Source organism: Helianthus annuus, chromosome 9 (genome assembly GCF_002127325.2).
Source record: "Helianthus annuus cultivar XRQ/B chromosome 9, HanXRQr2.0-SUNRISE, whole genome shotgun sequence".
Lineage (NCBI taxonomy): Eukaryota > Viridiplantae > Streptophyta > Magnoliopsida > Asterales > Asteraceae > Helianthus > Helianthus annuus.
In genome coordinates, this window is record NC_035441.2 from 155,356,238 (window position 1) to 155,428,326 (window position 72,089).

A 72,089-nucleotide genomic window follows, 5' to 3' on the forward strand; every position below is an offset into this window, starting at 1 on the left:
CGGAGGATAAACTGGTTAAGGCTTTACGGTTCTAAATGATAGGTCACGAGTTCGATTCTTGATAAGGGCCGGTTCTTTAAAGAAGACCCCCTTTTATACTGATTTTATATATATTTACATTTTGGTCCCTGGTGTTTCATTTTTTATAAAAATGGTCCCTGAAGTTTCATGAATAGACAAAAATGGTCCCTGTTGTTTCATAATTTAGATAAATGGTCCCTGATGATTCCAGGATTTACAATAATGGTCCCTTATGTTTCTGAAATTGACACAAAATGTTTCCAGGTATGAAGTGTCAAATTTTACCAAGTTTATATACGCTGCGTATTGACCAATACGCAGCGTATAGAAACCTGGCAAACATTTGACACTTCAAACCTACCAAAATGACCCCAAATGTGCATCAGTTTTCTATACGCTGCGTATTGGTCAATACGCAGCGTATAGGGCCCTTGTTTTCTGTGCAATGATTGGTAATCAGGCACTGAGATCTATGGTTTATCTACGCTGCGTATTGGTCAATACGCAGCGTCTAGGGTTAACCTTATAGGCTGCGTATTGACCAATACGCAGCGTAGATAAACCCTAACTTTTGCTAGGGTTTGGTGTGCCAATAGGCACTTTAGTGTGCCAATAGGCACACTCACAAATAATTATCTTTTCGTGTTTTCATTATCTCCTACAAGCCAGTGAAGCGCACCATTGCATAAGATACCCGCCTTAGTAAGTAATCTGTACTTCATTTCTCCGATAACTCTCCACACATGAGATTTCAAACTCAAGTACTCAACAAGTAAAAACATGTTTGATTCTCGCCTTTCTTATCCGCAACGACAACTGTGTAATCATCTTCGGATAAATCATGACCAAACCCCAACATAATGATCTAAAGAGCAAAAACGACGGAAGGTTCAATCGTCTTACCTCTCTAGTCATTGGATTGTCTACTAAAATTGTCCATGTTAAATAAGAGAAGATGCATACCAGTCCGTTACAAGAACCAACAAGACTGTAAAAACACTCCTCATACGCTAAACAAATTCTTCTGTTAAGTTTATTGTTGCAGCAATCTTTGTTGTAACTATGGATCAGGTGACGATTAACGAAACGAGGACTTGTGATTAAAGAATGCCATGACTTACACACGCTCTTGAAACGGATCAGATCCTTCACTTCTGATCAACCACATCAGCATGAACAAACTTTGCCATTGAAACCCTAATTGGAAAACGGAGTAGGGTTAGACGATATATGTTCAGTCCCTCATTACGGGTCATATAGCTATTTTGACCGGGTCATAACCCTACGTATAGTGTTTATTTATGAAAGCAGTAGCTAACCTTAAAAGACTGAATAAACAACAATTCAACATAAATTGAAAATATATGCTTAAAACTAAATTCAGATAAAAGTATAACAATCACTTTATTCATCAGAAACAAGATACAAGAAACGTCAAACACAAGAACAAAATATAAGTATAAACAATCACTTTTTTCATCAGAATGCGTCTGGCACATGTTGGATTAATCGGTTCGTTTACGGGTCACGGGTTAACACGTTATCGAGTCACAGTTAAAATGGTTAATTGTTTACGGGTGACGCCAGTCGCGGGTCACATGTTGCAACTCAGGTAAGCTGGTTGCGGATCAGTAGAGCAAATGCATAAGGGTTAAAAGAGTCAATTAGCACGTGTTAGTGTACGTGAGTTGATGAAGAATTAGTCAAGTTTAACAAACTTCATGGAAGTGCACGTGGGATGTGGAATACTTGACCATTGCTTATTATTAGGAATTTTAATTTGTTAGTTTGTTAATGCACGTTTGTATTTTCATTATAAATAGAGGTAGTCTGCACTTGTTTTTCCATGTTGTAACTTTACGTTCCATTTAATTAAACAAAGCTAGTCGAACCAGTTTGGGTTCAAGTGTGTTTATTGGGGCCTGTAACCAACAGCACATGATCCTGATTCTCCCCTCATTAAATGAAACATTAGAAAAGGGTACAAATTCAATTCCTACAATCACTAATATGAAGGATATCTGCTTCTTGTAAGTATTTTCAAACAACTAGCTACATTTAAAATCACATTCATAATATTCAACAATATATTATAAAAGTATTAAACAGTTACTGAATGCATCAAACGCAAGATAATATAAACCAGAATCCAGACACCTAAATGAACAAGCAAAACTCATAACCCTACAATCTTCAGCTTTAACACTTGTCCGATATTATTGCCAGTTACAAGTGGAAGTCATAGAAAGAAGACAACTGAAATTATTTTCATGCTGCAACATTTGTCATCTTGACTGCTTCTTCAAATGGTCCCCTTCTTATCTGCATAAGAATAACAAGAAGAGAGGTGAATGAATGATAAGAAACAAAAAGGAAAGGAAAATCTATAATCTATACTATCTGTTAAAAGAAAAGAAAAGAATAGAACTCACCTTGTCGGGCTTTGGCCTCTCATTATAGTGGGGAGATACAAGGTCCGGTGGAACATCAATAGTACTCCCATTATAACGGCGATATCCAGGGTCCGGGGGAGTATCAATAGAACTCCCATTATAACGGCGGAGCATCAACAGAACCCACCCTAGAATTCCTCAAGAGATTAATAGCACTAGCTGGCCTCCCATTTACATGTGGAGATACAAGGCTCTGCACAAATATCGGTGCGGCAGTATTCTTCCAACCGCATTCACAACCCCAATGATGTTCCAGGGTACTTGACGGCCATGATACATTTCCCTTCAAATGGTGTACAATATCATGCTGCATATTATGAATATGCGGCAGCCGTTCCCACGATCCTTTTACATTGTAGCTTTTCATTATCCATAAATTGTCAAGCAAACAACAGTTTGATCGACGAAATATGCACAGACATTCTTTGACGATTCCCAGCCGGCTACTATAAGTACATTCATATCCTGCATCGGCAGGTTGGGGAATTTCTTTAAATTCTTCTTTGGATAAATCAAAAGAAATAATCAGTTTCTTACAATTTTGATCTCTTACAATCCAGTGAAGTGCACCATGGCTTAGAATACCAGTCTTACTAATAAATTCGTACTTCACATCTTCAATAACTCTCCAAACATTTGATTTCAAGCTCATCACCCGAACACATGTTCGATTTTCGCCTTTTACAATGACCTTGTAATCATCTGTGGATTCATCATAACCAAAACCCCAAAATAACCACAAACAAATATAAGGAGAACGCCTCAGCTGTGTTACCTCTCCTGTCAAGGGATTGACTACTGAAAAATGAAGATAAGCAGACTCGACGCAAACCAGGCCATTGGAAGAACCAACAAGATTACGAGGACGATGATCATCATCTGCGAAAGTAATTCTTCTATGTCCAATCTTACTGTCGTTGCGATCTTTATTATAACTATGCTTAAGGTGACGATTAACGAAACGAGGACTTGTGATTAAAGAATGCCATGACTTACACACGCTCTTGAAACGGATCAGATCCTTCACTTCTGACCTTAAGAGTATCTGCTCAACAACATCGGCATGAACAAACTTTGCCATTGAAACCCTAATAACTGGAAAACCTAGTAACGTAGATGATATGGGGTAAATATATTTTGAAGTAATTTACATTTTTGTGCATGCAGTTTGGCTAAAATTGCAGATTTGCTCCCTCGTTAAAACTATTTATAAGTTTGGCAACTAGTGTTGGGGTTGAGTTTTGAGAATAGATTATGCGTTTTGAATAATCAGAAACAGATAATTAACTAATTAACTGTAACAAAACGTGATGTTGAAAGATAGTGTTTGGATTTGATTATGTTGCTTGATATCACAATAATCAGATAATCAACTATTTGAGTGTTTGACAAATATATATTTAAAAAATAAACAAGTGAAAATTCTTTTCTAAACGCAAATAATCAATTTTTGGAAAACTATGTTTTGTTGCAGAAGGGGGAGCTGCTTTTAGAAAACTGCGTTTTGTAACTTTCTAAACGGAGATAATCAATTTATTAAATTTTTTTACCCAAACACTCAAAACTGATTATTTACGATTTCAAAACTCAATAATCTAAAAATCTCTTTCAAAACTCAACCCCAAACACCCTTTAAAAAAATAAGATTGTATATATGCGTTTGTGATCATTGTTACGATTGATATATGGTAACAAAATATAAATGAATGAAAAACACCTTCAAGCCATAAATATAAGATCCTATATTATAAAGAATTTTATATATAACTTAGAAAAAAAGAAAACCAATATAACAGAACTATAGAGTCTAAAAAGAAAATAAAGAGAAGAGACAATAAGAAAAGAGTGTTTTATTAGTTATTGGAATGAAATCGCCTATTACACAAGGTATTCCATTTCCTAAAAATTCCATCCGCCCCATGTTTTTTTAATTCCGTTTCCTCTTATACTCTTCATTAACAACACTATCACCCACCACCGTTGCCACCACCCACCACCGTCATCCACAACCATCGTTTTCGGCACCACCCACCATCACTGTCGCCACCACCCACCGCCACTGCCACTGCCGCTACCACCAGCCACCGAAGTCTACCACAACCACCCACCATCATCGCCGCCGCCCACCCACCACCCGTCGCCGCCCACCCACCACCCGTTGCCGCCCACCACCACCAAGCACCAGCGTTTTTATTCCTTTGTTTTTTCTTTCCTACCAAACAACACAAAATAATGATTCGTTCAATTCCTACATAATAACCAAACAAGACATGAAATGATAATGATCTATTCCATTACCTCGTCCATTCCATTTCCTTACTCATTTCATTCCTTCCTTCATTCCATTACCTCATACCAATCAAGAAGTAGAGTTGTAGTAGGAGATTAATGTTGGAAACTAAATTATCCGCAATGAAGAACCGTGGTGTGGATTTCGATTCGGGTTTATATGATTTTCAAAATCGACATCTTTCATCAAACAAACTGTCAGTGGCCATGTGATTGATGTTAACCTTTTTGCTATAGTTAAAACTAGTGGTTTTTCCCCGCACTATGCGGCGGGAACTCAGTAGGTATCGATTGTGTTTGTTATGGTACCGACATTCGTTATATATAGCAACTGAAAGAGAAAACTAAAAAAATAAAGTCATTATATGCCCAAAAGGAAATCAACATGTGTTTTACATCAATCGAAAACCATAAAAACGAATATCGGTTCCCATACTACCGGTATCGGTACCGATGTTGTTCGGTCGAAATCGGTTTGGTTCGTCACGTATCGATACTCTTGTATAGTTTACGAAACAAAAAATACGTTTTCTTTTTAATATTGTTACCGGCAGTCGTATAGTTTACGATACAAAAAAATACATTGTTTTGAATACCAAAAAATAAATTAGTATTCAAGGTCGGTTTTTTTTCGATTTGGTAGGATAGCGGCACGGTATTCATTTTCAATAAAATTTATATCGCATGTTGGATAAAAAATAAACATACTGCAGAGTTAGATTTTAAAAGGTTAACGTACGCAGTTTATTAAAAATATCAAACTAAATGATGAATAACATATTATAATTTTTTTATTAAAAAGTAAAATATATATTTAAATGTTTTAATAATAAATATTTAAATATTTACCTAAAATTAAATATTTAAATGTATTAATAATAACATATGATTAATTATTTTTTATTAAAAATTAAAAATAAATATTTAAATGTTTTAATCACTATTAATAGTCACTTCAAATTCATATCAATAATATCATGAAAACCTTGGTTGCGTGCATAACGTAATTGAAGATGCATTTCCGTGAAGTTTTACACATTTCTTAAAGCCTCTTAAGAGTTAAGGTTTATTTGGTATGAAGTAATGAAACGGACAAGAGAATGAAATTAACTAAAAAATGGAATGACAACGAATGAAATAGACTAAGGAATGGAATAGATGACGAATGAAATGTATCATTCCATTTCATTGTGATGTTTGCTTATCTACATGTGAATAGAATCAATCATTATTTTATACAATTTTATACGGAAAAAAAAAAAGATGAGTAACAAATACAACTGATAAAATAATAATAATAATAATAATAGTAGTAAAAAAGTGGCCACTATTCACTAATTAGGAGGATATTTATTTTAAAGTTTTCTTTTAATTATTCTGCATAAAACAAATATACATTATTTCATTAAACTTAATGTTTTTTTAATGTATAAAGCATATGGTCTCATTGTTTATTTTAAACAAAAGCATTTTACTATAAACGATGCCTTGTATTTATACTTCCTAGTTCATGGATCATACATACACTCTTAGATTTAAGTTTTTAACATAATATTGATCAGGAGTTGATTTGAGATTGATTTGAGAGTTATGAACCATCTTGTAACACCCCAAAAACCCAAATGTTAAATTACAAGAATGATTTATTTACATGGTGTGATATTGAGGTAACTAAGTTAGTAAACTTGGTTATAAATACAAGTTAGATATTAGTAATGAAGTCTTGTGACTAAACAAATAACAACCAAAACTACAAGGGCCAAAAGGGGGCAAATGGAAAGTGTTTTTATTAAAGCATGGGGAAAAAGGGGAGAACCCATTTTGGGCAGAAGTGTGTGTCGACACACACACACACACAGTGTGTGTGTTCTCTTGAGAAATCAATCTAGGAAGAGGATAAATTCGAAAGTTTGCATGTATAATCCATGAGTTTCAATGTGTTCATCACCTTCAAATCATCATGTAAGTACCAAAACTTATCTCTTAAAACCTTCCTAGTTGAAATTCTAATGGGTTTTGATGAATTACTCTTAACCGGGTAAATTAGAAGAAAGGAATGGTTGAATTTGGGTTTAGATGCACTCAATATAGTGTTAATAATGAGTTAATCATTTCAATTAGAAGTTTTAATGAAAGAACCCATGTTCAAGAACTTGGGTTTTTGATGGTTTGAGATTTAATATGAATGAGTTGGATGAACTAGAGGTTTGCTATGTTGATGTCTATGTGTGAATGATATCTGTTGACTAGTAAGAAGAATTAATGAATTATGTATGAACTAGGAAGGTTACGCATGAAATACTTGTACAATGTTCTTAGAAAGTAGTACGCACACCAAGTGTTTTTTGAAATGCCTAGGTGAGACTAATAGATGAAATTGTGTGCAAATGATGGATGAAAGTGTATAATGTGTGGAGATGATGTAATTCGGTGATAATTAAACATGAGAAATATGTTTTGAATGGAATACATGTAGGATTTTGGTTAATTATATGATTGGGTAGAATTATGCATTAGAACTTGTACTCTATGCTTGAATGATGAGGTGCACAACATGTGTTCGACCAATTGCCTATTGGTAATTTAGAAATGAATGTGCACTAAGTATATAACATATGAACTTGCTAGTAAATAATGATGTTGTGATTATGTTAAATAGACTAACCTTTAATGTGGTTGTCAAATGTAAGATAATGAAAGCATTAGCATGTGAAAGTATGTGTATGTGAATGTGTATGTGTATGTGTATATAATTTGGTGATCATGTGGTTGTAAGCATATTACATCATGAGTTTGAAATGTATATAATGTCATTAGTATAGGCTAATATGATGACATGGATATATGAGGTTAAGTAGAAAGTTCATATGATAAACTGTTGACTTCTGAAAGTCAACTGTGCATAAGTAGCAAGGTTAGGCTGTTGTCACACTTGTAATTTTATAGAATGTCAAATGGTACATGTTATATCGATATGTGTTATATGTGATGACGTGATGAATTATATGAGTTGAAAATATATAATTGTGGGAATATGCCTTATGCTTGTTAGAATTGACTAATGAAAGTCAAATGTGAGATATGCATTTGATATGATCGTTAATATATACAATCATGTATGCTAACAAGAATGTGAGTGCGATGACATGAAAGTATAGGGATCATGCCGAGATGGAATCAAGCACGAAAGGCTAACGGGCCAAGATGAGGCAAGGAAGCGGATACGAACACGGACACATAAGGTAAGTGATTTTCGGAATCACTTCTTATTTATAAATGAAGTTAATATGGTAAGTCGTTGGTGGTCATTTATGTTGGAATTACACGGTAGAAGTGAACGGGTCAAAATGTAGAAAGAAACATAGCGTGATGCGTTAGATGGTTGATCTTAGGGTTAAGTAGTAAAAGGATATGGGGGCTTGAATTATGGTCATGTTACGTCTTGGAAGCATGAAAAATGTGGAAGAAGGAAGTTCAGATATCTAATGGTTGTCTTGTGAAAATTAAAAAGGAAAAAGGGTTAGAGTGAAAGAACCCGTCGTAAGCTACGGCAGGTCAGCCGTAGCTTACGGCCAAGCAGACAAGGGGAAACAACAGCAAGCTGCCGTAATCTACAACCAATGTTCACTCAAGAGTTGAAATGTTCACTCGTCAGCAAGAATGTTCACTCAACAGTTGGAACGTTCAATCGTCAGCAAGAATGTTCACTCAAGAGTTGAAATGTTCACTTGTCAGCAAGAATGTTCACTTAACAGTTGGAACGTTCACTCGTCAGCAAGAATGTTCGCTCAACAGTTGGAACGTTCACTCGTTAGCAAGAATGTTCACTCGTCAGCAAGAATGTTCACTCAACGGTTGGAACGTTCACTCGTCAACAAGAATGTTCACTCAACAGTTGGAACGTTCACTCGTCAGCAAGAATGTTCACTCGTCAGCAAGAATGTTCACTCAACAGTTGAAATGTTCACTCATGAGCAAGAACGTTCACTCAAAGTATGTGTGGGAAAGAAATAAGTTTGGAGATATGTATGTGTATAGATCTACCTACATGTTAGTGACGGAATCCATAGGTAAGCATGAATAGAAATGAACATGCACGTAAGTTTGTATGTATGAGACTTATTTATATGGATGTTTGTGACTAGGATATGTTAGTAAAATTATATGGGAATGTAAGTGGTATGTAAGAGCTTGTATGTATGTATATGTGTGTGTGTGTACAAATATACGTATGTGTGTGTATGCACGAAGTGGGATTGATTGTACACGAAAGAATAGAGCTTGTATGCATGACTACAATACGTTTGAGTATTAACGTTACTAATCAAGTGCTTTGAGAATGAAATGAAAATGCAGGTATACTATCGTTGTACTTATGAAGATTTAATGATTGGGATGCAAGATTGTACTTGGAATGATAATCGAAAGGATTAGCTTGAGTAAAAAAAATATGGCATGGTCATTTAATTATGTATACTTAGATTATGAATGACGTCACCAAATATTACTGATGCACATGTATGTGGTGATTGCAGGTTGCACGGTATTAACATCATTATGGAGTTTAAAAGGTTGAAGATCGAGTCAAAGAGCAAGGATTGTACGGGAAGAGCAGTCACATGACTTGTATTTATATATTACATTTGATGCGTTAATTAAGAATGAAGGTTGTAAATCTTTTCAAGAAAGTGTTTGACATTTTAGAAATGAACCTCCAAGTATGTAATGTAGATAAGAAAGAAAGAATTTTTGAGTTGGTATTTTCTGCTGCGTCTCTTTTGATTAAAACGTGTTAGGGTGTTTCACATCTAGATAAATGCAATGATATAAGTGTCGCCTTTATATATTTCAAAAAAAAGGGTTGTGAGAAATAATTAGGAACTTGTCTTAATTGTCTCACATAGGAAGAAGGTGAAATCTCACAAGGATATATAAGTGTTGCTTTATACTTTTAGGTCCGGTTAAAAGCCTTCGTTCAAAAGTTAGGTCCGAAGTTTAGACCAGAAGGCTTGTTCTAAGCCCAATCTCGAAGCACTCATCGATAACAAGTCATTAAAACACCGGTTTAAACAGAGGTGCACAAACCGGTTAATTTCAATAACCGGTTGTATCGGTTAGTTTGACTTTTTGACTTTTAACAGTTAATGCTTTAACTGGTTATTATTTAACCTGTTATTTTTTAACCGATCCGGTTAATTACTTTAACTTTTTCGGTTGATGAATCTTCGGTTAATAACATGTTTTTTTGCCTTTTTTTGTTGAATTTTTTGGTTTTTTTTTTCCGGTTAACCGGTCTACCCGGTTACTAACCTATGGTTAAAAATAACCACTAACCGGTTACTCCTTGAGCGGTTATTAACCGGTTACATTATCGATTAATAACTGGTTACGGTTAATTAACCGGTTATTTTGTGCACCTCTAGTTTTAAATTGGTTTAAAACACTCAAGTGGGCTTTTATAAACCCGGCCTAGTAGCTAATATTTTAGGCCCTATACATGTGAGTATTATAACCTAGCCTAAATACTCCTATGATTCAACTAAACCACACACGTTAGGCCGAACAGAGAAAACCCAGAGCCCAATAAATTCCTATATTGGGCCTAATTATGGCCTAATAAAGAATAAAATCCAAACCAAAACAATTCAAATATTTGAAAATACAAGTGAACACAAAATTAAGAGCATTCACATCCATTTCATCATATTTTCACCCTAAATTACACTAAAAACACTACATTTTCTCTCCTCTTTTCAAAACAAATTGTAAACATGATGAAGTTTTAAATTTTTAGTTACGTTAAACAGTGATGGATGAATAAATTTTTGGTTATCCCATCTTCTTGTGAGTGCGTGTTTGGATCGATTCCGATGCACCGTTGACTGCGTAGTGTCTCGTATCTTGTGTGGAATCCAAGTACGAGAGTGGATTGAACAAGAACAAGCTAATTAACAATGATTTCTATTGATGATATGTAATTACAAAACCACGAAATCAGTTTGACAGAGTTTCCCCTCTCTGACACTTAGGTAGCGTTCGTTTCATGGAATGGAATGGAATGGAATTGGGAAGCTTTTCTTTGTAAAATTGATCTTGGTTCGGGGAGGGAGGAATTTGAAATCCAATGAATTTCTTTAATCAATGAAATTTGTGACTATTTCAACATTCCATTCCATTCCTTCATTAGAGTGAAGGATTTCTAAGGAATGTTGAAATAGTCACAAATTTCATTAGAGTGAAGGATTTCAAATTCCTCCCTCCCCCAACCAAGATCAATTTTACAAAGAAAAACTTCCTAATTCCATTCCATTCCATGAAACGAACGCTACCTTAAAGTTGCCAATCTATTTAAGGAGTTGATGACCACATAATAAAATATATTTATAACATTAGTTACATTTTGTTATTATTTAACTTGAATATTTATTTTATATTTAGGTTTTCCATTTTATATTTTCGTATTATTTGTTTAACTAATATTTTTCTAGATAATATTATCATTATTTTTTTACACTAAAGTTTTATCTTTTTTTTAACGACAAGGAACGACGTGTCAACCACCATGACATCGGGCGCTGTGGCTAAGGTCGACTACTCGACCGTCACCAGCCCCTTGGCTCTCCCAGATGCACGGAAACCCGACCTCCACCCGCCCGAGGGCACGACAGTGAAATAATTGGTAAAACATCGTCTCCCATCCAAGACGAACCGGCGTCACCCGTATTCGCCCTTCACCTGGATGCCGTAGAAAATAATCGGTAGAGTGAGAGTCGAACCTGGGTCACGAGGAACGCCAAATCTTTCTCCAACCACTCCACTACTACCTCATTGGCCACCAAAATTTTATCTAACTTTATACTTGCAAGTATTTGAAGTTGTATTACTTTTATGGTGAGTCGAATACCATACCACTAGACCAATAAGTTATGAGCTTTTTTTTTAGTTATGTAAGTAAATAACTTTGTAATTGTTTAATATATTGTCCTTAATACAAATAAACATCAAATTTTAAAAACTAACGAACGGAACACGTGTTGATTCGGTTCCTGTAGCGATTAATGGTACCGTACCGATACCTTACCAGTCCTGTAACAGACAGAGTCAATATCGATTAAGTTCTCATCGAGTCTCCCGCCGCAACGCGCGGATTAAATAGCTAGTATAAACTTAAAAACCATGTCGTTGAACCATGGTCTTAAAGTTTTCTTTTTTGACCCTCAACTTTATACACTTTACATATTCAACATCAATCTTTTGGTAGGTGAATAAGTGACACATTGACCCCTGATTTATTTCTGTTTAATAACTTCACACCTCATTTTATCCAACACTTCAATTCTTTTGTTTAAATTACTTTTACGACTTTACACCACAACGTGCGAGATATCATACTCTTTTTATCTATGTCAAAAGCATGTTAATGTCTCTAACGCAATGTGTGTAACAAAGTTAAAAACGTGTCACGTCATGCGTGAGCAATACATGTTAATGTTATCATTGTATCGCATGTAACGAAGTCACAAACGTGATGTTGCCGCATCATCGCGCGACACGGGTGAAAATCTAGTTTATTTATTAAATAAAGAAAGATAAATAAACATCCGATTCAATTACACGACTAATAATTTTCTTTTCTGCCCATTCCTTTATAGCCTAGTGGCATCTTGGGGTGAGATAAGACTTTGGGACCAATAGGTCCTGGGTTCGATTTCTACAAGGGAGTTTTTCTAACATTTATTGGGTTTCCTCCTGAATTTGTGAATAGGCATTATGCCTAGTGGAGATGGATATGATCGGGTGGTTCCGCTGACGGCACGATGATACTCCAATGGTCCGTCAGTGATCCAAATTTGCCGTTCAAAAAAAATAATAAAAAAAATAATTTTCTTTTCTATAGTATTTTGAGAAGAGGAAAAAAAAAGTAATAGGGTTTTTCAGTTATAAACTGCTCAGCTTGAATCTTTCACAAACGCTGGCTTGCCTTTCCAAAGATCCTACGGTTATCTATCAGCACCACCGCACCGGGCCTCGTTAAATCACCAGCTTCCCCTCTCTCCCGCCGCCGTACCAACCACCACTGCATAAATGGGGAGCGATGAGGAGACAAAAACAGGGGAAGAAGCAAGTCAGCAGATTAATAATAATACCCCGCAGCAGCCTTTTGATCTGAATGATTACACCATTATCAAAGAAGGTGAAGCTGAGATTTTAATGCACAAGAAAAACCAAGTCTTTTATAATAAAGCCCAGGTTTGTTTGCCTTTTACCTAATTTATCAATTATGTTGTGGTTAAGTAGTGTTACTGATTTTGCTTGAATAAATTAATCTATAAAAATTATGTTGGTAGCTTCATGGTTTCTGAAATTGTTAGATTAATGGCAGTTATCTCCTTTTAAGGATGTATGATTTCAAGTATCATGATTTTTTTTTTTTTTTTTTTTTTTGTTGTTGTAACTGGTGGAAGATTTAAATTTGGTGTAAGGTCATTACTTACAAGCATTTGATTTAAAATGATTACATGGTATGGAATATTCCAAATTAAAATGAGATGTTGGAGATAAGAGTTTCTTTTTGGTGACTATGAGAATCTGTTACCGGAAAACGCATGGGACCCACAAATACCTTGTTAACCAATACGATAAGTTAAAACGTAGCTTGTGCCGACCTAACCTTTAAGTGAGTTAAAGGCGGAGAATCATTGGAAGTTGGATTTATGTTTGAGACTTGTGTTAGAGAGGCTCAAGGCGGAGTTTTATTCATATTATTTCTTGTAAACCAAAATAAGATTTTAAGAAATATCTTTGGATTATATAACTAGTAAAACGATAGTCTTTAGCTGCAATTTTTTTTTTTTTTTTTTGAAATACGGTGAAACAGTTGTAATGTAACAAACAATTATCCAAATATCAGGTGAACAATAGAGATATGTCAATTGCGGTACTGAGGACATTCATTTCAAAACGGGAAGAAGAATATGAGGCATTTTTATCTAAAAAGATGAATTATAAAGCATCAAAAACATCAGTTTCTAATGGAAGCTCCAACGGTGAATGTGGAACTTCAAAAGAGATACACAAGGATGAACCATGTACCAAAGGTGATCAACCGCTAGAGGGAAAAGTCCAAGGAGAATTGAAACCGCCAAGAGTTCTTGAGGTTCTCATCCTTTTTCTTTCTCTTTCTTTAATATTTTCATATGTAACTTATTTGTTATAAACTTCTATGTTATAACTTATAAGAGAAGATGAGATTTCTTACTTCGGATTGTACTCTTAATTAATGTAAGATTAACCTTGGATTAATAGGCTCTGTCCGCTTCGGGATTAAGAGCTCTTAGATACGCACGCGAAGTGGAAGGGATTGGACAAGTTGTAGCACTAGACAATGATAAAGGTGTATTATTTTCTATTTATACCAACCATAGTTATTAAAGCGAGCGCCCAGGCCGCAAATAAAGCCCCGGGCCCAACAAATCGCCCTGAGTGCGCCTCGTGCCTTTAATAAGTATGGTTCATGTCATAGTTATCAAAGCGAGCGCCCAGGCGCGCCTAGGCGCAAATAAAGCCCCGGGCCCAACAAATCGCCCTGAGTGCGCCGCGCTCCTTTAATAACTATGATACCAACATAATTAAAAGATTTAAAATTGTTACTTTAGTGCATTTCTTGAATTATTATTGTTTTTTGTGATAAATCGTTTTAGACTCACATCATTTATTGGTTTTGTGCAGCATCTGTTGAAGCTTGCAGAAGAAACATAAAATTTAATGGCTCGGTCGCGAGTGAGAAAGTCGAATCGAATCTCGTTGATGCTCGAGTGTATATGCTAACCCATCCTAAGGAATTCGATGTGGTATGGATATATGTTTATATAACCAATAATTAACTTACAAATTAATTATAATTATAATAATTGTAATTATAGTCGTCATTAATTGATTGTTAGGTTGATCTTGATCCATATGGTTCACCCTCTATGTTCCTGGACTCTGCAGTTCAATCAATAGCAGACGGTGGGTTGCTAATGTGCACAGCAACAGATATGGCGGTTTTATGTGGAAGCAATGGTGAAGTCTGTTATTCAAAGTAAGATATTATATTTGTTTTACTTTTTGAAGAATTATGAATATTGCATGAGTGGTATTATACAATACCTGATTGTTAAAAGACATGTATGCCCTCATCTAATGCTAAAATCATGAGCTAGATACGGTTCATACCCTTTGAGAGGAAAATACTGTCACGAAATGGCTTTGCGGATTGTCCTTGCATGCATTGAGGTACCTTGTATATTTATTATTTTAATAATAAATAAAATAACAATTAAAATGGTATATGTATATTGTATTATTGTAATCTTTCGATATTTGTAGTTTCGGTTTTAAAAGCAACTGATACTTCTTTTGAGTGCAGAGTCATGCAAATCGGTACAAGAGATACATTGTCCCCGTGTTATCTGTTCAGATGGATTTTTATGTGCGCGTATTTGTTCGAGTTTACACGTAAGTATCCTTCATGCTACTAATCACCAAATCGTGCCACCGTGACAATTTTTATTTTTTTAACGAGCTATGAAAAAAATGCAGTTCAGCAAGTGCAATGAAGAACACACCTCTTAAGCTCTCATACGTTTATCAATGTGTCGGTTGTGATTCCTTTCATCTTCAGCCAATTGGGAGGACCGTTTCTAAGGTATGTATACCTCTTTTGAAATTCTTGAATTCGTAAATTATTTAAATTTGTTATTAATTCTCGTCTTTTTGTGAAGAATACTAGTGTAAGATATCTTCCTGGGTTCGGGCCTGTGGTCCCACAAGAGTGCAGTGATTGTGGCAAGAAATATAACATGGGCGGGCCCATTTGGTCCGATCCCATTCATGATCAAGATTGGGTGTCATCCATTCTAGCAGATGTGAAAGCAATGAAGAATCGGTTTCCTGCCTTTGATAAGATTTCTGCTGTTCTAACAACAATCTCCGAGGTAGGACCCGCTCATTTTATGAACCAAATGTCGTTTTAAACAATACTTGTACATTAATATCACTAACGTGAACTCTAAAATCTTCAGGAATTGCCCGATGTTCCTCTTTTTCTGAGTTTGCACAATCTATGTGGGACCCTTAAATGCACGTCCCCGTCAGCAGTCATATTCAGATCAGCTGTGATCAATGCTGGATATCGTATTTCTGGAACTCATGTAAACCCTTTGGGATTAAAATCCGATGCTCCTATGGATGTCATTTGGGATATCATGCGTTGTTGGGTACGTGTTTCCTATTTCAACAGTTTGATTATACTACGTACTTATCTTCATTTCAATTCATTCAAAGATGCAGTTTCTAACGCCCTATCATTTGTTATTTATAATTTTTTTAATCAAGGTTAAAAATCATCCTGTGAAAGAGCAATCGCCTGATCAATCTGGAAGTGTGATCCTCGCCAAAGAGCCTGTTCTTCAGGTATCTTGCACCTCGTTTGAATTTTTTCAACCGGTCTGTTTTTATTGTTTTCTGATGACCTTTTTTTTATGTTTCGGTAGGCTAATTTTGCCAGAGCAGTTGCATCACTTAGCAAAGCTCAAAGCAAGAAGGTTGCACGTTTCCTTCCGAACCCGGAAAGACACTGGGGACCAAAACTTAGGGCCGGTCGCACCATTACCAGCAAACATGTCTCTTTATTGGGTGCGGATGCAGTCAATGGTGTCCTTAACAATAATGAAGAAGAAGCCGAAGAACGCCAGGTGAAGCGTCAAAAGACAGATGATCCGACTTCCATTTCCTGAAGAGTGTAATGATCAGGAGCCCTACGCCGTTTTTTTATTTATGGATGAAACTTCTATATCAGAATTTATAAATTTTGAAAGTTTGTTAGTTTTTCAAACACGATTACGCTTCATTCTAGTTTCAAGTTTTTCACAAGTCAAAAAGTTCATAAGACTACAAACACTAATCAACGAGTTGGGTGCAATCACACAACGCTTGGTCAATAGCATGGGCGGATCTTTGCTTGGGCCAGGGTGGGCCCCGCCCCCTGTTTTTTCGCTTAGCAGTGTAAATTTTACCGAAAATTCTATCTGTATCAAGTCTGCCCCTTGATTTTTTTCTTTAAAACTTTCGTCCCTATTCAAAAGTTCAAGATCCGCCACTGGTCGATAGAATCTGGTCCAGGTCGGTCTTCGGAGAGTCACATAAACAAAAACGATTAAGCTTCATTCTATATCAGAATGTATAAATCTTGAAGGTTTGTTAGTTTTTTAAAGACGATTGATTAAGCTTCATTCTAGTTTCAAATACCAAGTGTTTTCACTACTAAAAAAAGTTCATAATACTACAAACGCTAATTAACGAGTTGGGTGCAATCACACAGGGCTTGGCGATACAATCTGGTCCGAGTGGGTCTTCGGAAGGTCACATTAACAAAAACGATAATATAAACCATCTTTCTTATTATTCTCCCTCTTGTCCAAGACGATTTGTATAACCGTTTGTGTATATGTGCATCTCTCTTCACTTGCTACCAGCCACTTTAGCCGGTGGGTTGAGCTCATCCCAAGCATCGATCCATGTAACCATGGCGTCCGCGAGCTTAACAAAGTACGGATCAATTTTCCCTAGCTTATCCTTGACCTGTTTTGACAATTCTTTGTAGCAAGCCTGCACCGTGATGCACTCTTTCGGGAGAATGGCGTCTTGGAAGAACGGTATAATCTCTTCTTGCCAAAATATGCCTTTGTATTCTTTTTTGAGGTTCACAAATGGATTGCTTGCCTTGCTGTGCCAAATGTAGGGCAGCCCCGTCTTGATCCCGAGCCCCAAATGGTCACATATTACCTACAAAACCGTCACAAGTTTAGTAAATCGAAGCGACGGAAAGGTCTAGTTAGGCTTATAGAGTTGTCTAGTAAGCACCTTGACACACCAGCCAGCCCACATGTCGTCGTAACGGCCAATGGGCTGACCGTCACCCATGAGCCCAAAGTACATAGCTGGGCCAATGAGGCTTCGGTCGAACGCGAGGTTCATTCCACACATAGGGAAGAGAATGCCCTTTGGGAGTGTCATGACTGCATCAACATACCTAAAAAGAGCCCAAACTAATATCAAGCACAAAAAAATATGAACCCATTAAACTCGATTTGTACCGGTTTAACAATGTACCTTGTGTTCCTTTCTCGAGGTTTGACGAGCTGTGTTGGTGCATCGTAGTCCGGGATGTTGAGCCAAAGACCGTGAGACACTGCGGTTGGAACACCTTCACGGAGGCTAAAGGGGTAGCCACGAACGAAATCTGCACCATCGGAGAATGGGTCGTAAAGGGTGTTGAAGAAATAGGGAGTTGAAGGGTTAAGGAGGTTGTTGATGTGTTGTCTAAGAGCATCTATGTCCTTCCCGGTTGGGTCCTTTGCCACCTATCATCATTGTCAAAACAAAAGCAGTTTCAAAACCTTACACTTTGCACTCATTACTCAACTTGTTAACTCAATATAAAGTAAATCCTTTTAGGTAAAAGCTAGTAGACACGTTAATGACATGATTAAAAAACATGACTAGATAGGTTCAACTCGCTTAACCCATTGACGACATGCATAACACTGTTAACTTATCATGTTAAATAGGGTAACATGTCTACGCACACGCTTACAAATGGTTTATCAATACAACATAATTTTTTTTTTTTTACTTGAATTTTCATTCCAATCAACACGGCAAATTACATAGGAATAGCAGGTAGACGGGCAACAAACTGCGCTGTCATCCCCTTCTGAATGGAAAACCCGAATCTACTAAAAACAAAGCCATCTAATTGTCACAATCAAAAATATTATACTTAAATATTGACTTAATATTTTTTTGTCATATACGTCTTATTATTTTTCTAACCATGTTTAGTGAATCGTGTTAAGAATATCATGTTATTCATGTATTGAATTGCTTGTATTTATTTGTGTTATATGCAAGGTTGGAGAACTCGCTAGTCGCTAGTCGGCCGGTGAAGTGGGGACTAGCGACTACTCGGGATTACTCGGGATTAATCAGGAGTAATCGGATCGGGTTTTTTATATGTAATTTTCAGTTTTATGTATAAATATATACATTTTTATAGGTAAATATTTTAAGTAGCTAGGTTTTAAATCTTACTCAACTCATTTATTTAAGTATACATGATTAATTGTTGGAATTCAAATGATTTGGTCGGAAACTGACCGAAATTTAGAGGTTTTGGCCGGAATATACAGGTTTTTTGCTGGAATCGTCGACTTTTGGCTGACCTAGTCGGACCTAGTCGTGCCTAGTCGGACCTAGTCGGTTAATGGACCGATTTAAGAAAAATTACTCAGTAACTGGACGACTAGCGATTAATCGTCGACTAATCGTCGCCTAGTCGCGATTTTTACAACACTGGTTATATGTGTCGTGATGTAATCATGTTAAATGGATCGTGCCGTGTAACCATCTTATCAAACATGTTTGCGTTAGTGTTAAAAAAGTGTCACGTTTCATATTCATGTTTAATTACCAGTCATGTCAAACACGACCTGTTTAACACAACACGACACATTTAACTATATCCATAAAACAACCATGTTGATGGATCTCTAATTCAAGAGAAAAAAGGAACTCACAAAGCAATCATCATCAATGGTGAAGATATACTTCTTCTTAGAAACCATGTACCCAAAGCAACGACAAGCGGAATCCTTGAAGGAGATACAAGAAGCTTTGGGGCCCAAAATCTTGTTAATATCGTTGCGATTATAAAGCTCATAATGAAAGCCATCAGGGACCTTGATGTTCCTAGATGGATCACCATCTTGAACAATGATCAAATGATAGGGTTGGAAGAAGGGTCTCCACATCTCGAGAAAATCGAGGTTGCGAATGGTGGGTATGACGATATCGAGGTCATCTTTGAGAGGGAATGTAGAAGCAGCCATGCTTCAAGAGGGAGGTTAGTTAGTTAATGGTTAGAGTGAGCGAATGAGAGAGAGTGTGTTATATAAGAAACGAGGACGAATGTCACGTGAGATAACAATAGAGTAGGATGTGCAACGGTTGGGAATTGTTCAAAGTAACTTAACTTGCCGATTTTGTTGCTTTTTCTTGTGACTGTTTTATACTTGTGATACGGCTAGGTGGAATCATGTGACTATATGGGAATAATATATCTTCACAAAAAGTAATATATATTTTCAGCTTATTAGAGTATGGATTACAGTTCTTTTTACTTATTTATTATTTCTTTTTACAGTTTGTTTGGGCCCTGAAAATTTAGGGGCCTAAAATAATTGGTTTAATTGCTTGTACTATCTTGCCTAAAACGTTTGGATTTATCACTTTTTGGTTTCATGCTTTAAAATTCTTTACGTTGCTAGAAAGGCATAGCACATGACCACATGTAATGTCTCACAAGGGAGCGTTTTGCTGATTTGGCTTTTCTTTTAAATGTTCATGAGTGTCACCTCATTGACTTATATGGGATAAGTTACCCTTTAACACTTGGTCTCTACTAAATAGAAAAATTTTAATCTTTGGTCTTGAAAAGAACACATGTTATATCAAACAAGAAAACTTTTATTGCTTTAAGAGCACTTTACAAAAACATCTTTACAAATTACAAGTTGCTTTGGACATGGCAATTAAAGACACATGATCGTTGGCATATGCAGTGACGAAGCTTGAGATTTCTGACGGGGGTCGAAAACGTATATACTCAAAAATTTCTATAGAACCAGGGGGTTGAAAACGTATATATCCAAAAATTTATATACGAAAACCACATATATTACACTACTGAGCGAAAAGTTCGAGAGTTCGTTACATTCCCCCCACCTAAACTTGTCGCATGCTTTGTCATTATATTTCTTGATCTTGTTCCCATGCTCTCACAAAGTTTCTATGACTTACCAATTTGCTTTAGTATCGAACCAAGTTCTTCCACTTGAGCAAGTACTCCTTGTAACTTGACAGTTTGTGCCTTTTGTAATTTTGACCTAGGAAGATTTCTTCAACCACTCCATCGAATGACTCAATAGGTGTTGGTACTTTCTTGGACACCTCATGTTCTACTTTTTGCCTGTACTCATGATAAGAATTTAGAGAGATTATGTGAAATATCAGGTTAATCTCTAGATTCTAGATTAAGAAGTAGATTTGCCTATGGCTTTGTAGCCTAGTGGCATCTTGGGGTGGGATAAGGCTTTGAGACCAATAGGTCCTGGGTTCGATTCTCACAAGGGGGGCTTTTCCCATATTTGTTAGGTTTCCTCCTGAATTGGTGTATAGGCAGTATGCCTAGTGGAGATGGATATGATCGGGTGGTTCCGCTGGTGGCACGATAATACTTCAGTGGTCCGTCAGTGATCCAAATTTACCGTTTAAAAAAAAAGTAGATTTACATAAATAACCATCCCGATATTGATTATGATCATCATTAATTATGATTTGTGACAGACCATCCACGAAATCGCTGTTGAAAACAACCCAAAACCAGTACATATAAAATAACTAGCCTAAGATCCCGCGAGCTTCGCGGGTGGCTTAACACAAACATATAATATATACTGGCAATGAGATTAACTTTGTAATGAAAGAACTTTTCAATATAAACATATAAAAATATGATTTTTCTCATTTAGGTAAATATGTTTTGATTCATTTTTTATAGGTATTGAGATGTTATTGTACAAATGATTTTATAGCAATTTTTAGAACCCGGATAGATTTCATTTTTTTTAATTACTTTTTTATAACTTTGGTTATTTGATATATATTTTCTTAGATAAAGCATTTTTAACCAGTTTTGACCTTAATGCATATTGAGCAGAACACATATTGACATGAACCTATTTTGAGCAAAACCTGTTTTGACTGACCCGAACCTATTTTGACCTTAACATATATTGAGCAGAACACATGTAATCAATAATCAATGAAATAAATCATAGTAAAGCTATTTATGATTAACACATAACTAAATCATACAAAAAGTAATTTATTGACAAATAGTCTTTGCTACAAAGTAATCACCGGTAGGATAGAGTGGTGGAGTTCTTTGCTCCCATACACGTATCAGAGCTTGCAGTTCTGGCATCGTCACGCATGCAATTTATACCAAATACATATTCTCATGCCTCATTTAAGCCTTGGATTTATCTACACAAATTAAACAAACGGTTGAGATGCCTTTTCATTAATTATTAATGATTAATACATAAATAAACAAATTATTAATGATTAATACATAAAATTATTTACATTCATTATTAATGATTAATACATAAATAAAATCCTACAAACAAATTGGCATATTAATATGTTGGCTATAATATGTTGGCTATAACACTTTTGATGTGTTTTCTTTTCAACTTTCAGACTGAATTATATTGTTAGCCTTGAAAGTATAACTTGCAATGATGAACCAAATGCATTAAGAAAGCACAGTTGTATCATAAAGGCACTAAGAAAAACATGGTAACAAAATAGTAATGCCGACCCATTTACAAATCTCAACATTGTCTTCAATGAATTCCCGAATACTATCAATGCTTTCAGTTGGGTCCTCTGGTAGATCCTAAAAAACATCAAATGTTGGTACTTTGGTGAAAAATCTTAAAAACAACGCAAATATACATTTTTGTACTAATCATAGTGACAGTGTAACACACCTTATCCCAACGATGATCAAGTACAATGAACCCGACCAAACCCACCTCAAGCTGGATCAAAACTATTTTCAGTATGGTGTACTGCCAAATTTCACGCTAAGGAAGTAACTAAGAAATTTGAATCAACTGAATGAGTAAAAAGTATGACATAAACAACCTATTGACCATCACTTAATTCTGCCTATATTATGAGTACTATTCACATACATTGATACCAATTTTACTGAAATTAGACATATGGAAAATAGACTACCTATGGTGAACATACAGAATACCTATGAGGCTATGATGCTTATTCTATGAAGGCAAGAATTGACTTTTTGTAGAGATCAGCAGGTCCAATTAGACTAACATAAAACAATTAAATTGATAAACAATCGACAACCACATGATTTATATTCTACTGTGCAAAAAAAATATAATTTATATTTAGACATAATCTAAGATCCCGCGAGTTTCGCGGGTGGACTAACACACAAATATATAAGTTAAAATTGTTGAAATAATACTTTTAAAACAAACCATCACCATTTGATCATGAACCCATATTTGTTAAGATTTGTTTTGACACGGAACAAACTAATACATTTTAAAAAAAATGACCCATTTAGATGTTAACGTACGTAAATATATGTATGTAAGTTTTGAAGATCATATAATTGATATGTAATTGATATATAGGGATACCAGAGGAAAATTATTAGCTTAAAAAATTATCACCACCATTTTAAACATGCAAAATAGCATATATGTGATGTTATAAATGAAATTAAAAAAGTACTCTAGGTCGTTAAGGCAAATACAAAATTAATAAAATTAACTTAAAACGAAGAAGCAACAACATTTAAGAAATACAAATTTACCTCATGTGCAAGATAATTGCATCTCATTCCTTTGGTATCAAAGCCAAAAAAAAAAATCAGATGGATCATGAGGGATGTATGTTGTCATGTTGGTTCAAAGGATGCAAAGTTAGCAAGATAAAGCCAATTCCAAAAAGCAACAAACACATTCTCTTATTTGATATCACCTGCAAAATTATTTAAAGTACACCATCATGAACACATAAAACCATTGATAAAAGCTAAAATTTCAACCCAAATCAATTTTCACATGAAAAATGACCATTGGACATGTACTACGCATAATTTATTTCAACCAATATGAAAAATGACCTGTCTCAACCCAAAACCATTTTCATGGGTATCTTATTGAAAGGGGTCAACCAGGTAAAGTTGATTTTTTTTTCAAGAAGAAAATAAATGAAATGACCAAATAGGCCAAAAGTGTTCATATGCTTACATTGTCATTACTCGTTTTATTCAAGAGCGCTTATATCAAAAACTCTTATATTCAGACGATGACTCTTTATATACGCCTTCCAGGATTCAAGGCTTCAGACCAGTTCCGTTCAGCACACAGTTGTACGCTTCTGGCCCATCTTCTCATAAGAGCAACTTTAGCTCACTTAGACTCATACGCCTCATCCCACAAATACAAACCATGTATTAAAAACAATTATTACAAACAATATAACACAAACTTAAAAAAAAACATAAGTCTTTGAAATGAATGTTATGACCATATTTTAACAAATACTATCAATTTTGGAATCATCCTGTTTGCTAAATTAAAATTAAATTGATAGAAACTGAAGTGAAATGATCAGTTGTGCTACTCAAATTTATAAATGATCCTAACTATTTGGGAACCGAAAATAAAAAAAAAATTGAGTGGATGAAGTAATCAACTTACTCAGTTCCTTTGTTTCGAAGGATGCGAAATTGTTCAGGAGAAAGAACTGCACTCCATTCCTCCTCTGATTTCACAACGGAACTCATAATTCACAACTAAGATCCAACCGATGCAAGCTTAGTTTAAGATTTGATGGTTTATCGGAGGTTGAAACGATGTATTAGAATATAAATTGTTTACAAAGAAGATGAACTTGGACGCAGAGATGGCTATTGGGCATTTTCGGGAACCTAAAAGGTTAAGAATCACTAAGGGGGTGTTTGGCCTAGCTTTTTAAACCGTAACTAAAATGCTTACAGTGTCTATAAGATTTCCAAAAGTGTGTTGGTCGGTTAACCCGCATGTTAAAATTTTCCATTTTAAGCTGGCTCACTTTTGACCGGTTAACCAACCCAGCCATTTGAATTAACATCATATGTAACGCATTAGTTATTTAGAAAACATAAAAACAAAACAAAAATGGTTGATATGTTGACGGTTGGCCCAACTCCAGCCGAACCGTTTCACCAGCAAATTAAAACCACCAATTTGACCCGAAACCATTTTGACCAGTTACCCAACCCACCCACTTTGACCTAAATTGTTTCAATTAAAAGAAATTATCTGACTATTAACATAATATGGATTTTATCGTATCTAATGCATCAAGTTTGTTATATAACAGTACCTGATATAAGCGCTCCTCATATGACATATTTGTTGTAAGGAGTTGGTTCACGCAACTACACTCTGTATGATCTTCCTAAACAATCAACACAAATAAATTAGAATAATATTATAATAACATTTGTTAGCTTTGACCAGTCAACAAAGTCCAATGGTCTCTAGATACAATAAATGCTGAGTACTGATTTAAATATCATAAGAGATTAAAACTAAGCTTCATGTCAAACTAAGATTCATGCAACACGAGCTAGCTATCTATAAACCTATTATTTTATTAGACACCAAAAGTATATCAACTTTATAAAACAAAAAGCAAAAAAAAAAAAAACATAAAAGTATAAAACCATTTAGTGTCGAAGCTTGAGATTTCCGACCGGGGGTCGAAAACGTATATACACAAAAAATTCTATAAAACGGGGGTCGAAAACATATATAAGCAAAAATTTCTATACGAAAACTACAAACTCTCCACTACTGAGCGAAAAGTTCGGGGGGTCGGCCGCCCCCTCCCGCCCCCACTATCCTTTGCCCATGAAACCATTGTTTCATATCAATTCCATTTAACCAAATCAATTATTAGGGTTATGTGACTATCAAATTTTGATATATAAAAGTACCTGTTCTAAACGCTCCTCATATGACACCTCTTTTGTAGAGGGTTGGTTCACGCCACTACACTCCGTATGCTCTTCCTAAACAATCAGCACATATAAATAAAAACAATAACATATGTTCGCTTTGATCGGTCAACAAAGTCAAATGGTCTCTAAATACAATAAATGCCGAGTACTGAATCAAATATCATAAGAGATTACAAATTTTGATACCTGTTCCTTCAATGACGTCTCGGGTAAAAGTAGTTTGTTATCACAGTCAGTAGCCTCTAAATGCTGATAATCAACTCTGAAGCAGGTACACATTTTAAGATAGAATGATATGGCATACTCACCCCACTGCACATATATGTCAGGAGTAGGTGTCTTGCGTGAGAAAATTATATCTATAATTTTACGAATCTGCATCCATGAAAGATGAAAGGTCTCATCGTTGGAACTAAGCTTCCTCATGTCCTTAAACTCTTTACAGAAAAAGTTCATCCTGTCCTTTAACTCGATCTAAAAAATAAATACTAAGCATTCAAGTCAGTTGCCTCAACATACATCATATCAATGCGGAGTAGTAAAGATTTCATGATAAAAACATAATATATACAAACACATCTTTTAATTCAGAAGTCATTCCTTAAGAACTCCTATAGATGAATTAGTTAATGATCATGTGCTTAATTATGATCAGTTTGAGTGGAAACGAACAAATAAGCTAGTGATGATTAATTAAAACAAAAGAATGAGTTTAACCTATGTCGAAAAAAGAAGACAAACAGGAGTCAAAAGGTACCAACCGTTCTAGTGAGAGAAGCGCCTTTAAATGGCGGCTGGGGATTTGCCCGTCACAGAAAAGGCCGTTTTTAGGGCTTCCATGTCTTCTTCAACTCCACTATCGCATTCATCCTCTGACATTATCAATTCCAATCAGGACGACTTAGAATTTAAAGCTCTATTGCTAGATTATTAAAAATATACATGAAATTTATTTGAAAAAAAAAATAGATTCTTATATTAAAAAATATAAATTAAAATACCCAAGATACCAATAACCAAAAAAACTACTATCCTACATCCTCTTGAATTGCAAAACTTTATAGATTACATGTAGGTCTTCTCCTCAAATGCATTGCAAAACTTTAGAGATCTGTCAAAGTCCAAGGTCTTCAAATCAAATTGGTTCTTCACCATCAATAATCTGATTTCACACTTTTGGCATCCCACTGTTGAACACCACTACAAAAATTATAGCAGAAACATTGTAACTAAATCAGACATTTAACAATAATTTCATTGTTTGATTTTTGATATGACCTCAAAGCTCATTTACAATCTTTTTCTTCTTCACATTTGGTTCAGTCAAGAATCCACATAATCCAAAAAAATTATATCTAATATCAACACTAAATCATAACAATACATAAAGAAGGGATTCATACCTTGTAGATGACGACATTTGATTAGTAGAATACGAAAAGAGAATCGGTCGAAGATGAACAAACCGTAGATGAGAATGACTGCAAATCCAAAAAAACAATACAAATCAATATTGGATGTTAAAGACAACACAAAACCATTATTTTTTTTTTGTATGAAGACCTACCAAGCGAGGTAAAGTCATAGAAGTTCCCCCTGTCAAAATACATTTCTGAAAAAAAGACATAAATCACACATCGACAACAACGAAACCAGTGAACAATAACACAATTTTATTGAATAAATTTAAGAAATAAACAAAAGATTAAATAACATACCTCTTTATAGCTCCTTCAGTGCCTTGTTACTTTCCTGAATCATCTCCCTAAAAAGAAAAGTAGATGACCTATATCTTTTCAAATGGTGAGAATGGAAATTGACATGGAATTCAAAAGCAATAACAAATTTAAAATAAGTTGTCTCGGTATATTTGGAAATAAGTTACAATTTCCAAAATTTTGATAAGTATCCATAACTAATTTAAATTTCAAATTTTGAAATAAAAAGTCAAAACATGTAACATTACTTTCAAAGTTAAACATAATAACACTTTCTGAATTCAAAATTCTCTTTTATGGTTTTATAATTTCTTGTCATCTTTTCACTAAAATAGTTATCTTTCATGAAGATCAATATAGAATAAGATACATATTTTAAGAAGTCAAACCAATAACTGCTATCAATAAAATCTGAAAAAAAAGGTGAAAACATATCTATCCAATTTTAGGGTTTTCGGCCATTCATTTATTTATCAATTGTTTTTAGGGTACGATTTTGAAATTGGATAACTGTTGTTACTTACAATAAAAATCAGTATGATAAGGAATCAAAGAAAAATGACAAATCAAAAAACCCTAAAATCAAAACAGTTATATTCATAAAATCTGAAAAAAAAAAACAATTGATTTGAACAATGATTGTTAGAACCGTACTTGTGATTTGAACAAATCGAACCGAAACATGTTGCGACATTGAAGAGGATGAGTGATTAATAGATGGAAGAGGGATTAATACCGTGATGAAGACATACGATCTTTAGGGATGCAATGAGAGGGAGATGTAACATTGAAACTGTAGAAACCCTAATCGCCTTGTGAGAATATGAAGAATAGGGAATGAAAATGGTCGGGTTGTGTGTTTATATACCAAAAGCCGCTTGACCCGAATGTGTGTAAACGGATCCCGCGTGATCCTTCACCAAAGAGAAATGGCGGTCAATTGAGAAAATAAGGGTTTCATCAAATGCCACGTGGCAAGCAATGGCCTAAGCTAATGACAAGTGGATAAAGATTATTTTGTTTTATTAGAAGTAGTAGATAATTAAGCTAGTTTTTTAAATTAGAACTTTATAACAATAACTTTATCTAGAGAAATTATATTTTTAAGGCGGTTTTCATATAAATCGCTTAAAAAGTATGGTTTGTGAGTGTCGAGTAATTATATAACGCTATAGCATAATAATTTAAAGGCAATTTGGATTTAAATAATCTCAGTTATTGGCCAATAATAATCCCAACTCATTTAATCACCAATAATAATCCGAACTATTCACTTTTGTTTGTAAAATACTCCCAGTTAAAAAAAAAACACTAACTAGGTTAAAAAATTGCTGATGTGGCATGTCACGTCACCTGCCACATCAGTTGCCACGTCATCAAAAAATGCCACGTAGACAGCCACATCAGCTGCCACGTCATCAAAAATGCCACATCAACTGCCACGTTAGCAAATTTGCTGACGTGGCATGCCACATCACCTGCCACGTCAGCAATTTTTTAACCTAGTTAGTGTTTTTTTAACTGGGAGTATTTTACAAACAAAAGTGAATAGTTTGGATTATTATTGGTGATTAAATGAGTTGTGATTATTATTGGCCAATAACAGTGGGTTGGGATTATTTAAATCCAATTTGCCTAATTTAAAAGTAGTAATTATCTTCAAGTAAATATTTTTACATAATTGTACTAGAGTAATTATGTAACTAGCGTCATTATATAGATATGTTCTGGTCCAACTCAAAAAATAAAATAACACTAGAGTAGTTGTATAATTACTCAAGAATAATTATATAGAATAAACTGCAATTTTACCCCTAAGGTTTAGGCTAATTGGCACTCTGAACCCCTCTAACGAAATAATTGCAATTTGCCCCCCCCCCCCCCAACGTTGATGTTCTATTGCAATTTTACCCCTTGCCGTCAAATAAGTTAACAGATCTGTTAACTGGAATGTGAAATGACTATGTTGCCCTTTCATATTACCCCCTATGGTTTGTTCTACTCTGTAATAGTGTAATATTACCCCCTAGTGTAAAGTGACTAAATTGTCCTTTCTTATTACCCCCTATGGTTTGTTGTACTCTGTAATATTACCCCCTGGTGTTAAATAGTTCTTGCAAACCTTACCCCCTGCAGAAAAAAAAACCTTTCCTGCCTAAACCACCATCAGCCGCCATCACCCACCTCCACCACCATCAGCCACCACCACCCAGTCCCACCTCCACCTCCATCGTCGCTTCTGAATAACAGTCATTTGTGTTCAAATCATGTAATGCACAAAATCAAGCTTCTGAATTCAATCCATACATCATCTTTATCACTTAAAAATATTCAAATATCATCATTTAATCAATAGGTGTGCCTTTTAAATCCTTCAACACAGATTCATTTACTTTATCGCTGCCTCAAGGACCATTACTCGATTATGATTTCGACCTACCAGTTTTTTTTGGTATTATCAACAAGTTAATATATGACTCTCTATTTGTATCATGCTATCATTTCATCACCTTAGTGAACCATTTTAGATTTACAGAGCATTGATAACCATTTTAAATGAACAGTGCATTGTTTTATATCATTACTCACTCTTTACCTTGTTCAATTCATATTGACACACAGAAACATCAAACATGAATCGCTCTCGCTTGTATCATTCCATCTAGTTCACGGGAAGTCATCATTGTTAAGCACAACTCAACAAAAAGACTGCAATCTATGGAGGTTTACAACAAGATCTACAGTAAATTTAGGAACACTTTAATTCCCCTTTTTCCCTCAATTTCCGCAATTTCAAACGATAAACAACCAATTCATCAACAAATTCACAAAAAACCCCCTAATTTTAATAATATGAACCCTAATATTTGAAATTCGTCAAATTCACCTGATGATCAGCAACACTTTCTTCTCCTTCCGTTCATCGTCGTCGTCAGTGAAGGTGGAGCTAGGGTTCCAGCGGCTAGTGGTTGAGGTTCAGATATGTTCTTGTGGGTTGAAGGAAGAAGGGGGTGGGTGGTTGCGGTGGGGGAGGAGCGGCGGCTAGTGGTGGAGGAGCCATAGGAATAAGAAGCTTTAGAAGGTAACATCGGATTTGTCGTCGGTTATCAACCACCGCCAAAACAACCACCACCGTGCACCACAACAACCACTGTCGCCTGATAACCACTACCCCAGTTAACCTTCAGCCACCGCCTAACAACCACTACCCAAATCCTGTATATGAACCGGGCTAGAACTGTGGAAGAACATTAGCATACCGGGCTGTGGCTCCCACCAGTGGTGCTTGTGGAACCCATATCCCCATTGATTCCGGTTCAAAAAGAACTACTGAAGCTTCCATCTATTAGTTCCTCTCCCCAAACCGGCCATGGATCTTGAATTCTGGTGTATGGTGTGATGTTATTTGAAGATGATGATGATGGATCTGTGAGTTATTTGAAGATGATGATGATAATCTATATATATAATAAATAAACAAGATGTGGGACACATGTCATGTTGTGGTGCAAGCATTTGTGATTTTTGGCGGGAAAACGTGGGACATGTGTTATTGTTACAAGGGATCCGCGTATGGTATCCATACCCACATGCTTTGACCCGGTTATATAATGAACTAAAAAAACCCTAATCATTCTAATCCCTCATTTTTAACACCGTCATCCCAAAATGAGTACACCATACGTTTCAAGCATTCAGAACCCTAATCTTCCAGCCTCCATCTTCGTTCTTCCATCAGTCAAGCAAATCAGATGGTAGGTTATCTGATCTTCACCTATGATTTTTATTGTTAATCTTTTCCTTTTCGATTCCTAAGAATCCCATCACAAACCCTAATGCAAACTAACTTCTGCTCATCGATCAGTCTGTTTTTGCTTGATTTTATCTTCATTCTCTTCTGGCTCAGGCGATCCATCTTCGTTTAATCCTTAGGGTTTACAGTTCCTCCTTTGCAAGGTGAGTTTATGTTACAATTCTTTTCCTCATTTAAACTTGGTTTGTTCGATTTCATCTTAAACATTCGTTTATTTTTTATTATTATTAGGGATCCTCTTATAGTCTTCCATCATCTTCATACATAAGAAATCGCCACTTCTAATGTCTTTGTCTCCAGGTTTCATCTAAACCCTTTCCATTCAAATCGACTGTTTCGGGAATTGACGGCTGTAAAATTAGGTTTAATAATTGAAATTTTGTAGTTTTTTCTTTGCTTTTTTACTTCGCTTTTTTGGTTTATTATTGTCTGTTTGATGTTTCTTTCGAATGCTTTAATTAACCTTTTGATATTGGTTTTGATTAGGGTTATGGAATTGGGTTTATTTCATACAGTAATAAGCTAACTCATATTCATCAGCTTAAGAAGAAGGATGGCAAGACCTTAATGGTTCTTCAGGTACCCTTTTTTAAATTCGAGTTATATCTTTTATTAATTTTGGGTCAGTTTATGTAATTATGTTTCGTATGATGCATATGTTATCATAGATATCCACTGTTGGTCGCTCCTGAAGAATTTGATCAAATTTATGAACCACATGCTCTACATCCTGTAAATGATTGGCAGAGGTACAAAAATGTGCAGTTCATATTAAAAGGTCAATGTTTTTAGTTATTAATATTCTATGAAGAAGATATTAGTTAAAATTTTGACATATTTTTAGATAAAGGAACAACATGGATACTGCCAATCTCACATTACAGTGCGGGGTTTGCCAGATTGGTGTAATTGGTTAAAAGGTTAGACGTTATCCATTTACTCTTATATGGGGTGACTTTGGATTTTTTTTAATTACTTTTAATGGGTTAAATGGGTATAACTTGCTAAAAAAGGAACAAGTCATTTTGCTTATTAAACCTGTTAAATCATTATATTCAAAATAGTTTGCTTATATTTGGTGTAATACTAAGTCCTTAATTACATTCAAGAGGCTATTTGAATTAATAATAAGTCCTTAATCACATCAACAGTCACTAATCACAAGTTTGCTTATTATTGATTTGGATTCCAAAGTTTTAAGTAAATAGCATTGCCTATAAAGTTTGTCGTAGTTTTCTTTTGTTATACACAACAGTCTTATTGCAACTGGTTAGGACATTATATAGTGCTTTAACCTTTGGTAAATAATGTAGTCTAGGGATGAGCTCGGTACCAATGGGTATCGAAAATCCCCAAAATGGGTATCGGTACCTGTATTTGAAGGTAAAAACCGGTGCCGAACAGGTACCTTACCGCACCAGAACCGAACACGGCAAAAGTCGTTACCGAGTAGGTACCATAAATATATCAATTTTGGAAATTCGTTACCGGTATCGTTTCAGTACCATTTCCGTACGAGTACCCAATACCATTTGCTCATTCCTAATCCCTAATGTAGTCATCAATATGCCATAATTGGACACATATGTAATACATAACCTTATGATAGTAGCATAATACATATACTTTGTCATCATCAGCAACTGCATATCAGGTCCGATTTCAGTCTTTAAACCCTATCAATGTATCTATATTTTTTATTATATAATGGATTGCAGGCTTCTTTGCTTTTTTCCCCTAGGATTGCCTGCATACTTAGCCCTTGCTTCATCTTAATATTCTAATTTCACCAGCAACTCTATTATGTTGGTAAAAGTTTTGCTTATGCTACATTAATGATGTGTAGATAAGGTGTGGACTTCGTAATGTAACATAGATGATCAGATGGCTTTAGTTATCCCCACCTACTTATTTATGGATTCTGAGTCTATTTGTTTTTATTTTTATTTGTAGCAAGGCAAACAACTTATAAGTAACCCGTCTTAATCCAGAACTCATGTAACAAATAATTTGTGTTTGAATATTGCCAATAATCAAATTTTGTTTGTATGAATAGGTTCTAATATAGGGTTCCGTCGTCTCAGGTTCAAGTTATGTGAATGAGAGTATGGTTACCAGTGAATTAGCACCTGTTTTGAAGGAGGTAAATTCTTTAATGATTGGAGGTACAATAAACTTGCATGGCTCCCTCCATGTTTAAGCTACAAAAAAAAGGCTCTGATCTAGACGGCGCAAATGGCAAAAGCTCCTCTTCAAGTTTGCTGACTTTGGGTATACACATCTTAAACATTGTTACACTCAGATGCTTATGTAGCCTACTTATCCATGCTTTTATTGGTCGGTTTCAGGTTCCATGTCCCTGTGCTCTTTGCCTTGCCACAAAAACTATTGTTATGGTTGCAATTGGGGTCGAAGCCAACATTTGTGTATTGATCAAAGGAGTAGATGCATTAGAGAGGGCTCGAAAGATTTGTTATGTGATATTTGATAAAACTGGGACTCTAACTCAGAGTAAAGGTGCAATTACCACTGTCAAAGTGTTCACTAGAATGGACCGTGCAAATTTTTTGGCATTGGTTGCTTCTCCTGAGGTATAAATTAAATCATTATTTCTACACTGTACACACACACACACACTCATATATACTTTCTATATATTTTTTAAGCAACAATGAACAAGTGTGTGTAGACAGTGAAATTATCCTAATAAGTCATGTGATTATCTTAGTGTAACAGGGAGCATCATATATCAAAAGCAATACTCGAATACGCTCGCCATTTCTATTTCTTTGAGGATCCTAGGGTAATCAAAGATTCTTTAATTGAGATAAGGGTTGTTAAAATGACTCGATGGCTTCTTCATACAAATGGTTGTAAATGGGTTGTAGTAAGTAAATTGGTTGGACGGGTTAACCTTATAATTTTTTTTATTTCCTTTATGTAAAGGTGTAAACGTTTAACATAACCATGACACCTGTAAATAAATTGTCAAATAGATCAATTTGAACACACGCTATTTATTAAACGGGTTAGGCATCACAAGTCTCAACCCAAAATCTGATTTTTTTCGAGACTTGCTTGTGTCGATTTTCGCTCATGTCAGGAATTACCATATTGATATTGCTAAATGAAGATTCTACACATGTTGCTTATATGCAATTATATTGAACAGGTTGTAAACACAAGTGTGTTAGTTGAGAGGGGTTAATATTTCAAGCGATGTTGAAAGTGTGGTGGTGGATCATGAAGAAAAGCGAAGACAGGGATATTGGTGGCATATGATTTCTGAACTCATCGGTGTTAAGGGAGTTGCGGATCTTATAAAAGAGAAGAAACTGTTATTGCGGGACTTTTCAAAATGGGTGTCCGATCTATCATGGTTACCGGAGACAATTCGCTTCTTGCTAGAGCTGTTGCACAAGAGGTTTGTTTGTTCTTCATATTGACTATGTAAACACAATTTGATCCATTTAACCCGTTGGAGATTAGGATTAACCAAATCAACGTGTTAACATAACGTGTTGATATCGCATTTTGCTTATAGGCTGGCATTCAAGACATAAGGGTAGAGATTTTGCCAGCTGAGAAAGTTGACGTCATCCGTTAGTTACAAAAATATAGAAGCATAGTGGCTATGGTTTGTGATGACATCAATGACTCCCCAACCTTGGATGGAACAGACATTGGCATGGCAATAGGGGCTGGAGCAGACATTATAATGGAAGCTGCTGACTATGTCTTAATGAAAAGCAACTTTTAGAAGTGGTAATTTTATGATTCGTGTAACAATGAAGTGGAATTAAGATACATGGTCTTATCAAATTTTAGATAATGTGCTTCTCTTGATGTTAAAACGGGTCCTGCAGGTAAACTGTTTTCTCCTACAAATTCAGGTACTGAATCTTTTATGGGATATCGTTTATTGGAGGAATGTTTAATCTATTTTATCTTCTTTAGTTCTTATTGATTCAATGACCAGAGACACCATTGAAAGCTACTCGTCCTTCGATTTGGCAGATCATCCTATTTCTAGGTTAGTTTTTTAATCAATCATATTTTTTTCATTTAATTGGATATCTTTCAGTCTATTGTTGTTTCAAAGTATGATTTCGATCTCTATTATCTTTTTTGTTCTTAGCAAGAGGTTTGAATTTGTGAAATTTAATTGAATTGATTGAATGATTTTTTTTTGTGAGTTTTTGTATTTTGGTACTTAGAATATGTATATGCACGCCAGGTGTGTGTTAAAATGTTTTTTTTTTTTTGCTTGGGATATGATATGAAATTTGATCTTATTTTGTGGTCTGAATTTGGTGGAGCTTGGTGCTGATCATAAAGAATGTTTTTAACGTCATGGATTACTAATTATAGGATATACTTTTGTTGTCACCTATTTTGCTGAGAAAACTTATTGATGGAATGTTTTTTTTTTTATTCCAGTAATGAGAGGGGTGACCTAATTGAATTCGAGCTTGGTACTGGCTAGGTGATAAAGGGTATGAAACCAACTGCCTTTAGTTTTGCTCTTCATGTTATATAATTTATCTTTTAGGCACAAAAATTCAGCATTACACAATTCAATTTTTAAGTTAGTAGCATGTAAAGGTCCTGCGAAACCATTAAAGTTGATCAAACTGCCTAACTGAAACAAGTCAGTTGGGTAGGCCAGAACCGATTGCTTAACCTCTTTTTTTGCATAGTGTGCAGTGATTTTGATCAATGTAACCCTGGTGGATTCAACACTTTGACACCTTCAAGAAGGGACAAAGAAGGTCACCAAGAAACAAAGAAGGGGCAAGAATATGTTAGCAGGTTCGGAGGTTGATAAAGTCTGCAAAGCACTCGAGGTTGGTTGTCCCACTTGCTTCCTGGTAACGAGTTCTCATGCTTACCGAACAAAAGTTATTACTGTTTAAATGATGGTTTGTTTTTCAAGGACCCAAGATGAGACGGAATTCAAAGTGGAGGTTGAAGCAATTGGGCATGTGCGCCACAAGAATCAGGTGTACTTATTGGGTTATCGTATTGAGGGAACTCATAGGTATTCCATTTCTCTTTGTTCAAACATACATAATAATGTATTTACAATGAACTATGCAATGTGTGTTTATTTCATCACTCAAGATATAATTCTATGAGGGGCTTTTTTTTATCTTTTATCTTTTTCTTTTTGTAAATTCAGGTTGTTGGTGTAGGAGTATGGCAACAATTGAAATTTAGAACATGGCTCCATGGAGGTATGCGCCAACATGGATATCTTTATCTTAAATATAGTTTAGTTTAACAACTGTAAGTTCTATCTGATGCGTCAACATGGATATCTTTTACATGTGATGCTCATTTAACAACTTAGTTTTATAATTTTGTGATTATGATAAAGTTTGAGTTCAGATATATTTATTTTACTTTAGATGATGAAGGGAAATATGTTTTTTAGTTAAACAATTGGCGTGATCCAAAAATTTTATGGGTAATAGGCCTCTTTGGCTATTCATCCACCATGGCGCCACCATGGCGTGTCTTCTTAGGTGTATGGGTTTAGAAAACATTCTTATACAAAGATCTCATTATGAATTAAAAATGAATTAGCTTTACATGAAAACTTTGAATACATATGGAGGCAAAGTTGGAATACTTATGAAACCGAACTAAAAGTTTGCGGTCGAGAAGGGAGAGGATACTTTAGAGGTTCAAAGTGCTATTTATATACTTTTGTTTATTGTAAATTAAATTTTCCTAACCCGGGAAGTTCCCGGGTGATAGCCTAGTTTGATTTTATAAATAATAATAATGATGATAATAATAATAATAATAATAATAATAATAATAATAATAATAATAATAATAATAATAATAATAATAATAATAATAATAATAATAATAATAAATATGGGGTAAGATTACCAAAATACCCTTACCTATAACAGTCAAACGGCAAATTGCAATTATTTCGTTAGAGGGGGTCAGAGTGCCAATTGGCTTAAACCCCAGGGGGTAAAATTGCAGTTTACTCAATTATAAAATTACTCTAGATAGTTATATAACTAATTTAATCATGTAACTATATTCTCATCCAACTCAAACATAGTAATTACAATTACGTCATCACCCTTTTTTTGTTTCGTTCACTTCGTACATTTAGTACGATAATTCTTTTGTATAGGAACCTAACCCATTTATAAATATAGGGTAAAGTTCTTGTACAAATAATCTTAACATACTAAACATACAAATTGAAGGAAAACTCAAAAAGACAAGGTGGCATTTTTGTAATTATCAATAACTATCAAAGTTACTCTACAAATATACCTAAAAAAACCTAACCACTCCCCCCACCCCCAAAAAAAACCTAAACCCCCCACCCACCCCCCAAAAACCTAAAAAAAACCTACCCCCCCCCCACCCCCCAAAAACCTAAAAAAACCTAACCCCCCCCCCTCCCCCCCAAGCTAAAATGCTAAAAACTAAACCCCCCAAAAAACCTAAAAAAATCTAAAAAAATAAAAAAAACACACAAATTATTTTATTTTTTAACATTTTTTATTAAAAAATCGCTACTTTTAGTAGCAGCCAAAAAAAAATATATATATATATTTTTTTTTTTTTGCTAACGAAATGTAGCGATTTTTTAATAAAAAATGTTAAAAAAAATTGTGTTTTTTTAGGTATTTTTGGTTGTAACTTTGATAGTTGGTGGTAATTACAAAAATACCACCTTGTCTTTTTGGGTTTTCCTTCAATTTGTATGTTTAGTATGTTAAGATTATTTGTATTTGATCTTTTGCCTATAAATATAAAGTATCAAATGAACTCGAACTCTGATTCTAAAATAGGCGTAAATTCGATTCAAGTTGATTTGAGATTCTTTTGAATTAGAGTCAAATTTGAAACGGATTCTATATAAAATTAGAAAAACTAATTCATTACTCGAACAATGAGAATTAGATTCTCCAGTTTAATTTTTTTGTAGGGCTTGGTAAATGTCAATAAGATTTTTATATCGTATTAAAACATGTTGACAAAAATACATTTCTTCTTTTCTTATTTCATTTGGGTAACACGCATCACATTACTTACTAAACAAAACTATAGCTTTTAAATAATATTTTGTGCCCATGTCATGTTGGTCCCAAAACTGAAGCATTTTAGGGTGTGCAGCTTCCTCCTCCAGGCTGCAATATTATTCAACATTAACAAGTAAATTGAACCAAATTCAAATTTTAAATCAAAGAAATAACTTACGGCGCAAGAATGTACGTCGTTGCATCCGCACAAACGCTCTCCGTTTAGCAAATCGACGGCCTGGAATGTCCCTCCGCCTGCGCTTCTCTAAGAACCAAACAACATCTCATCAAACAAACAGAACAAACAGTTAGACGAAGATTTGGTTTAGTACCTTGTAAAAATCTACAGCAAGGAAGTTGGCCCAACGGTTGGCGGAATCACTGAAGCAAGTCTTGGTCATGTTCAAGAGGCCCTCATTGTTTTGACCACATGCCAATACCTTTATAGGAAGTGTACGGAAGTAGTTCACTAACACGAGTGATTTGGCTGTATCGTTCATTGAAGATGACTCTCCCCTGTTTGGACACTCGCCTGCCTTCATCCCACCATCCCCATCTACAATAGAAAAAAATCAAGTGATTATATTAACCAATGTTTTGAAAACCAGATTGGCCACTTTACTTGTCAGACCGGTCTAAAGAACCATATTTTGTAATAATAATAATAATAATAATAATTAATAATTAAAAATTATAATAGATGGGAACAAGATAATTACAGAAGATAATTTGGTAATTGCAATTGTTGTTTGAGCAGTGAGATCATTTGACTCAGGTTCAGCCCAACCTGGCTTGCAAAATCAAGTTGGCCCAACCCAGACCATAAGATCCAGTTCGGCCCGGCCTAGTGGTTTGCCAGTTGAACCACAAAAAAAAAAAAAAAAAAAAAAAAAAAAAAAAAAAACCTGGCAGTTTCATCCATTGGCGGTCCAAGTTTAAAAACATTGGTTTTGACATGCAAACTCGCAACAGTGATCACCAACCATCATACATAAACTCTATATATTTATGGTCTTTATTTGGAACCTAGTAAACAAAAGTAAATAGAAACTAACATTGATTTTCCACCATGTAGTTCCACTGGTACGCGATGCCTTCACTTTGTTCCTTGGATTTAACTGAGCCAAAAACAAGTAATCTTTGGTTGTTAGCGACCATGTCGCGCACTAATGGCCAATCTTGGCCGCCTTTCGGCATACTTGTCACTGGAAACCAGTATTTCTTCAACCCCGCATTTGTAAAAACATTAGTCAGACCATTAGGTGCTTGTACATAGTCTTCAAGGATGATTGTCACTATTTCATTAGGATTTGCTGATAAGAAAGCTTCGACTTCCTTCAAAGTATCGATGGCTGGTACCTATTATGTGAACACATTTCATCAAGTAGCGAAAAAATGCCAAAAATTCATAATAATTGGCTAATTGCATAATAATATATAAGAATAACAAATGGCATGGGAGCATAGTACACTTACAAACTTAGTTAAATCATGACATTCTCCACCAAAAGAATGACACAACCATACGGTATCTTCGTAGTCGTATGTGTCAAGCATCAAAGCACGAACCCCGTTCTATATAACATGATAACAAGAAGTAATGTGTTGGTGATCTCTTTCTACTTTTTTAGAAAATTTGGACCTATAAACTTATAAAAAATGAAATGATTTGATTAAGAAACGTACGTTTAGTTGTTGAGTGACACTATCTTCTTGATTCGTTGGGGCAACTCGCGGGGTCCCATCGTCGATTGCAAAGGCGTTATGTGTTGTCAAGAAGGAGTATTTGTTGAATGGTAGAGAATTGTTCTGTTTCAAACATTCAAACAAAAAAAGGAAAAAAAGTTGGTTAGTTTTTACTTTTGAGGATATATACAAGCAAAAAAGAGTTAAAAGTAAGTTCATTACTTTAGCCCAGCCCTGAAAGTACCTTTTTAGGCGATGTTGGTCCAGTGGGGTTTGTTAAAGAACTTTAAAGAGTGACCAAACCCACTTGTTCACTATAATTTCAAACTAGGGGTTGATCCCCGCGTTTCGCGGTGGGGCGAAATTTGATAGCTATCATTTGGTTTTTATGCTACCGAAACTCAACATAGTAACCGGAATAGCATACCTAATTATGGTATCGTTACCAACCGAAAGAGAAAACTAAAAATATAAAGTGGAGGTACAACCAAAACGATATCAAAATTTACGTCAAATGTAGATCAACTGAAAACGTACATAAAAATAAGAACGGGACCTATTATATTTAACCGGACTCGTTTCAAAAATAATTTACGTCAAAATGTAAACCAACTTGATTTTATACCCACACGTACATATGTAAAAATAAGCACTTAAAACTTGAGATGGTCAAAATGATATTTCATAGAGCTTTTAAAAAAAGGTAGGGTGGTCTAAGTGTAAAAACTGAAAGTCACAGGGCTAAAGTATAAAAACAAATGAAAAATTAGAAAATAACAAAAGTTATTGTAGCGCTGATGTGACGTACGCTACGATAACTTTGAGTTGTGGTTTCTCAAGTCTCCAACAACAACACGTAACAGAAGATTCCAAACTCATAACATCACATTTAATTCGAGAGTAAAAGAAGAACATGAAGCAACATTATATTGATTCATGTTTTATATAAGTATTGCTTTAAATAAAAAAAATAAAATTCAGCTTTTTGTTGACAACATCTATACTTAATTATTAACTTCTTGTACGTGTCACAATTTTATGAACCCAAAATTGTTTCTCAACTTCTCTAATTTCACCCCTTTATATTTATTTCTTAATTTCAATCCTATTTTATCTCAAAATTTCATTTTATAATTTCTAAATCTTCATTACTACCTATTTAATATATTTTTTATTTACCCCGTTACACACAGGTGATAAGATAATCAATTGGTTTTATTAATAATTTTTTGTCAAAACAAACTTATCAAAATCCATTAAAAAATTCATTTAGTTTCCAAAACAGTAGCAAAATTTTGACTTAGCATTACAAAGTACAAAAAAACTCAACCATAGTTATTATTGTAGTTAACGTCATGTTTTAAACACAACCATCAGTTTATTCAACTTTCAATCATCCACGGCTACGTTCAAACGATATGTTAATTGCCAGAAACTATCAAAATCAACATTTCAGTTTCACACTCAACCACTCAATAAACTCTATTCAATTCCACAACAACCACTTCACATTCATACTAAGGAAATGTGTAAAAAAATTAAAGCGGGGATGAATAAACTGACCAGCAGATTAAACACAGGCGTAGCAGTTGATCGAACACATTTAGAGCCTGAATATTCTTGAGGACAAGAGAAGCAATAAAGTCCGGTCTCGCAATCTCGGTCGGCTTCACAATCATCCCCTAACTTCAATTCATTATCATTCAAACTTTCAGTTGTTGTTGTTCAGATGTAACCCAACATCATCATAAGTTTAGCATATACAAAATACATTTCTGGTATTAATTATTATTCAGAGGGAGTAATTAACGGACGTACCTTGCATGTTCCGTTGGAGCAAGCAGCAGCAGTGATCGATATGAACAACAATGGAGCTAAGAACAAGAAGAATGAAATTTTTCTATGTAACTCCATTGATGAATTTGAGATGAAACTGATGGGGGACGTTACAAGAGTATTATATTGTGGAACTTAAAAAATTATTATTATTATTATTATTAAATTATAAATGGAGGTGTTAATTTATAGGGGAGAAAGTGGAAATCCAAAGGGGAGGGGAAGATGGAGGGATATTCTGTTTCTAGTTGAGAAAAATGATTAAAAAACAGCTTTAATTAGCTGAAAGGATATTTTTTTATTCCCACATTTTTTTATATTTTATAAATTGTCACAATAGAGTTTATTTAAAAGACTCAAAAAGTTGTAAACGTTTTATACACGATGTAGAATTAACGTGATGTAAATTAGATCTTTTGATTTTTTAGTAATATTTACTAACTACTTGACTCGGCTATGTTCAAAAGAATTGTTCTCAAATTGCAAAAGATTTATTAGATGAGTCACGTGAGCACATTGATAGGAGGTAACGAGTAGTTGGAAGGACATTCCTACTCACAAGCAATGGTTTTAAACAATGTGGGGTTGAATGAGTAACTATATATAACATATATATCAATAGAAAGAATATGTATCGGATAGTCATGTAATTACATGTTATTTTTTTAACGCCAAATTTTTAAACACATTAGTTCCATATTTACCTTACACCTGTAAGAATTTGAACACACAATCTCACATTTGTAACGTTTACATGTTATTTATATCTTAGGATATGATGCTTGGGGCCTCTACAATAATCCTTGAAAAGATGAAAAGACAACCCGTTCTAGATGGTGTATGCTATCGTTTGACAGCCGGAGATCGACCGGAAACCATCACAAACCGCCGATATCAATTGCGAGTGTGTTCATCTGTTGGTTGGGCATTAGGGATGATGATGGCTTGTGATCAGTTATGGTGTTATGATGATTTGAAAATGGTGGAGGGTGGTGGCTTTTGGTGGTTGTTGGCCAGTAGAGAGAGACAAAGAGGTAGAGAGATATAGATAAACACATTATATTTCTTTGATTTTTCAGTTTATTATAAATTAGTCTTTAAACATCAATTGTTTTACACAATAATCCTTGAAAAGATGAAAAGACAACAATGCCCTCATATGCAAGGCACATGACCAGATTTATTCAAAAAATTTAATTGGGTTTGGCCTAAAGAACATAACGTGCAAGATTTTGAAACATTAAATACAAAATTTATCAGCTTTTACGTTAAAGGACAGCGCCTACAATTTGAAATAAATATAAAGTAAAAAACTGTAATTTACTCTATTCGTAAATATGGTTAAAATGGGTTAAATTACAAGTCTTTCCACTTGAATACTCTTAACAATTGAAAATACAGTTTTTTTTTTATTTCGTCAAAATCTATAAAAGTCATACTCACATATTAAATTGAAATTGGAGTTTTCTTTAATTAAAAAACTCCTGGTAAATTAGAAAAACACCAAACAGAAAGGGTCAAAAGATGAGAATTGGTTTGATTGAATTCATGGATTGATCGATTCCATTTCCCACAAAATTCCACCACAACGTGTCAAACCTTTCTTGTACCACAATCTTCGTCTATGTTAAAATAACAATAATTTCCTAGTTCTGTTTTGATTGAAACAAACGACATGTGTGCGGAGCACCTTAAACGTACAAATGTCTATTTTCTTCTCTAGGGTTTGCTTATAATTGATTCCAACAACGATTTTAGGCCTAGGGTTTCAGACGAAGACGATGCTGATGGTGGGGTGGTGGTTGTGGGGGGGTCAAGTGGCACTGGTGCAGTGGGGGTGAGGGTTGTCAGCAGGTGGGGGCAGTGGTTGAGAGGGAGAGCGGGAGGAAGGGAAGCAGAGAGTATTTAGATCAAACGTTCTGGGGCGCTATGCCCCCACATAGCGCCAGAAAACGCCATAGAACACCGCCACGAGGCGCGGAATGAATGCAATTTTGAGGTGGGGCGCGAGATATATAGCGGCATTATTTTGTGGTTTTTTGAAAATTTGACCGTTAACAACGGTCATAATCTTAAAAAAAAAAATTCAATTTTTTTAATTTCACTCTATAAATAACTCCCAACTCTTCTATTTTTTTTACAATTCATACTCAACTAGTGGAGGGTTCAAATAAGAAGAATTTTTTTGTAAGAAGAAAAAGAAGAAATTTCAACCAATAAGAATGATTTATTTTACTTCATTTAATATTTGCATTTAATTTTAATATAAGGGTATATTGGTAAATTTACCTGAATCATTAATTTGTATTCTTCTCTTTTTATAACTAACTAAACTAAATTTGTAACTCCTTTTCAAAATATATACTTTTTTCCAAATTAAAAAACAACTTAATTTAAAGTATAGAATAAATTAGTAGTTGTATAGGATAAATTACGAGTTGTGTAGTATATATTTCGAGGTGTGTAGGATAATTTCGAATGTGTATGATAAAATTCTATAATGTGTAGGGTATATGTAGGAAAATTTTGATATGTGTATGTTTTGTAGATTATATCTAGGATAATTAATAATTAGTTGACTAATTAATTAAAGAGAGAAAACTTAATGATATCTATATATATATTAATAAATGAGATGATGTGGGCTATGTGTCCTTGAATGGTGAAGCCATTTTGATGATGTGACAACCATTTGTTTAGTGAAGTTTGATTTTAGGAGGGAATTTGTCTAATTAACTCAACACAAAGGAGATTTCACAATACACAAACCAATAAAGATGTGGGACGCGGGATCTGTATAAGCTCGGGTGGGGCTTTGTATTCGGGTCACCAATAAATGGATACTATATATTGTTTTTTATCAAACCCTAATGCTTCACAGCCTCTATCATGCTTTGTTCTTCTCCCTCACGCTCTGTTGTTCTCCCACCTATTCAAACCCTAATTCCATAGCGAACTATCACATCTCCCATCTACACTTCACCTTTTCAGTCGATTATAATTTTTTGCGCGATTTGATGAAGATTGCTGCTTCGCGGTGTTCGGGTAAGAGATTTATTGCGATTTGATGAAGATTTCTGCTTCGTGGTGTTCTGGTAAGAGATTTATTAAAGAGCATTTGTTTTCTATAGATCCTCCATGTTTTTTTCTATTCACTAATGTGTTATCGTTTGAATTTAGATCTATAATGTTAGGATTGATACTGTTGACAATCATGTAAACCCTAGCCTCCCTCACATTCATCGCTCTACTCCTATCATCATCATCTTCTGCTATCATCATCATCTTCTGCAAATGATTCAACAAATAGGTACACTCTTTGACAAACCCTAGATATCAACACGCCCTGTTCTTCTTCTACGTCCATTTTAGAAGTGTTTTTCTTCTGACTGAATCATCTACGATCCAGACAATACAATCAATTAGGTATGAAATCTCACTTTAACCACTAATTGATTACAATTTTAGTCTCGGTGACCCAATTTTGGATTAAGTTTGGTTTCAATATTAGATCTCATTTTGTTTCTTTTTTATTTTTTTAATTACAGGTTTTGATTTAAGGTGTTAACTCAAAATCATGGAAGAAAGAGGTTAACATGAGGAAGATTTGAGGTGCTTTACATTCTACTTCTGGTAACCCTAATGTTTTCAATTTTCAAATAAGTTCTCTTTTTAGAGTTGACGACTCTTCTTATTGTTTCAATGAACAGTTATTTTTTCCGTATTCAATTAGAAGATCCCATTTTACTTCTCATGGCCTCGAGGGTCGGAGACAAAGCAGTAGCGCCATCGACGGCGTCAGTGACAGGTTTACAACAAACATCAGTGTCCCCCCTGGTGATTCAGGTATATAAGGTTGATGGTAATGATTACTCCTACGAATTCATGGTTTCTCGGCTTAAAAACTTTGATATCAAGGCTTTAAAGTGTACTTTGCGGGTTTGGAGTTTCAAAATTAAGGACTTTGGTTTAAGTTGTAGACATATAAGTTAAACTTGAAGCCCTTGCACTTAACGCAAATGATTCCCAGGTGCCTCTTCAAGAATCACTATAGTTTCTTACATTAGCATGTAATAAATTTACTTTAAAATCACATTTAAACTTCCCACTTTGGTATATTGCACTATTTCTTCAAAAGCCTCACATATATACATATTTGTAAGCTAAATAATATTTCTCTTCATTACATTTTATTTGGTGACACTCTTTTTTGTCATTAACTTCCATACAGGCCCATGCGAGATTACATTTTCAACAGATGACAAACAAAAGCTTCGAAGTCAGGTGGTTATTTGTTTCTTTAAAACAAACATCGCCATGAAGGGATTTACATCTATGTGAACTTTCTTTTGAGTAGGCTTTAACAGGTCACAAATACATCCTAAAATTGCAGTTTGTTTGCTGGATAATTGGTTAGTGGCGTACCGTTATGTCATGTTATGTTGATTTATAACTTTCATTCAGTTGATTTTCTTTACATTTTTGCCTTCATTTTTATGGGTGTTAACTTCTTTTGCAGGTTGAGAAAGAGCACAATGCTGATCTTCACTGTGCTGATTGGAATCCGAGCGATGAAAATCTTCTACTAACATGGTAAAAAAGCGTACAAACTGTCTTTTACTATATTATTTGCTCATTAGAAATTTCTACATACTAAGGTATGGACCATAAACCTGGATTCTACATAAACTGTTCCTGAGCTTTTCAATTAATTTTTTTAGGTCTGCTGATAACACTCTTCACATGTTTGATCATCGCAATCTCACTGCAAATGGGATTGGATCACCCATCCACATATTTGAGAATCACAAGGCCGCTGTTCTTTGTGTACATGTATAACCCAAAAGTAAGTTTGTTTTCATTACATGTTTTTTATTTAAGTTCTGCATTATTAAAAGATACCTCCAAAATTATATTTATATTTCAGTGGTCTCCAGACAAATCATCCGTCTTTGGCAGTTCGGCAGAAGATGGAGTCTTGAACATATGGGATCATAATAAGGTGTTGATCTTATCTTTATCGCACAAAGACTCATTTATAACCAAACGTTTCAAAATTGGCACCTGTAGTTTTTTTGCTCCTTTTGCTTTTTTTTTTTTCAATTATGTTTGCTTTTAAGCAGATTGGGGAACTTTCCGGTCCGTCCACAAAACCGGGTTGTGAATTCGGGTTAACCACATTTAAAATTTGGATCTTATTTAATGTTTCATCTCTCTTATCATTCTCACTGTCGCTTTTTTCTCCAAACCCTAAACGAATCAAATGCCGCTTCTTTTTTAGAGAACTCAATCGAAACAGAGGTATGCTTCTATTGTTTGGATTTGTTTGTTGTATTCAAATCCTCTCTTGAATTTATCCATCCAGCACTAGCACTGGAGATGAAGAGGGGTTTGTTATGATTTAGTTAAATGTTTTTTTACATAGAGTTAAATGGTTTATAGTGCTTGAATGTTAGGTGTTTTCCAATTGTTCGGTTGTTATGTTGCCTTCCCATTAACGTTTCATTATGTTATCTGTTTGAAAGTATCGTTTGAGGCTTTGAGCACTATTTTTTTACCGATGGTTAACTCAACAGTAAATTTTGTAGGTTTATGTTGCAATAATTGTTCTTCATTCAGACTGATTTTGCATTTGGATTTGCAGGATAATGGTTCAGTGTGTGTGTATAAGTGTGTGTTCCAGAAGATAAGAGAGTGAGTTTGATTGGTGATTTGAGTTTGGATTATCAGAGGTTTTCAATAGTGAATGCTTGGTTTCGTATACGGCGGTTAAATGGGCTTCTCCTAGGTAGTTTGCGACTGGTGGATTGAGGAGATCTGGTAAGTTTCATTAGCGATATCAATAAATTATAAATTATTGATAGAATTTCTCATCAATCTGGTAAGTATTCACATCTCATTCAAGTTTGAAATGAATTTGATATCACTATTGAAACTTCTATCAATAATTTATAATTAAACTTATCCAATTATATATCATAATAGTTTTACATATATAGGATTTTATATTTAAAAACTGAATTTCTCATCAAAATTCCATTACTGTTTGATCTTATATTAATTGTTTATGTATATGACTTTTGTTTTAGTTTAAATTATCATCAATGATTTTTTTACTTAATTGGATTTATTTTGAATTTTTACCGTTCAAGTTTTTTAATGCTTATATTAATTGTTTATTTAGTTTTCTTTTTTTACCAACGTTCTAACTTTTATCACCAAATCAACGATTGAACTTAGTGTTAATTGTTATCGCAAATCATATGTTATCACGGTTAGACATCAAAAGTCATACAAAAAGATGTTCGCATCATAAGAGATGAAATGACAATTTATATTAGAGTAAATTACAAGTTTTGTCTTTTATCTATATACCAAATTGCAAGCGGTGTCTTATGGCGCAAAACTTGACGAGTTCTGTATTTAACGTTTCAAAATCTTGCACGGTATGTCCTTTAGCCTTAACCGAGTTCTTTTCCTTAGGTCACCAAAGATCAACTTGCCGCTCTTTTTAGCACATATGGGCAAGTAACTCCTTTTTGCTTTAAATTTACTTTATTATTTTTAACTTTATGTCGAATTGATTATTTCAACATTTTGTATGCCGGTTCTGGACTGTCGAATTTGAGGCGATCCACTGTCACGTCTACGCTTTGCATTTCCAGAATTTGCTGATAAGAGTATGTAATACATTTAGATTATATTATTCGAAACTGATTTAAAATTTTACACAGTATTTTCAGGTTGTTGTGTGGGCTTTGTGGAAAAAACAGGAACAATGTTGTGTTACTGACAAGTAGTCGGATTTTTCAATGTTAAAGAAAGATGTAAAAACTTTGGGGTGTCTTTGTGTTAAGCATAGGGTCAAACGGGCGACTTAAGTTGGGATGACTGGTGCAGTTTCGATTTAGCCGCTCGGGGGTTTGATGTAATCTTGTTTTTGGTGTAATATTGTGTGGTTTTTTGGTGGACTTTGTATGAATATTGGGTTAACTATTGTTTCCCAGTTTTGATGACTAATAGATTTGTTGACATTTAAAAAAAATAACCATATATTATATGGCTGACTAATAACTTCTAAATTTCTTTTAACGATAGTAAGTTACCAAAATGTATATGTGAAATTTAATAATTTCTTCATTGCCCTATTTAAGTGTAGTGATATTAAGGAACTGATTCAAATTTAAAAGATATATTATGAAACTATAACATTTTTATTAATAAAATAACTAATTTACCCATTCACCCATGATTATCATATGATTGATTATCATATATTCGCATCAAAACCAAATTTAGTTCAATATCTTAAATGCTATCATCTTTTACATATTACATTGCGATTCGAGTTGAATGTTTGAAAATTGTATAGAAACCCTTTTTATTAATATTGTATATTTCCTAAATTGTGTAATAAATCACTTAATTTTAAATAAATTCTATAATAATTAATCCAAAATTTGATTTACCTTATTTATTAAAATTACTTAAAAAGTTTGATTTAATTTTAAAACACAAGTTTAACAAACTCGGTCCTTATATGTGGCAACTCAATCCATTCATTTTATTCTTAGCTTAAATTTTACACAAATTAAGAAAAACAAGGAAAAAAAATATTTTAATAAAAGTGATTAAAAATACATATTTAGATTCAATCTCTTCCTCTATTCCTTACTCAATTTCGTAAATTGACAGTATATTCATCTAACTTCCGATTTCTTACAATTTTGGTTTATATATGGAAAAAAATAACCAAGATAATAGCGTGATGAACCAAGTTAAATAGACACTGAGATCGCTATCGGTATTGTTATAATCGGAAAATAGACACTTAGCTTAAATTTTACTAATATGCCCTTTCTTCTTTTTCTTTTCACATAAAATTTCTTCTCAAATGAACCTTCCCCTACTCAACTATTCTCTCCTTCTCTATATATTTTTTAAAAAGTGTTGAAGCTACTCCCATCCTATTAAAAAAATGGGTTCCCCGTCGGAAGACTCCTTCACCGATATTTACCGAAGATTTTTTTCACCCGAAGAAGACGCGGAGGAGGAAGAAACGGTTACGAGTGCATGTACTTTTGTGATACAAGCATTTGAGCACGTTCGGCCTACTCCCCCTCCACGACCCATGTTGCGGCGCACCCATATCTTGCGAGATCGTGAAGCCGCGAACGAGCGTTTGATGAAAGACTATTTTGATGCGACACCGGTTCACGGACCCAATGTTTTTAGACGGCGTTTTCGGATGAGCCAAAGGTTATTTTTGCGCATTAATAATGATTTGGAAAATAAGTATGGTTTCTTTAAGCAAAGAATGGACGCGCGAGGATATTTAGGCCTCACCTCAATTCAAAAGGTCACATCCGCCTTACGCATATTAGCATACGGAAACACGTACGACATCAACGACGAGTACTTGAAGATGGCGGAGAAAACAACCCGAGATTGCTTGGAACATTTTTGCTATGGTATTTTTTATTGACTTTTATTTATTTACTTTTATATATATATATTTTAGTAGCTTACTAGTAAAACTTTTATATATTAAATTATATTTTAGGTATATGTCAGTTATATGGAAAACGTTATTTGAGAAATCCCACTTGGAACGACCTTCAACAAATATATGAGGTGCATCTAGAAAAGCATGGAATACCCGGCATGATTGGTAGCTTGGATTGTCGTCAATGGCGTTGGTATAATTGTCCAACCGCATAGCGAGGTCAACATACACGGGGTGATGAAAAAGGGCCAACTTTGGTATTACAAGTTGTTGCGTCATACGACCTTTGGGTTTGGTCGGCCTTCTTTGGTGTAGCCGGGTGTTTTAACGATATTAATACGTTAGAGGCTTCACCATTATTAGAGAGCTACATTTCTGGAACTATACCAAAGGCCGGTTTTCATGCGAACGGGAACGACTACGAGCATGGCTACTAGTTGGGCGAGGGTATATACCCGGAGTATTCGATTATTGTTAAAACGTTTTCTGAAACGTTCGATGAGAAAAGAAAGTATTTTAAAAAATTACAAGAGTCTTCGAGAAAGGATATCGAGAGGTGTTTTGGGGTTCTATAGCAACGATGACATTTTATCAGAACTCCTTGTCGCATGTGGCATAAGGATAGAATACGAATGACCATGTATGCTTGCATCATTTTGCATAATATGATCATTGAGGATGATGGAAGAGCGATATGCCAAAACTATATTCCGGAAGATTTAGTCGAAGGAACCCAAGCAACAACGGAAGAGAGACTCGCAAATGCTCAACTATTGCGATCTAAGGAAATACATAACACGTTGAAGGCGGATTTGGTTGAGCATGCTTGGGCGATTCGCCCAATGCGATACAACAGTGACGACGAAGAAGATTCCGAGGAAGAAGAGGTTGAGGAATTCGAAGACGGGACCTTTGAAGACGTAGGTTTGGATGCTGGAGAAAACGAAGAGGAAGAAGGAGAGAACGACAATGAAGACGAAGAATAAATTTATTTTTTTAGGTGTAATGTTTTTTTAATGTATTGTTTTTTGTTTAATGCAATGATTTTTAATTTTATAAAACTTAGAAATTAATTAAAAAAATGAAAATTAAAATAATTGAGTAATGATGACAAAGGGGCTTTATGACTACGGCCTCAACTTGCATAACGCCCCATAAAGCTCTGTGGTGACGTGGCATGCCACATGTCGCATAACGTGTAACACCCAGTGTTTTGAAAGTCAAAGTCAAAGTCAAGATTGAAATCAAAGGAAGAAAAGATTGCTAATTGCGATCTGTCACTCCTTGCTCAATCCCTGTTTTGACTTCTTTGACTGTAGGTAGTTTATTTTGAGTTTTTACGTTAGTTGTATTATGTAGAGTAGTTAATTACAATCGAAGTAATCGAAGTATATTTCTCGATATTAATCGCTTTACGACTGTGAATAATAGGAAGTAACAATGCGATAAAGTCAACTAAACGATAATCGAACTAATCTAATCAACATCGCGCTCGCAAACCCGAATTATGCATTTTGGTGATTATTATACGTGTGTGTGTGCCTTATGTGTTACTTGTGCATGTTTATTTACGTTATGTGGTAATCAAGCGAATCGCAATCGAACTCATCGCAATCGCAAAACAAATACGAAACAAGGATGATTATATGTTGATGTAGTATGATAATTAGTGGAGAAGAGACAACGCGCGATATGAGTAGTTGGGATTAAAAGTAATTTGGTTAGGAAACTCTATCGCATCGCAATGCTCGCAATCGAAGTCGAAACAACAAAGATTGTCGCACTGAACACTCGAATCAGCAGCTACATTACGGTAACATCTGATGTTCAGCACTTTCAGATCATTGAATTGATCAAAATAAATTTCACCAGTATCAGAGTTTCGATCATGATTGTAATTAAAGTAGTGATCAGACAAAACCTTATAGCAGCTGGTAGTTGGATTCCAAAGAATCAGCTCACAGCAAATCCCTTCATTGCAAACTAACAACAAACCATTAAATGACGATAGAATACGTAAGAAGCTAGGGTGGACATTGTTAGGAAAACTTAAGGTTTTGCTTCTAACAACGTCCAAATTACCAGCAACTACGTCGTCAACGACAATTGACGTGTCTTTAAAGGAGAGTAGTTTCTTTTGTAGTGAATCTCCACTTCGGATAGCATGCATCATCTGAAATCCATGACTTGACAATTCCCTATAAAAATTCTTGGAAAGACATTTGAAACGACCAATATCTTCTGCAGAGAGCCTTGTGAAAATTTCGTCAACAATCACTTGAAACCCAATGTTTTCCATTTTGCAGTGAACCAATGCGTCTTTAAAAGTAAAAGAAATTGTAATGATATTGATAAACAAAAAACTTTTGAAGATGATTGAGTAGATGGATTAAAATGGTAATGATCAAAACCTTTGCCCAATGTATTTTATATACCCAATGAAGGCGGTTATGACTAAATACATCGTCAGACGAAAGAATATGATGCGACACTCGTTAGGCTTTTAATGCATTTCCATGGGAAGAATATAAAATTAATCACGTTATTATAATTACAATTAACCTCTTCGTTTACCATAATACGCCTTTACCATAAGACAGAACTGAGTGAGTGACGTGCATTAATTGCAAAGTATATATCCCCAGGCATTTTGAATTTGAAATTACCGGCAATTTCAAAACCACTGCTAAGGTATATGTTTGCCAAAGGAAACATCTGCTAAGTTATACTTTCTTGGCGATGGGCAGTAGTTTGCCCTCTTGAATGTGGGCCAGACCTTTAACATTTAAAGCAGTAGTTTGAAATTAAATGTATTTTAACTCAGATAAAAAATCTCTGACTAAAAAATCTATTCATTTAAAGACCAGCAATACAAAGATATTGCGAACATCTGTTAGCCAACAACAGATATTACCAACAGTAGCAAGTCAAACAGCCGTTAGATTAGCAGAAGATCACTACTAAACAAATGTTCTCTTTGGGCATACTTTACCCTTGACAGAGAGTTAAAGTAGGAGACGCATCAGTATTTACAATTGAGAAGAGGAAATTCTTCGAAAAGCTCTATTAGGCAACAACAGATGTTGGCAACAGTAGCAAGTCAAACAGCCGTTAGATCAGCAGATGATGATTTACAGCAGATATTCTCTTTTGGCAAACTTTAACTTTGACATATCTATACATTAACAGAAATTGATACAACATCAACATAATCTAATTAAACTCAGAGACAATTTCGCTTCTACATCAAAAGTACCGATCTGCAATAATCATATGATATTAAAAATTACATAATAATACTTATTCAGCTTAAAATTAGTAAAAATAAAATGCTCCACAAACATTATGAAGATTAAAAGATCAACAATTACATCGAGTACTGAACAAGGAAACTTTAAAATCTAACAACAACACGATGGCAATTTACGAAACTAACAGCAAAAATTTAGTGCTTTTAGCTTAAACTCCATCGAGTAGCGAACTTCTCAATTTATATCTTCGACAATCGCAATGAACTCCACGGAAGTACTGAATGCATCAACATCAGGTTTCTGGAACCCGGTCTCTCGTGAACAGACCAAGATGCAGTACATGAAAACACTTCTTCAGCTGTTGAAGAGTAGCCCTATCCTCATATACTTAATCCTTAACTGGCTTCATAAAGAGCTACTTTAAACCAAACTTTATGCTTCTTTTAATACAAAAAAAGGCAGGAAAGACCATTGCTCTAGTAAGATAAAATCTTATCTTACAGCAGTAGCAGATCATTTCTTGCGCTTAGTAGGAACTACTGTGGGTTCTACATCATCATCATCTGCCCAAAAGTCATTTTAAATGTACATTTAATAATCTTTCTTTCTGTTTAATTTAACTTTATGCTTCTTTTAATACAAACCTATAATAACCCACAGCAGATTGTATGAATTTCAAACAACTGTGATTAGACTGAAATATAAAGCGAGAATTAGAGTATATCACTTCAAAATTAAAAATTCAAAATTTCAAAATTAGAGTAGCAAAAATAAACATACTTTAAACGATGTTGGAACAATGATGCTGGAAACAACCGTAGAACAATCATCATCATCTGCTCAGATCATTCACAATCATCATTTAGTCATAACTCAGATAAAAAAAAAACTTTAGTAAAAATCAAAAACAAAAACAAACATAATCATATATATCACATTACCATCATCAAGGCAAACAACATATCCCAAAATTTGTTCTGAAAGTGGCTCAGAGAGAGCTTCCGTTTTCTCTTATCCTTTATGAACAAATTTCGAGTTTTGAGAATAAGGGATTTGAGGGAGAGATACATTAGAAATGTGGTTTGAAAATACAAAAGAAGAGAACACAAGAATGTAAATATGAAGAGTGAAATGAGAATATAAATTAGTTTATATAAGAAGATGATTGACAGAAGTGAGTGAGTGACATGCATTAATTGAAAATTACATATCCCCATGCATTTTGAATTTCAACTTACCCGTAATTTCAAAACATCTGCTAACGTATACGTTTGCCAAAGGAACCATCTGCTACTTTCTTGTTGATGGGCAGTGGTTTGCCCTTTGGAATGTGGGCCAAACCTTTAACATTTACACAAGGCAGTGCTTTGAAATTAAATTAAATGTATTTTAAAGTGATTTTTATATTAGGCTTTATGATGTAAAAATGACATAAGAAAAGCCTTGTTGGACAGCCTCTCCAGCTGACACATCAGCTTTTCTTATGTCACTCAGATTTCTCCTTTTATAGAAAGTATAGATATATAGATATGTGTTTATGTCATATAAAAATATGGATATTGTTAAAAATACTATAAATGTTAACTAGGGGAATGAACCTAGTTAGAATGCAAGCTAGAACTTCAAATTAAGAATAGATTTAGACATTTAAAATAAATGATTAAATATGAAGTGGCCAAATTTGTAAGAAGGAAAAGATAACATATAAAAAGAAATAGAAAACACAACACACACACACACACACGAGAGTGTGTGTGTGTGTGTGTGTGTGTCGCTGGTAAGAAGAAGGAGAGAAGGATGATACCTTCTTCTCCAACCATCACAAAATTCAGCAAATTGAAGGTGGTTTAAGGGCAAATTCGAATGCATGTATCTAATTTCTCAATCGTCTAAGTATCCTCAACCCTAGGTAAGTTAAATTATATGTTTTGATGATGTTGATGAAATGGGTTTTGAATCATTCCGTGAAATTGTATGAAATTAGAATGATAATGAGTTAGAATCATCTCATGAAACATGAATCATGCTTGAATTTCTGATTATTTTGATGTTTTGATGAAAACCCACTTGTAGTAGTAATGTTATGAATATGATGATTTTACATGTGCTAAATTGAGTATAGTTTTGATATAAAAACTTGGATGTTGTAGATTATTGTTAAATGAATCTGATTTAGAATGAAATTTATGTGAAATTAGTTGAATTTGATGATCTTGATATTAACTAGTAAGATTATGCATAAGATACTTGTACACTATGCTTTGTAGATGGTACACACACAACATGTTCGATGAAATGCCTAGGCTAATTAAGTTATGTTTTAACATGAAAACTTGTTGAATTGATGAATTTGCATGGAAATGGAATTATGCGGTTAATTAACGCCATAATAGATAATTGAAGTGTGCGTATGCAATGGATATTGTGAAAGCTAAACGTGAAATGTTGCACCTTAGAGAGGCAAAGAAAGAAGAATGTACAAGTCAATCCAAGACGCTAGGAACGCAAGATCTCGGTAAGTTCATCTGAACTTCGTTTATCCTTAATGTAAACTAGGATGATAGTCTCATTATGTTAATTCTAGTTTAAAAGTTGTAGTGTAGAACATGGTAATTTAATGTGTTGAACATTGAAGGAATGGTTAGGAAATGAGAAAGTAAAGGATGCGTATTGACCCGTTACGAATGGGTCGAAATGAGTGGAGAGTATGATGATGAAATGATACAAGTAGTGACTCGTTGTAAATGGGTCGAAATGATGAAATTGCGTAATGATGGTATGGTATGTATTGTGACGATGGTTAAGCCTTGGCTCGTTATGAACGATCGGATGGTTTCTATGTTTGGATGTTAAAGGAATGATAACAATAAATCCGTGTAAACAGATTTGATGCAAGTATGTAACGAATGTTTACAAAATGATGTTATAAAATTATGATCTTGTTAACGGGTCAAATAAAGTATGAAAGGAAAATTGTAGTTTATGTTAAGTAAAATATACTAATGAATGTTTTGGTGTTGTGTATGATAGGTAAATTAAAATCTTGATAAAGGCGAGCTTGGAATGAACACACATCTTTGCCCATATGCGCTTCCGGTTTAGTTTGTAGTTAATGGGTCGAAAACACTTTTTGGGTTGTAAATGTTATTTTAATACTTATGGTTTTTGTAAGTAGGTAAGTTATTGTTGTACTTGTGATACGGTAGACTGGTTAACGTTTGTTAAACACCTTGATGGTTATGTTTGTTTCAACCAGTCATAAGGGTATTTTGGTAAATTTCTAAATTATAAAGAAAAGCATTTAAATTATTATCATTTTTATGTCGTTATGGTCTTATGATGAAATAGGCGTAACATGTTATGGCAAAGTTAGCTCCAAATTGTATAGAGAGAGAAAGTTTGCAGAGAGAGAGAGAGAGAGAGAAAGAGAGAGAGTTGAGGGAAGGGGAGGGGTTTTCTAATAATTTATTTAAGTGTTTTGGGTAAAATGACCAAAATACCCTCATGTGGGTCCATTTGGTCAGATTTAACTATAAAAACTCACTAAGTTAGGGCTAAAGGACATAACGTGCCAGGGTTTGCAAACATCGAGTACGTTTTTTCTACTTTTTGAAGAAAAAGGACACACTTTAATCTGGTGTCAACATAAAGGATGATTTTTATAATTTACTCTCAATTTAAATTAGGGTCAGTGATATATATCGCTAGTAAGGTTTGTTTCACATTAGAATTTGTGTCTATTTTGTCTATTCTCATAGGATGTGGTATAGAATAATATATTCTATAAATATCGCATGTAGTTTTAACATCAAATTTACCACATTCTTATATCTAGGGGTGTAACAACTCCCAAAAGACCCTATGAAAAACCGTAATCAACATTCCTAACGCGTACGATGGAAACCAGGACGAAAAACGAGAAAATCCAGTTTTGGGTATTGTCGTGTGACGCGACGGTAATGGTAAAGCCGGTCGCGTGACGCGGCGCTTCACTCTTTGACAGGAGACACGTGCCGCCATGTGGCAAGCTACGTGGTGACTCATGCCACCTATGCCCTAATTCACCTTATCGCGCTATGCGACAGTGAAAGAGAAGATGGTCGCGTGACGCGACGGACTTAAATTCCAGCTATAGATTGGACGAGAATTGGACAGTTCAAACTGCTCATTTCTTTTCTTTCTCTCTTGAATTACTTTCCTAATATCCAATACACCTAAACCTCGAAACTCTTCTTCGTAGACAGCGTGCTAACCCTAATCACTGGTACGATACCTTGTCTGATTGACCCGAAACCAAATCAACGGATGTCAAAGTGCTGCCTGAATAAGGCTATACTTTGTTAACTACGTTGAGGTTTTGATCTCGTGATTGTCGTTAAAGTTTGAATTGGGTTAATACACTAATATGGGGTTCATCCCACAATATATAAAATGAAAACTACGGTGTTTTTTGAAAACTTTGATATTCTTCCTGACACCCGGTCCTGATGAAAATTCCGCTGTGATAATTTTAATAAACAACGGTACCACTTGTATCTGCTCACGTATCCCGCCCAAGGTGGGGTCGGGGTTGTGACATGGGGTGTCAATCGTATCGTGTTGATGGGTTGGCGGGTTACATGTTGGTAGGTTGGTGGGTTGAAATGTTCAACCAAACCCGACCCATATTATTATTCCGGTCTTAGATTTCAACCCTAACCCGACCCATATAAATTCGGGTCAACCCGAACCCGACCCGTTTAACCCATATTTTTAAATGTCTTATAAGTTGACGATTTATAAACGAGTTATTAGGTTTTAAACGGGATATCTATAACATGTTTAATGATGAGTATGAGTGTGCTATATATATATATATATATATAGGTACGGGATCGGGAGAAAACGCCCAAAAGTGTGAGAACGGTGAGAACGGATTCTTGCGTAGCACGTGTCAGGCGACATAGTGAAGGGCGGAGGGGCTTTTTTGTCCTTTTATATTCTTTTTTTAAACGCGTCTCACATCACCTCTTCATTTTTTGGCGTTTAACGAATACGCGGCGTTTTTATTGTTTTTTTAGATCAGGACCATAGTAAATATTTTGGTGTTTTAACTAAGTATGGCTTTGATTGTTGTGCCATGTAGGATGCAGGCCTATAATGTAAAAAATATTAATAATTTTCTTGATGTTTATTTTTTCTATCAATTGTTGTGCCATGTAGGATGCAGGCCTATAATGTGACACCCAATTATGGCGTTTTGAAAAGAATAAATTCAATTTTCCATGTAGTGGCTTTTAATATAATAAATGTTTAGCAATAATGTTATCGTCTCTTCATTTTACTCTTTTGCAATTACTGTTTCGTTCAGTTTCATCTGTCAATTAGTGTTGCTTTTCCAGTAATACTTTGTTTGGAATTTTTTGGCGTTTTATATAGCAATAACGTACTTTGCTAGCATCCGTTCTCATAGTTTTCATACTATCAGGCGCTTTGGTGTTTGTAGTTTTTGGCGTTTTATACTCAATTTTTTATTACTAGAGAATTAGATAATAAACAACAGAGAATTAGATAACAAACAATAGAAAATGAAAAAAAAATTAAAAATTCTAATCTAATTTCTCATCCAAATCATCACTGTCATCAGCCTCTTCTTCTATAACCTTTTTGGCGTTTTGAACCTTTTTGAGTGCCTTACCTAGATGCTAATTTTTCTACATAATGTCCGTCTTTAGAAGAAGCTTATTTTTAGTGGCATCCTATATTTTGGTTTGATATATACTTGTTTGGTGACATGTTGAAGATCAACGCCTGCTCGAATTTATTGATCCCTTCATATAACAACTTTCCTAAAATACTTAACACATCCCTATACGTCCTAAAATACACCCCATATATGAAAAACGGCCCCGAAATACCTTTAATTTAACAAAAATCAAATAAAACAAGATTTAGGGGGCGCTCGCGGGGCGTGACCCCCTTGGCAAACTCAGTCGCGGGTAGAGACAACTTGGCCACAAGGCTTAACCCGGTGCCGCCACGTGTCGTAATGCGTGTCGAGGCTAGTACCAAGTTAGCAAAGCTAGGGCCTAGTCTACAAGCCCTCGCGGGCCGTGAAGGCTTTGCCTTCTCTTCTCGCGGGGCGCGACAAAGTGCCGAATCAGCACTATAAATAGGAGGTCGAGGTTTCGGTTATTACTCGTTCAATTCTCGATCTCTCTCTCTAAATCTCTGATAGCAATTATAATTTTCGGGCATAATACCCACTAAATTAGCGAAACTCTGCCTCGTTGTAAGTATTATAACCCCAGTTACGTATTAGTTACTCTACCCGATTGATCTAGAGCTCCGTAACGCATGTATAGGCTCTGGCCGACTCAGTAGTTGGAGTTCTGTCCCGGGGGGAGGGTATAGCTAATATAAATTTGGGTTATTATACTAACACGTGTGCATTGTTTAATTTAATAGATTATAAACCAGGAAATCACAAGGAAATACCTAAATTAGCAATGTGAGTGATTCCTATTTTTGTAAACTGTTTTTACAAAACCTCAATTGCTTTAAACTATAATTAACAGTGATTGAGTATTTGTGATTCTACAATTATCGTCGGTATGTTGGGGTTTTGTATACAAAATTTGTTACTACACTGTGAGTAGTAACATTACCACAAGTCAGGATTGACAGTACCGTGGGTGGTCATTAAAGTAGATGTAAACAAATGTAATTGCTGGATTGCCCTCAATGCTGTAAAATGATAAACTTTCCTTGATTAAACTGGGATTCACTCGTCAGTATTTCTTGCTGATAAAATGTTTTTAAACGCGTTTCAGGTAACAAAATGTGAAAGCCAATTAGAAGCCAGCTGGAGAGCACTGAAGGATTGGAAAAGTGGCTATAAAAGTTACTTAAATAAAGAAGAAGTTTTATTTCAATAAATTAGGGTTTATCCTTATAAACATGTTTGTAATGAAACTTAGGAATTTCCCATATATTTATTATTATAAAAATGTTGTGTTTTACTCTGATAAACTATTTCCTAACTACGGTCCTGATGTAAATTCCGCTGCCAAATTAATAAACACCAATACCACTGGCTCCGAGTAGCTCGCGGACGCCCGCCTCCCGGGGCAGGGGTCGGGGGTTACGACAGAAGGTGGTATCAGAGCCACAGCCACTGATTTCAGCCACAAAAGTGTTCTGCTGACACCAAAATTTTAAATTATGTTAGGAAATAATTATTTTCATATCTGTATATTATTGTTTTGTGTTATTTGACAATTTGTTAGTTTACAATATGAGTGATCAAGGTCCGTCAGACGCCTATCGTCAATTGTCTAGTTCTCCTAGAGATGAAGGAACTTCCTCCCAACCTACTCCTTCGGGTATTCAGCTGACACAGAAGAGGGGATTTTCATATTTAAAGCGCAATCCGAAGAACCATTCCCTACCAAAGAGAGAGGATGGTTCAGTCGGGGAGCACATGAGCATAGGAAGAGAATGAGGAAATTACAGCAACAACGGGCTTTAGCAGCAGCAAATAGGGAGATAAATGCCCAAACCCAAGACATAGTTAATAGGCGATTGGCCAACTTTCACATACTAGCTACTACTGCCGCAGACCCAAAATTAGACCAAATCATTGCACCACAGCCACTACCACTGTTCCCAACTCAACCCATGGAAATAGAACCTAACCCAGGAGACCAGGTTCCCATACCCGCCTTCGACCCAAACGAAATCCCTAGAATCCCAGCACCAAATCCTCTAGCTTACGACCCATGGGAGGATGATCATAGGGATTATCGAGAACTCTACCCACATGAGGAGCCCATACCAAACCCAGTAGCACCCTATTCCAACCTTGACCCTCTAGATCCATATTAGGATGACGATTAGTATGTTCGGGAAACACTAGAAAACCCATACCCATATGGAGAACCCGTACCACTGTATCCTAACCCAATACCAGCACCACCCCCACCCATGAGTACTGAAAACGTGCAGGAACTCCGCACTTTTGGTGAGGAGTTAGTAGATGAAGGAGACAGAATATGGCAAACAGGGGAAAGGCTCGTTTGGAAATACGACGAGCGAAATATGCAGTATTGGATGAACCCCCATTAATAATATATATATATATATATATATATGTGTGTGTGTGTGTGTATGTAGTTTGAAAATATATATATATATATATATATAGGATAATGCTAGATAAAAAACCCTAAAATTCTTAGAAAACTCTGGAAACCCAAATGGGAAGCCATTTTTACCCAACCTCCCGACATTTTTTTTTTTTTTGAAAAAAATTACACATGTAATATACATGTTTTAGAGTGTTTTGGGCCAAAAAAAACAAAAAAGCGCCGAATGGATTTTTTAAAAAAAAATAAACAAATTTCAGCTCCTAACACGTGTTAAGCAAAAAAAACATAATTTCGCTGAAAATTGCTGAAACTTGTTTTTTTTTTTTTAAAATATCCCTTCGGCGCTTTTTTGATTTTTTTGGCCCAAAAGTCTTAAAAACATGTATATTACATGTGTTATTTTTTTCAAAAAAAAAAATGTCGGGAGCTTGGGTTTTCTCGGGTTTTTTATATATATAGGGTTTTCTATCTAGCCCTACCCTATATATATATATATATCATAGATAGCCTAATACTTACTGATGCATGACTTGTAGTGTATTTTAAATTCCAGTTGTAGCTTGTAATATATATATATATATATATATATATATATAGGGGAGGTTCATTTGAGAAGAATGTTCTTGCAAGAAGAAAAATAAATTAATCTAAGCCCTACATTTTTGTGATCAGTGGTTGTGAATCAAGATATCATTTTTGTCCTCTTTTAATTAATGCTTTAATTAATAAGGGTATGATAGACAGTTTGATATACAATACTAATAAATATTATCAGGAGTTACTCAAGTCTCATTAATGACACAATAATTTCTTCTTCACCACCATTAATGTGTTAGGTCATACACCAATTTTATTAGGAGTGACAAAAGTATTTAAAAGTGTTAATGTCCTACACATATTTTATTATGTGTCGCAAATTTATGAAAAATGTTGTGGTCCTACACATTCTATTGCCTACACCCAAACATTTTTTTATGGTGTAGGAAATGTTGTGTTTATGGTGTAAGAAAAATTGAATATGTAGGATCATGTGCATGATTGTTTTTATTGTGTAAGATGCACATTTTTTAATAGGATAGACTCATTAAATGACTAGACATTCATTAATTTGAATAACAAAAATAAAGGATAGACTCATTAAATGATTTATTCAAATAACCTTTGTACCCTTTATTTTTTTTTATTCTTAATTTGTAATTTTCTTCTCATTTGAACTCTCCACTATATATATATATATATATATATATATATATATATATATATATATATATATATATATATATATCAAATAGAGTAAATGTCGCAATGCACGACGATTTTGATCAATGTGTTTGTTTGTGTGATTGTTCGCATTAAATCTTGTTCTGTGATATTAATATTTGGTAAATGTTTATAATCCAGATGGACAATGAAGTGAATCAGGAAAACCCGAATAACGATAATAACGGGAACCAATTAGACAACAGTGTCATCCAACACATAGTGGCACAAGGGATTATAGACGCTATGCCATATATTATCAAAACGTTAAGGAAGCGGAAAATAATAAAACTAACAGTAGAAGTAAATGACCACCTACTGAACCCAGTCACAGCGTAAACAATGGACCATTACTTCAATTGCCTATTCCAAAAAGAAGAAGAACCATGTCTTATGGTTGTTCTTACAAAGAATTCTGGTCTTGTAAACCTATAGAATTCTCTGGCAATGAAGGAGCCATTGCAACCCTACGTTGGATAGAAAAGACTGAGGCAGTCTTAAAAATAAGTAAGTGTGCAGAGGAAGACAAAATCATGTTTGCTTCCAATCTTTTTAAGAATGCAGCTTTAGAATGGTGGAACACTATTCTCCAGTCTAGGGGAAGTGACAGAGTCTATAATATGGAAGGACTGAGTTTAACATGGTCGAAAGAAAATTATGTCCTCCCAATGAAAAAGAACAAATTGCTAATAAATTTTTAAACCTTAGAATGACTGGAGTAGACTGTAAGGGTTACACTACCGTATTCTTTGAATATGCTAGAATCGTGCCAACCCTAGCTTCACCCGAACCAGTATTAATCTCCCGTTACATTTGGGGATTAATCAGTGAGATTAGACACGTAGTTAAGGCAGCTAGACCACAAACCATAGAAGAAGTGGTAGAACTAGCAAATACCTTGACTGATGAACTAGTACGTACACAAGAAGAAAACCAGAGGAAGAACCTAGTCCAAAAGCTTACCCTAGAATTTCGCTACGGAAATTCCAACTGCGGGAAAAACATAGGTTCTACCTCCGCACCTTACTGTAAGTCCTGCAAGAAAAAGCATTCGGGGAAATGTTCCACATACTGCAACTTCTGTAAAATACCGGGACATAAGGAAGAGGACTGCAGGAAGAAACCCAGTAATGGAGTATGCTTCAATTGTGGAGAAAAGGGGCATATCATACCGAACTGTCCGAAACTAGCTCCAGCCATGAACAACAAGATTACTAAGAATGCTAGAGCATTTTTTCTAACTGCAGAAGAAGCCAAGATGAATCCGGACGTGATTGCCGGTACGTTTTTAGTTAATGATATTTTTGCTAAAGTATTATTTGACTCTGGTGCGAACCAAAGTTTTATTAATACTTCATTTTGCAAACTTCTCAATCAACCATTAACTAAACTTCAACAAGAATGCCTAGTAGAAACGGCAAATGAAGAATCCATTAAGATCAATGAAATCTTGCAGGAAGTAAGAATAGAAATTTTAAACCATGATTTTAATGCTAACCTTTACCCAATGAATCTGACTGGATTTGATATTGTATTAGGAATGGATTGGTTAGTAGCCAATAAAGCCAGTATAATATATGATCAAAAGTCAATACAAGTAAATCCACCAAAAGGTGAAAAGATCACAATTAAAGGAGACAAACCAGCTAGATCTACGAAATTCATCTCTATGATGAAAACAGCCAGTTATGCAAGAAAAGGGTCATTAGTGTATATAATTTCCATAATCATCAACACTAAAGGAAAAGAATTGAAAGATATTCCTGTAGTATATCAATTCTCAGATGTTTTCCCAGAAGAACTACCTGGACTACCGCCAGATAGGGATGTCGAATTCAGAATTCACCTACTACCAGGGACAACACTGATTGCCAAGGCACCTTATCGTTTGGTACCAGCAGAGATGCAAGAACTGAAGAAACAGTTAGATGAACTTCTAGAGAAAGGATTCATACAGCCCAGTTCATCGCCATCGGCAGCACCAATTTTGTTTGTCAAGAAGAAGGACGGATCAATGCGTATGTGCATTGATTACTGAGAATTAAACAAGGTCACGATTAAAAATCGGTACCCATTACCGAGGATCAATGATTTGTTTAATCAGTTGCAAGGAGCTCGATTCTTTTCTAAGATCGACTTACTCTCAGGATATCATCAATTGAAAGTACAGGAAGATGACATTCCTAAAACTGCCTTCAGAACAAGGTATGGCCATTATGAATTTACAGTCATGCCCTTTGGTTCAACCAATGCCCCAGCTGCATTTATGGACATGATGAACAGAATATGTAAACCATATCTGGATAAATTCATAATTGTCTTTATAGATGATATTCTCATTTACTCTAAGAGTAAAGAGGAACATGCAGCGCATCTGCATGCACTCCTTACATTATTGAGAAAATAAAAGCTTTACGCTTAATTTTCGAAATGCGAATTTTGGTTAGAAGAAGTACAATTTCTTAGACATTTAGTTAATCATGAAGGAATTCATGTGGATCCCACAAAGATCGAAGCGATTACTAAATGGAAAGTCCCTGAATCACCAACGGAGTTGAGAAGTTTTCTAGGACTGGCAGGTTATTATAGACGGTTTATCCAAAACTTTTCTAGGATAGCCATTCCCTTAACAAAACTAACCTATAAATCAGTTAAGTTTGAATGGGGACCAAAACAGGAAGAAGCCTTTAGAATCCTTAAGCAAAGATTAACCAACGCACCCATACTCGCGCTACCAAAAGGAACTGAAGACTTTGTATTCTATTGTGACGCATCTAAATAAGGTTATGGATGTGTGTTAATGCAACGTCAAAAGGTTATAGCCTATGCCTCTAGAAAACTTAAGAATCATGAAGAGAATTATACAACCCACGATTCAGAATTAGGAGCCATAATTTTTGCCCTTAAAATTTGGAGACAATACCTTTATGGTAGTAAGTTTACCATTTTCACCGATCATAAGAGTTTAAGATATATTTTCGTGCAAAAAGAGTTAAATATGAGACAGAGACGCTGGATGGAAATTCTTAGTGATTATGATTGTAATATCGATTACCATGCAGGAAAGGCTAATGTAATAGTCGATGCTTTAAGTCGAAAGTATCATAAAAAACCAAGAAGAGTACGTTTTCTCAAATTAAATCTGCAGATAGATTTAAATGAACAGATTAGAGAAGTAGAAGAATCAGTAATCAAGGACGATACTGAAAAATTGAAAGGAATGATTAAAGAATTAGAATAAGGAACAGATGGAATTTGGAGATTCCATAAGAAAAGAATTTGGATACCCAAACAAGGAAATCTACGCCACCGAATATTAGAAGAAGCCCATAAGTCTAAATATACGATACACCCCGGTAGTGATAAAATGTATCAAGACTTAGGAAAGAATTTCTGGTGGATAGGAATGAAAAAAGGATATAGCAGCCTATGTTGCCAAGTGTCTAACCTGTTCACAAGTTAAAGCTGAACATCAGAAACCCTCAGAATTATTGCAGCAATTAGAAATGCCAATATGGAAATGGGAATTGATAACAATGGATTTTGTTACCAAATTACCCAAGACACGAAAAGGTAATAATACAATCTAGGTGATTGTAGATAGATTAACCAAGTCTGCTCATTTCTTACCGATGAAGGAAACTTTCAGTATGGAACAGTTAGCTAAGTTATATGTAAATGAAATAGTTTCATTACATGGAATTCCTTTATCTATTGTGTCTGATAGAGATAGCTGTTTTACTTCTCATTTTTGGACTAGTTTCCAAAAAGCAATGGGAACCAAGTTAAATCTAAGCACAGCTTATCATCCTCAAACGGACGGACAAAGCGAAAGGACAATTCAGACAATGAAAGACATGCTTAGAGCTTGTGTAATTGATTTCAGGGGAAATTGGGATGATCATTTACCATTAATAGAATTTTGCTACAATAACAACTACCATACTAGTATCAATGCTGCACCATTCGAAGCACTTTATAGACGAAAGTGCCGAACTCCAGTCTGTTTGGCAGAAATTGGAGAAAAGCAATTGTCTGGACCAGAGATAGTACAAGAAACAACAGACAATATTATTCAAGTCAAGGAAAGACTAAAAGTAGCACGCGATCGACAAAAGAGTTATGCTGACAATAGACGAAAGCCATTGGAGTTCCAAGTAGGAGATAAGGTATTATTAAAAGTTTCACCATGGAAAGGAATAGTTAGATTCATCAAGAGGGGAAAGCTAAGTCCTAGGTATGTTGGACCTTTTGAGATTATTAAAAGGATAGGACTTGTAGCTTACCAGCTACAACTGCTAGAGGAAATGGCAGGAATACATGATGTATTTCATATATGTAATTTCAAGAAGTGCTTAGCAGATGAATCACTAGTAATACCTCTTAAAGACATAGAGGTAAATGAGAAACTTAAGTTTGTAGAGAGACCCCTACAGATTGAAGACAGAAAGATCAAGAACCTCAAACACAAGAGATTAGTTCTAGTCAAAGTAAGATGGGATTCCAAGAGAGTACCAGAGTACACTTGGGAGCTCGAATCAGAGATGCAGAGGAAATATCCACACCTATTCCAATAGACCTCGAGGACGAGTTCTAAAACAAGGTGGGGAGGATATAACAACTTTCCTAAAATACTTAAAACATCCCTATATGTCCTAAAATACACCCTGTATATGGAAAAAGGCCCCGAAATACCTTTAATTTAACAAAAATCAAGTAAAACAAGCTTTAGGGGGCGCTCGCGGGGTGCAACCCCCTTGGCAAACTCAGTCGCGGGCCGCGACAGCTTGGCCACCAGGCTTAACCCGGTGCCACCACGTGTCGTAATGCCTGTCGAGGCTAGTACCAAGCCAGCAAAGCTAGGGCCTAGTCTACAAGCCCTCGCGGGCCGCGAAGGCTTTGCCTTCTGTTCTCGCGGGGCGCGACAAAGTGCCGAATCAGCACTATAAATAGGAGATCGAGGTTTCAGTTGTTACTCGTTCAATTCTCGATCTCTCTCTCTAAATCTCTGATAGCAATTATAATTTTCGAGCATAATACCCACTAAATTAGCGAAACTCTGCCTCGTTGTAAGTATTATAACCCTGGTTACGTATTAGTTACTCTGCCTGATTAATCTAGAGCTCCGTAACGCATGTCCAGGCTCTGCCCGACTCAGTCGTTGGAGTTCTGTCTCGGGGGGATAGCTAATATAAATTTGGGTTATTATACTAACACGTGTGCATTGTTTAATTTAATAGATTATAAACCAGGAAGTCACAAGGAAATACCTAAATTAGCAATGTGAGTGATTCCTCTTTTTGTAAACTATTTTTACAAAACCTCAATTGTTTTAAACTATAATTAACAGTGGTTGAGTATTTGTGATTCTACAATTATCGTCGGTATGTTGGGGTTTTGTATACAAAATTTGTTACTACACTGTGAGTAGTAACATTACCACAAGTCAGGATTGGCAGTACCGTGGGTGGTAATTAAAGTAGATGTAAACAAATGTAATTGCTGGATTGCCCTCAATGCAGTAAAATGATAAAACTTTCCTTGATTAAACTGGGATTCACTCGTCAGTATTTCTTGCTGATAAAATGTTTTTAAACGCGTTTCAGGTAACAAAATGTGAAAGCCAATTAGAAGCCAGCTGGAGAGCACTGAAGGATTGGAAAAGTGGCTATAAAAGTTACTTAAATAAAGAAGAAGTTTTATTTCAATAAATTAGGGTTTATCCTTATAAACATGTTTGTAATGAAACTTGGGAATTTCCCATATATTTATTATTATAAAATGTTGTTTTTTACTCTGATAAACTATTTCCTAACTACGGTCCTGATGTAAATTCCGCTGCCAAATTAATAAACACCAATACCACCGGCTCTGAGTAGCTCGCGGACGCCCGCCTCCCGGGGCAGGGGTCAGGGGTTGCAACACTTAATGCCATCAATATATCCATCAAGAACAAAGTGACATGATGACATATCAGTGTCATCAGTCTTTTTTCATGAATATTTGTCCATCTCATTCAGCAAAAGCTTATAGAGATACCCACCTCAGAGAAGAATCCATTCAGTGAAACTTCATTCAGAACAATACTCAATATAGAAGAAACGAGGTTCCCATTTGTGGCCTTTTTAACTATTTTTTGGCGTTTTTAAAGTGAGTAGTTTCTAGGAAACATGGCGTTGTTTTTGGATGTGATCAATTGATTGTGCAGAGACGTCTCTCTTATAGGATGTTTTGGCGTGTAGTTTAGGCGGGATTTTATTATAATAAATGATATTAATAAAGTAACCGTCTTTTCAGTTACTGTGTGTATTTTTACTGTTTTTGTTCAGCTTTTTATGAGTTTTAGGGTGATAGACATGCCATCTTCCAAGTTTGGCGTTTTTTAATGGCTTTAAGTAGTTTTTTGCGTTTTTTTTTTGAGCTTTTAATAATAGTTTTCCAAATTATTTTTATTATAGTTTGGGAGTTTTTGGCGTTTTATGGCATGATGACGTTTCACAAGCATTTTGTCTGTTTGGCGTTTTTATTAAAATAATGTATTTTTGTTCTTAGTAAAAAAAATACATAACAAACAACAGAAAAAGAAAATAAAAAAATAAAAATAGAAACAATTCATCTTCCAAATCTTCACTGTCATCAGTCTCTTTCTTCTTTGAAACATGTTCACTGGCGGTTTGACTTTGGTATGCTTCATTTTGTTTTTTTGTTGTTGAAGTAGCTTTTTTGTGACCGTTTGGAAGGATAAAATGACATGACTTTTTTGTTTGAAGTTCATCTTTATCTTCATGTTTATCTTCAAACTACTTATCAGTGTCATCCATCTCTTCATGGCATTCAAAAATTCATCAACGACAAAACATAAAAAAATGACATAAGTCTAACATCAGCATCTTTTTGTTGAAGATTTATCCATCTCATGCAGTGTTATTGAGTTACACCCCCTCAGCTAAGAATGCATTATGCGAAACTTCGCGTAGAACAATATTGAATATACAAGAAACGATGTTTGCCATTTTGGCGTTTTACTGAGGAAATAGTAAATATGGCGTTTCCGGTTCGGGGGTGTGTTTAATGAATGTGTGAGATGTTTTGTTTATATAGGATGTCTTTTGGCCCGTAATGGTGTTTTTTGGTAGAGAAGTTTAAAGACCCTTTTACCCTTAATGAAGCACGTCCACTTAATAGAATTGGTGTTATTTACGAAAACGCCACCGCGCCAATCTAGTCTATAGATTGTTTGGATCGTACGATCCATAACCGTTCTCACACTTTTCACCGTTTTCTCTAAATCCTGACCCTATATATATAATGTGTCAAAATTAACATTATTATAACTAAACATGTAAAATAGAAACAGAAAAAACAAAAAAATATATAAAAGATTTATTTTCTAAATAGTTAAACGGGTTAATGGGTCAACCCATTTTTATACGGGTCAACCCGAACCCAACCTGTTTTTTTAAACAGGTCATGTTAGTCGACCTATACCTGTTTTTTTCGTGTCGAATTCGGGTCGAGATTGACGGGTCGTGTCAAGAATTACCGCCCCTACTAATATCTACACATTGTAAACCTCTTATTTTAATAATAAAAATGATAAAATATTATAACAAAACAGTTTGAATTATGAACTATAATATAATATAATATAATATAATATAATATAATATAATATAATATAATATAATATAATATAATATAATATAATATAATATAATATAATATAATATAATATAATATAATATAATATAATATAATATAATATAATATAATATAATATAATATAATATAATATCTTATTTTACAATAATAAAATATAATAGTTTATTTACAAATAGTGAAATATCGTAGCAAATCACCTAAATCTACAACAATGAGGGCAATAGTATTACGATGACACTCGTGGAAAAAGGTGGTTCGTCTTTTCCTTTTTTTTTTCTTTTTAAATTATTAGCTTATATGGGCGGCAAATGGAATAGTGCCAGGCTGCTTGCCACTCCCCTATTGGCCCAACAAATTTACGATTTTATCCCGCTTTAAAATTAAGATTTTGTCATCAGTTTAAAATTATATTTTTACCCCTACTTAAAAATAAATTTACGCTTTTGCTCCCAGCTAAAAATTTCAATTTCGCCATCGGTTGAAAATTACGATTTTGTCCCATTTAAATTTACAGTTTTGTCATTAGTTTTTTTCTTCTCCCAGGCAGGTTACGATTTTGCCATCAACTTAAATTTACATTTTCTCCATCGTTTTTGTTTGTTTTCCTGGTTAAACTACAATTTTGTCCCCAGTGTAAAATTACAGTCATGTCACTGTTTTAGTTTTTTTTTTTTAAATTGTGGTAGTGTTTTGCTTTAATTTGTTTACTCGGTGTAATTTTTATTCGTGTTAGGCGGCTGCCTGACACACGCTCATTTGTCCTGAAAAATTATAATTTTTCACCAGTTTAAAATTTTAGTTTTTCCATCTTTGTTTTTAGCAAAAATATGATAATGGTTGACTCGATGTAATTTTTTTGAGACCGTGTTATGAATAGTATGTGCAAGTAACAAAAACACAAACGTACATGTTATGAGAAAGAAAATCGGCTTAGGGCCCCGCAACGTGGACGGGGCAAACACTAGTTATTATCATATACACTATTTTGTATTATTAAGTTTTGGTGGTGATTTTATTAAAAAGTTATGTTAATACAGCGTGAAACAATTTTTTTTTAAACTTGAAATAAAATAAAGCAACGTGCATAAAGATGAGTTTTAACAATCTGATTTAGAGTAACTTAATTGTCATTTGAAAGTATGATAAGCTGGGTGTACGGTGATTCGGTTTGGTTTGGTTTTCAGCCTACATCGAATCGAATCGAAATGTTTGGTTATTGTATTATATTCATCGATCAGTTTTTGATTAATCGGTTTTTGCATCGGATTCTGGATAGAGATGAACAAAAAAACGGTTCGGGAACTGCAACCGGACAAACCGACCCGAACCAGTACAAGCCAAAACGGTTCAGTTTGCAATCCAAACCGTAGTTCCACACTGGTTCCCCTCCCTTGAGTCAAAATCAAGCCGACCTAGTTTTTAGTTTTTCACACAAAATGGTTTGAAAAAACCTTGTTTTATATCGTACAAATTGGTTTCTACACGTACTTTAATAATAATTCTAAAAATTAATTTAAGGTTAATTTTTTATTAAAAAGAAAATTTGTCTTAAATTTTTTTTAGCACGCAAGAACCGGTTTACAAACCGAAACCGATAGTAAACTGATAGAATCGAAACCGGCTTTCCAAATCAGTAGTAAAAACCGACCAAAGCATGGAGAAACTGAACCGGTTT

The 72,089-nt window shown here is 34.8% G+C and overlaps 5 protein-coding genes and 1 long non-coding RNA gene across 19 annotated transcripts; 2 read left to right on the forward strand and 4 right to left on the reverse strand.

Annotated features, from left to right (window-relative positions):
* Positions 1-2,462: 2,462 nt before the first annotated feature.
* On the reverse strand, positions 2,463-3,555 carry LOC110876585 (F-box/kelch-repeat protein At3g23880). The gene has a single exon (XM_022124752.2). The coding sequence runs from the start codon at positions 3,553-3,555 to the stop codon at positions 2,572-2,574; it is 984 nt and encodes a 327-aa protein (XP_021980444.1). The 3' UTR covers positions 2,463-2,571.
* A 9,106-nt stretch (positions 3,556-12,661) lies between these two features.
* Positions 12,662-16,687, forward strand: LOC110879172 (probable tRNA (guanine(26)-N(2))-dimethyltransferase 1). The gene is made up of 12 exons (XM_022127597.2): positions 12,662-13,013; positions 13,675-13,920; positions 14,070-14,157; positions 14,493-14,614; positions 14,708-14,847; positions 14,969-15,041; positions 15,175-15,263; positions 15,348-15,453; positions 15,530-15,742; positions 15,830-16,024; positions 16,143-16,220; positions 16,301-16,687. The coding sequence occupies exons 1-12, from the start codon at positions 12,849-12,851 to the stop codon at positions 16,541-16,543; spliced, it is 1,758 nt and encodes a 585-aa protein (XP_021983289.1). The 5' UTR covers positions 12,662-12,848; the 3' UTR covers positions 16,544-16,687.
* A 354-nt stretch (positions 16,688-17,041) lies between these two features.
* On the reverse strand, positions 17,042-19,766 carry LOC110879173 (probable UDP-arabinopyranose mutase 1). Its single transcript, XM_022127598.2, has 4 exons — positions 19,385-19,766; positions 17,919-18,169; positions 17,670-17,838; positions 17,042-17,591 (listed from the first exon to the last, which is right to left on the reverse strand). The coding sequence occupies exons 1-4, from the start codon at positions 19,694-19,696 to the stop codon at positions 17,268-17,270; spliced, it is 1,056 nt and encodes a 351-aa protein (XP_021983290.1). The 5' UTR covers positions 19,697-19,766; the 3' UTR covers positions 17,042-17,267.
* A 1,909-nt stretch (positions 19,767-21,675) lies between these two features.
* Positions 21,676-28,103, reverse strand: LOC110876586. 14 transcript variants are annotated; one of them, XR_004867612.1, is made up of 15 exons: positions 27,943-28,103; positions 27,207-27,253; positions 27,056-27,100; positions 26,558-26,969; positions 26,250-26,360; positions 25,797-25,863; positions 25,675-25,692; positions 25,465-25,539; positions 24,849-24,923; positions 24,182-24,245; positions 23,729-23,908; positions 23,290-23,456; positions 22,427-22,477; positions 22,255-22,332; positions 21,676-21,914 (listed from the first exon to the last, which is right to left on the reverse strand). XR_004867612.1 is itself a non-coding variant. In XM_035977748.1 (7 exons), the coding sequence occupies exons 4-7, from the start codon at positions 25,942-25,944 to the stop codon at positions 24,123-24,125; spliced, it is 543 nt and encodes a 180-aa protein (XP_035833641.1). In that variant the 5' UTR covers positions 25,945-25,962; positions 26,250-26,360; positions 26,558-26,969; positions 27,056-27,200; the 3' UTR covers positions 23,942-24,122. The 14 variants fall into 14 exon arrangements, 1 of the variants encoding a protein (XP_035833641.1); XR_004867613.1 differs by having other exon boundaries at positions 25,675-25,680; positions 27,943-28,102; XR_004867611.1 differs by having other exon boundaries at positions 25,675-25,680; positions 25,797-25,962; positions 27,943-28,100.
* A 9,863-nt stretch (positions 28,104-37,966) lies between these two features.
* Positions 37,967-41,851, reverse strand: LOC110879175 (PI-PLC X domain-containing protein At5g67130). The gene is made up of 8 exons (XM_022127599.2): positions 41,589-41,851; positions 41,334-41,456; positions 39,771-39,893; positions 39,561-39,659; positions 39,140-39,443; positions 38,417-38,640; positions 38,263-38,349; positions 37,967-38,192 (listed from the first exon to the last, which is right to left on the reverse strand). Exons 1-8 carry the CDS (start codon positions 41,682-41,684, stop codon positions 38,166-38,168), a joined length of 1,083 nt encoding a protein of 360 aa, XP_021983291.1. The 5' UTR covers positions 41,685-41,851; the 3' UTR covers positions 37,967-38,165.
* Positions 41,852-46,360: 4,509 nt separating this feature from the next.
* Positions 46,361-46,751, forward strand: LOC110874828. The gene is made up of 3 exons (XR_004867614.1): positions 46,361-46,439; positions 46,534-46,608; positions 46,730-46,751. It is a non-coding gene; the product is annotated as an uncharacterized LOC110874828 (long non-coding RNA).
* Positions 46,752-72,089: the final 25,338 nt, after the last annotated feature.

Coding starts and splice junctions, on each gene's coding strand:
- LOC110879172 (XM_022127597.2), top strand. CDS start 12,849: ATGGGGAGCGATGAGGAGACAAAAACAGGGGAAGAAGCAAGTCAGCAG. Junction 14,615..14,707: donor ATCCTAAGGAATTCGATGTG/GTATGGATATAT, acceptor ATTGATTGTTAG/GTTGATCTTGATCCATATGG. Junction 14,848..14,968: donor GGTGAAGTCTGTTATTCAAA/GTAAGATATTAT, acceptor ATCATGAGCTAG/ATACGGTTCATACCCTTTGA.
- LOC110876586 (XM_035977748.1), bottom strand. CDS start 25,944: ATGAACTTTTTCTGTAAAGAGTTTAAGGACATGAGGAAGCTTAGTTCC. Junction 25,540..25,674: donor AGACGTCATTGAAGGAACAG/GTATCAAAATTT, acceptor CTGATTGTTTAG/GAAGAGCATACGGAGTGTAG. Junction 24,924..25,464: donor ATGAGGAGCGTTTAGAACAG/GTACTTTTATAT, acceptor TTGATTGTTTAG/GAAGATCATACAGAGTGTAG.
- LOC110879173 (XM_022127598.2), bottom strand. CDS start 19,696: ATGGCTGCTTCTACATTCCCTCTCAAAGATGACCTCGATATCGTCATA. Junction 18,170..19,384: donor CCATTGATGATGATTGCTTT/GTGAGTTCCTTT, acceptor CAATGATGATAG/GTGGCAAAGGACCCAACCGG. Junction 17,592..17,669: donor GGGCTGGCTGGTGTGTCAAG/GTGCTTACTAGA, acceptor ACGGTTTTGTAG/GTAATATGTGACCATTTGGG.
- LOC110879175 (XM_022127599.2), bottom strand. CDS start 41,684: ATGGAGTTACATAGAAAAATTTCATTCTTCTTGTTCTTAGCTCCATTG. Junction 39,894..41,333: donor CGCCTGTGTTTAATCTGCTG/GTCAGTTTATTC, acceptor TGTTTGAAACAG/AACAATTCTCTACCATTCAA. Junction 39,444..39,560: donor GTCATGATTTAACTAAGTTT/GTAAGTGTACTA, acceptor TTCACATAATAG/GTACCAGCCATCGATACTTT.
- LOC110876585 (XM_022124752.2), bottom strand. CDS start 3,555: ATGGCAAAGTTTGTTCATGCCGATGTTGTTGAGCAGATACTCTTAAGG.